This window comes from Garra rufa, chromosome 2 (genome assembly GCF_049309525.1).
Source record: "Garra rufa chromosome 2, GarRuf1.0, whole genome shotgun sequence".
In the NCBI taxonomy this organism is placed as follows: Eukaryota; Metazoa; Chordata; class Actinopteri; order Cypriniformes; family Cyprinidae; genus Garra; species Garra rufa.
In genome coordinates, this window is record NC_133362.1 from 58,352,051 (window position 1) to 58,413,258 (window position 61,208).

Genomic DNA, 61,208 nt, shown 5'->3' on the forward strand with positions numbered 1-61,208 from the left:
ATTGCTTAGTGGAGGAGTTCATGGTTGTGCCCTCCACAGATGAATGGAGGTCCATTGCAGAGGGTTTCAAGGAGAGGTGGAACTACCCGCTCTGCTGTGGAGCACGGAATGGCAAGCACGTCCTGATAAAGGCACCCCCCAACACAGTTCTCAGTTCCACAACTACAAGGGAACATTTTCCTTGGTTCTCCTTGCTGTTGTGGATGCAAGGTATTGCTTAAGGATGATTGATGTTGGGGGATATGGACGGACGAGCAATGGTGGGACTCTGGCCAACTCAGCCTTTGGCCAGGGACTCTCCATCTGTCACCTGACTGTCTTCTCCCAGGAGCTGACCACAGAGGACCCCGCCCTATGTCTTTGTGGCAGATGAGGCCTTTCCCTTCTGGAAAAACCTCATGAGGCAATTCTCTGGACACACCCTTTAATTACCATCTTGTTGTGGAGAATGCCTTCAGGATCCTGTCCTCACAGAGGAGGATGTATCGCCGCCTTGTAGCAGTTCACCCTGATGTTGTGGAGAGGTGTGTGAAGGTGACATGTGTCCTCCATAACTTTATGAGGAGATCTGCAGAGGCACCTGCTGTGAGGGGGGCAGTGCAAGGTGCAGAGGACTCACTGCAGAGTTTCGGTCGGGTTACAGCCAATTATTCTGCCAGAGAGGCCATCCGTGTCAGGGACAGCTTCATGGCTCACTTTTCAGCCAAGGGAGCAGTCCCAGGCAACCGACTGAATAGTTTTTATTATATCATGTCATTTATGTTTAGCTCTTGTAAATATTCCCATCCTTTTGTCTTTTCATTCTTTTCTTTTATTTATATATTGTAAATAATCACATCTTTTCAACCTCTCTTGTAAATATTGATCTTTTTTCATCCTTAACTCTTGTAAATATTTCAGCATTTTTCAATCATTTTTTGTTCAAGATTGTTGGTGTTCTTGTTTTCAAATGATAAATGGAGCCAGCCTCCAAAAGGAATCCCTGTCTCATTGCTGTATTCTCATTACACTACCACAACACTGGTCCAATCACAAATAACTACTTTTTACTTTACTATTTTGAGTGTATTTGCAATAGGATATAATCAGAATGAATGTACAAATGTTTGACATAAGTATTTTAGTCTTTAAATAGAAATAATATTTTGTAACAAATATAAATTATGATTTACTATGTTGTGCACAAAGTGACATACCAAAACTTTGGTCATTGTATAGAACATTTATACAAAATAAATCAAATAAAAAAAATATACACAAACTATATACAAAGAACATATACAACTATTTACATGCATGAAATAAAAAAGGATCTTGCTAGGAAGAGGAAAGTGAGGGCCAAAGTGAAAGAAAGCAAAAAGAAGAGAAAGTGTGGCTCATTCCCTGCAGAGATTGCTGCCTCTTTTTTTAAACAACTCAATAGGCTCCAATTGTTCCAAATTAAGCACAACTGTGCTGCTTTTATAAATTAATTTGTGTATTTGAAATCTGACAAATTCTTTCATCTGAGGCTGCAATCTCTGCAGGGAAGCTGCTGGAGCTACAGGACAGGTCCGGAGTGCTTCCAGGAGCTGCCGCTCCACTTTTCGATGGCTGCTCGCTAGGCCTTCTCTGAGCTCTTCTGCTTGGTGGCGCTGTATCAAATGATAACACATTTTGTACAATGAGAAGGTGAAATAAATTTGCGCGAATCGCTCCACAGGGAGGTCTATCACGTCTTTGCATCAACTTAACATGTAAATCACTCACTCTTAACTCTTCATTCACATCTGGTGTGAACACACCAGTTTGCTTTAGTGAGGTGTATTCCAACGGGACATCAAACTGGAGAACCTGCTGGTGAACCAGAACACCCTAGAGGTCAAACTGATTGGGTGCGGGGAGTTATTTATGTCTTTAGTGTTATGAGCTGCTTTATTACTTATCTCAGGCACTCCTATTATATATATTTCCTGTATATAATCGAAATGTGAATGTATTAAATGTTAGTCATCTTCACTTGCAGGCACAAGAGTGTACTGACCAGAAGTCAAAGTCAATGGCAGGTACTGGTTTAAGTTGGTTTTGGCTGGTTTGATCAGAAGTCATTTAACAGTAGAACCGCCACGTGGTAAAATCTGCCCTTGGCTGTTTTCCAAATGTACATTATAGATTTTCAATAAAATGTCTTAAGTCTCTCAGTCATTGACTTCTTACTAAAGTTGTGTTATGCACAATCCTCTGTTGTTAAAAAAGTACTTAGATAAAACAAAACAAAAAATAAATAATAAAATGGTTAAACCGTGAAATATTATCAACGAGTCCTAAGTGGTCCAGATCTGACTGAGCAGACGAGGACACCACTGAGAAATCCGCTTAACAGCTGATCACACACCCAGTACAACAGATGAGGCTGATTTGAAATGAAATAAGCTTGCTGGGATTTGTGTATTGGTTGGTTTGGAGGATTTTGAGCAGTATATCCATTTAACAATGCAAATGATAAACACTATGAAAAATCCAATATGAAGGTGTTTTTCTAGTACAATAAGTCAATTTAAGAGCAGCAAGCAAAACAGAGATTGAATATACAAATATATAACAATAAAACACTGCATACCTGCAAAGTATGTAATATTATATATTCTTATTAAAGCTACTAAAGCTATTCAGTCAAGAGCAAGATATTGACACACATTTGATTCTTTGCCAACAGTTTACGTTCGCTTAAAGTGCCCCTATTATGCCATGTTAATATATATATCATTGCCTTTTGAAGTTTAATCCAGCCCTATCACGATTCTTGTCTTTTTGTCCCCAACTGTAAAAGACCTTATAAAATTATAAGACTTTTCTTATACTGTTTAACGTATTAAAAACTTTGTACAGGCTTAAATGTGAACTGAATTGAGGAGTTTTTAAGGACCTGCAGGAGCCCTCTTCTTTAAAATAGCCCGTTGAGTGCAGGCTGGTGAAACATTTTGGCAGCCCGACTGGAAAACACAATAGCCCCGGGACACTGCAATAATATGTTGCCATGCCTGAAAATATATCAAAATTTAAAGTGCCCCTATTATGCCATTTTAAAGATAGCTAATATTGTTGTAATAGTCTCTTAAAACAGGTTTACATGTATGCAAGTTCAAAAAACACTTTAGTTTTCTCCAAAATTAGATTTAATTTTACCCCGTTTCTAAATGATTCGTAAACGACTCGTGTGAAGCAGTTCGAAGAATCAGTCTCTCTAAACCCCTCCTTTCAGTGAGCCCTCACCGCTGTGATTGGTCAGATGGTGCAGTCCTTTTGGATTGGTCTACCGCTTCAGCGCAAAACGAAACGCCCATTGGCATAACTGAATGACAGCTGCGGAGACCTGTTAATGCATAGAAAAGATAGCCTCGATTTTACCCTATCAATTCGAGCCGGAGTCTGACGATGAAACGGTTGAAGTGGCACATCGACAAGAAACTGTTTTGCAAGCACGACTGGAGCAGGACGTTTCTCAGTGGGTGTCATATGTTACCTGTTAAAAGTGCTTGCAATTTGCTTTTGTAAGCGAACTGGGCACACCTCTACATTGTGAACTTCAACATTGTATAATGCATAACACTGCGTTAAGCCATCGTTTATCATTATCATTACTTAAACTAATAAGGCAGACAGACAATCAAGCTGCATCAATCACAATTTTTAGACTACATTGCACTCACAGCTGAACAACAGAACTACAGAAACGCAAGTTAGCCGGTTACCAAGACATGTGCGGGGTTGTTACACACCATAACGTACACAAAGACGTATTTTGAACGATCGCTAGAAAATACAATCATCAATTATTAGTCATACTTACAGGTAGAAGTTCAGAGGAGCAAGCCGGTCCAAATAAACTGGGCACTGATCCATTTTTTAAAACCAAGCGTTTGGTGAATCTCGCGTTGTAACGTTACTCCCCAATATTGGAAAAGCAGTCATCAGTAAAATGACGCGAACACAACACAAGATTGGAATTGGACAGCTGAGGTGTTGAAAAAATTAATGTTAACCACTCATTCTTGGTAGTTTCATCTTTCGGAAGGGCATATAAAACAAATTCACTCCCACAGCGCAGGGCGTCTTCTTGACATGATGTAACCTTAATCCACGTGAAAATGGTAGGCCTACTGTTTGTGGGCGGGCAAGTCGTTTGCGAAATTGAACGTGGGCGGACATTACGCAAATGTGTAGCTCGTGACGTGTGGCCGTTACAGAAAAAAGATTCGAATTGCTGACGACTCGTTTAGGCGAATATGAGCCGACTCTTTTTTTTGTTAGACAAAAACTTCATTTATAGTGCACTGTCGGTGTCACAACTTTGCAGATAGTTTATGTTCACATACAGCTACATGACACACTACATGAAATATCATATTTGAAAAGGCATAATAGGGGCACTTTAAGACAAAACCAACTGTTTTTTGTGAATATACTGTCCAGTACAGACAAGGTTGTTCTTTTTCCCAGTATATTGCACTTAATGACACTTTTAAATCTGCTTGCACTCTCTGTTTTCTGATTCATGGATGTTTCTTTTTTGCCTTTCCTTTTTGTGACAATTTACCGCAAAAAAAAAACACAATTTACACAATACAGTAATATGTCACTCATATTAAATATAGAAGGATAAAGTTTTATTATTTTATTTTTTTAATTTATAAATTTTACAATTATTGACAGTTTGTTGTCTGAGACAGTAACTACTTATGAAGGTGTTAAAGTGAATTATTTTGTGGGATAAAGTATCAGAATGATAGTGACTATTAGCGAGTGACAGTATTGTCATAGAATAAATCTGTTTATGAACAAATAAAGCAACTGATATGGAGTGAGTACATGAACCTGTGTACTACTCAAACACACCACCATCACGGTGGAAATAGCTTGATGAGAGTTGGAAAATACAACCTGGTTCAGGCTGAGGACGGATACCAGATCGTGGTGGGATCATTTCAGAGACTTCGATTTAATTTGAACCACGATTGTTTATATTTTAATAAGCCACATTCATAGGCATAAAAAAATCATCCACAATAATGATAATAAGACTACAAATGAGTTTTCAGTTGGTAAACTGTTTGATTTGTGGAGTCAAGAATTGGGAAACCACCTTCTCCTAAGCATCATACGTCCTTTCTATTAACCAGGTCATCCCAAAAGTCTCCCTATGGAGATTGGCCTGACATTTGTAACTATATTTAAGTCATGCCCACTGCTGAGGAACAGCTCGAGCAGAACATCCTGGATGAGGGTAGGAATAATAAATCTATGAGAAATGTAGTTATAAACTATATTTTAATAAATTTTTTATTATTTTGTTTATCCTTTAATAAACCAATTTCATGATATAAAATCATCCACAAACTGGGTTAAGGAGGATTTGGCTTTGTGTATGAAGGGAAAAACTACACAGGGACAATGATGGACTTCACTCTATAATGTGCACATGATAATCGTTAAGGTTATGAAGGTGGCTGTGAAATTTTCAATGAAGACACCAAAAAAATGTATATATTATATATATTTATATACGGGAGGATGAAACAGACCACTGCATCATGGTCATGGAGTGGCACATGCCTTGCATGGACTTGAAATTAATTTCATGAAGCTCCACAAAGCATTTGCAGCCAGTGAGGTGTATTCCAACGGGACATCAAACTGGAGAACCTGCTGTTGAACCAGAACACCCTAGAGGTCAAACTCATTGACTCAGTGCGGTGAGTTATTTAAGTCTTTAGTCTTTATTAACTATCTCAGGCACTCATCCTGTATATAATCGAAATGTGAATGTATTAAATGTTAGTCATCTTCACTGAAGGCACAAAAGTGTACTGTCCGCCAGAAGTTAAAGTAAACGGCAGGAGCCGCACAAAGCTACGGACAGTGTGGTCACAAGGGATGCTCCTGTTTGTAATGATGTGTGGATATTATTCCATAGACAACAGCCTGCACATAATCAATGAGAGTAACCTGCATCAGACACAAGATGAGATCTTCATCAAGAAACAAAAATTTTAATTCTGCATACCAAAGAAAAGCCCTATAGCATCAAAGAGAGCAGGTGTGAAGTATAAGAAAATAATCAAATGTCTCTCTTCATGTTTTGCACAGAATGCTGTCATATCCCAGGTAAAAAAATGCACTAAAATACACTTTATTTACACTTTATTTAAGTATACTTAGTACACTTCAGTACTGTATTAAAAGTGCTATATTTTCCCAAACTAATTTTGTACTTAATGTACTAAAAATTAGTATTAAGTACATTTTAAGATAAACTTAATACCATCTAAGTGTACTCAACTATGCTATTTTGAGACACCATGAAATTGAACTAAAATTTGCTTTTAACATACTATATCTGTATTTAAAAAACTATATATAGTTAGAAATACACTTGAACCCTACGTTTAAACATTTATAAGTATATTTGAGAAATTTAAAGTATTTACTAATACTTAAAATTAGTCATAAATATACTTATAAATGTTTAAAAGTAGGGCTGGAGTATAATAAAATATAATTAATATAATAAAATATAATAAAATACTGGCACCGGACACCGCATGTGTCACGCTTCACACTAAACACACGAACAACGACGGAGTAAAAGTGAAGGTATTTAATAATCCAATGGAGGCAGGCAGAAACAGGAACACAACGTGGTAACATATAACGATCGACAAACATCAGTGGAAGCACACACATTAAATAGACAAGTTGATTACAAACACAGGTGATGGTAATGATGGGAACAAACCAAGTAACAGAAAACAGCGGGGGGAAATGGATGGGAGAAACCAACTCAAAGTCCAGGGGTGTGACATTACACCCCCCTCCCGGAAACGGCGCGTCCACGCGCCGACCGAACAACAAAGTCTTTAGGAGGGGGTTTGGGTGGAGGACGTTCTTCCGGAAGGGGGGCCAGGAATGAAGTCCAGGGTGGTGACTGAATAATCCATGGTGGTGATGACGGAGGGAGGAGCCAAGGAGGAGACGGGAGGGATCCGGAGCAGGAGGAGCCAGGTGATACCCAGACCACAGCCAAGATGGAACCCCACGGTGGAGCCGATGGAGGGAGGAGCCATGGTGGAGAGTGGGCTGACGACTCCCGGGGGCCGACCGACGGAGGCGGAGCAGGTGGTGGTAGAGCCCGAGGCGGAGACGGAGAGCCGATGATCCCGGGCGACACCGAGGATCCGGAGGGCCAAGGTGGAACCCAAGGCTCTGGCGACCAAGGCGGAGGCGGAGATCCGGAGGTCCGCGGCGGAACCGGAGCGACAGAGGACTGAGGCTGTGCCAGAGGGATGGAGGAGTTCCACGGAGCCGGTGGGATGGAGCGACGAGGCGTAGCCGGAGGAGTGGAATCCTTAGGCGAAGGTGGGATGACGACAGACCGAGGCGGAGCCGGAAGGACGATGGAGCGCGGTGAAGCTGGTGGACCGACGGGCGACGGTGGAGACGAGGGAGCTGAGAGACGGGGTGGAGCCGCAGGTTCGGAGGGCCGAGGCGGAGTCCGGGACTCTGAGGCTGGAGGCGGAGATGAGGAATCCTCCAGCCATGACGCCGATGGTGACTGGCAGACCTGCGGCGAACCCACTGCACAGATGTTAAGCTGAGGGTGAGCAGAAGGACTGACAGGTGGCATTGGTGGCATGGCTGACACATTATCGTTAATAAACTGAGGGAGGGTGGGTGGGAAATTATGATGGGTAGTAAGTTCAGAGATATTAGAAAGTTCAGTCCAAACATCCTCAGAATAGTCCATATTAATCACAGAAATGTCCATAGCATTGTCCATAGAAAAAGTTCCCGGAATCTCATTAAGCTCACCCTCAGTGGTGGTGCAGTGGGTAATGATGTCCTTAGCATTCTCATCCTCCACTGACTTCTCCACCGTCGCGGTTACTGAAGCCGGCTCACACACCTGGTCTGACGCCTCGTGCCACTCTGGCTCCGTGACGATCAGCTGCTCTGTCGCTCCTCCTCGCGATGGCACGCTGGTCGCGGCGGGCGGTGGCTCCCCGTCAGCGGTGGGCTCAGGCTGATATTCCGCGGGTCGGGGTGGTACTTGGCTGGGTTCCGGGTCGCGCTGCGAGACGTCTGCGTGGTGTGACTGGACGGCGTTGTAATCCTTCTCCGCTTCGTCAAGGCAGAGCTCTGAACCCCAAGCACTCAACAAGATGTTAATATAATGAGTTAGGGTCCAGTCTGGTTCACCTTCAGGCATGACGAAGCGGAGATCCTCATCCAGTCCACACCAAAATCCCTCCATAAGGCAGACGTCATCGCAGCTAGCAAGATGGCAAATGCTAATAAACTCCTCCACGTAGTCCTCTAGATCCCTGCCATCCTGGAAGATAAAGGCGGTATAGCCTTCCAGGATGGCGTTTCCCCTCCTTGGGCGGACGTTGATTGAAGCGAGTTTCATGGTGAATTCTGGTGATGAACACGACGGAAACAAAAGACTGAAAAAAGACGCAAAACAAAACGGGGGAATTCACAAAAAATAAACTGTACGGTCGATCGTTCTGTCACGCTTCACACTAAACACACGAACAACGACGGAGTAAAAGTGAAGGTATTTAATAATCCAATGGAGGCAGGCAGAAACAGGAACACAACGTGGTAACATATAACGATCGACAAACATCAGTGGAAGCACACACATTAAATAGACAAGTTGATTACAAACACAGGTGATGGTAATGATGGGAACAAACCAAGTAACAGAAAACAGCGGGGGGAAATGGATGGGAGAAACCAACTCAAAGTCCAGGGGTGTGACAGCATGCTCCCCATGATTAGCAAGGCTAAAAGCATAGTGCTGCACATCAACTTTACCGCTCTCATCAACTTTACATCGGTTAGACACTAATTTAACTGTATTTCCTTCAATACGATCACATTCTGACTGGTATTTTCAGATAATACTGTATTAACAAATTAGATATACAGTAGTCAACATTTGAAGTGGATCACCTATTATCAAAGTTATCCTAAAAATAAAAGAATACTCTTGTTTTTGGCTAACTTTTTTGATCCACATCAAATGTTGACTACTGTATACATGCAGAATTGACTCGCCAGAATGCCTTGGAAAACAAAGAACCACACAAAAGAATGAGTAAGTATTTGCTTCGACTTTAGCAACTCTCGCTTGGATACTGCGGTGCATAGTCTCTCATCACAGGTAGTACCCCAGAGTGCAGTCTGGACGATGGGGCGGGTTGACACTTTTGGGCGGAGCTACACGTGTCGCCCCGCCCACCTTAACGTTTATTGGTTTATAATAAAGATGATCTTATTGGTGCATAGAAGTGTGACGCTATTACAGATTATTGGTGCATAGAAGTGTGACGCTTTGGGCAGGCTGGGAATGCGGAAGAACACAACAGACGTATAAACTTGTTTATAAATTTTGCGTTCATTGTTGCGATTCCACAAATTTTGCGTTCATTGTTGCGATTCCACAATATTCCATTGAAGTAGAAATACGAAAAGAATAGAAAGAATGGTCTAATTCACAATCACTCCCTCAACAGCTGTAGTAGATGGTTCGTTACTCACTGTTTTTTTAAGGTAATGACACAGTAGTATAAGTATGGTACGCAATGTACCTTAAAAAGACAAAATATAGAAAAGATATAATCGTGGAGATTAAAGTTTAAATGTCACATACCACAAATTTCAATCCAAGAAATTTGCATTGAACAGGAAAAAACATCTTACTGTCTAGCCAGGCAAAGTGTACTGCTTTCTGAAAACTTTCATTTGTGACCACATCCCTAAACCAACTGCACACCAGTGAAAGGTTCAAATATGCAGCATCACCAGTTACTAAAACAACTTCCTTCAGGATCTCGGAAATTATTTCATGGGGAAGCTGTTGAAACAAAAAAACTGTTTTATTTATTCTTTGGATATAAATGTTGTTGACAAAAAATATAAACCCTGGTTCAGACAAACCTGATAAATTGTTGTCATAACTGCATGCTCTGAATAAAATAAGAAATAAATAGATTAATATTCTCTTATAACGATAATATTAAAATAAATATCCATTTAAAGCTCCAACACACATTAGCCGAAACTAGAAACTAGCAAGATACCAAAACAAACATGCGGCCAATTTTTGTATTTTTTTTTTTAAACCAAGCATTGATGTTTTACAATAAGTGATACATTGATCCTAATTATTTTGTGTCAGGATTGCATTAGTGACATTCAGTAACATCTGTATATTTTTAGTCAACGAATGTAAATGTCTGCACTTGTTTTGTTATTTTACCTTTCTTTTTTTGGAGGTTATCCTGGGTGGAGATTAATTCTCTGTAGGGGGTACGCTTCCGGACCTTCAGTTTGACTGATTGTCGCGGAGCTCAGCGTTTAATGCCGCCCCGAGCCCGGTACATCTCTGAAGACCAGGTAGGATTTAGTTAGTGTTTTCTGAGTTAGGAGCTGGAGTTTTCTCATAGTAAACGGTAAATCCATTCAACAAAAATAAGTAAAGGTAAATCATTGCGTTCGTGTGTATAGTGCGGTTTATTCTCGCGCTTACACTGTGTTTTGACTTGTGGGAAGTCTTCGGAAGTTTTTGTGAATGAGCTAGGTTGCGTAATACAGTGACGTAGTTCCTTTTTGAAGCAGTGGCTTATGGGAGTTGTATTTTGTGTAAACAGCGTCTCACGTGTGTTAGCTAAATTAGTAGTTTCGCTTGTGTTATTGTGCGTATATATACGAACAAAATGTCTTCGGTGCTCGAAGATTTCTTTGCGTGTCCATCAGAAGCTTTGCTTGAGAGTTGTACAAAAGAGCAGTTGGTGCAAATTGCCGAACGCTTTAGTGTCGATCTTACTTCTCAGGAAAAGAGGCTGAAGGAAACTATCGTGACTACTTTGAAGCGATCACTTGTTGATAGAGGAGTTATAGAGGTAAGCGCTGAGTTAATTACTCCTAGTGAATCTTTTGTGTCTACTCCTACTGAGGTTTATAGTGGAAGTGTGACAAAATTTCCAGAATTGTCTTTGCAAGAGAAGCAATTGTGTTTAGATGCCGCGAAAATTCGTGCTGAAGGTGACGATCGCGCTATGAAAGAGCGAGCGGTAGAAAGAGAATTTGAAGGGAGAAAATTAGATCATCAGTTAGCTATGCGAAAACTGGAGCTTGAGTTAGAGCGGGAACGTGACGAAAGAGCGTTTCAGAAGGAACGAGAGGAGAGAGCGTTTCAGATAAAGAGGTTGGAGTTAGAATTAGCAGCAAAGACAGCTGAGGTTTCACAAGCGAATGTGCCTCTGGTGTCACAACCGCATGCGAATGCAGGTGAACCGGTGTTTGACGTTTACAGAAATATGAGATTAGTGCCGCCATTTTCTGAAAAAGAAGTGGATAAATATTTGTATCACTTTGAACGAGTTGCTTTATCCATGAAATGGCCGAAAAGCTTTTGGACTTTGTTGTTACAGTGTGTGTTCACAGGTAAAGCTCAGGAAGTTTATTCTGCACTCTCACTGGAACAGAGTGGTGAGTGTGATGTTGTGAAATCTGCTGTGTTACATGCATATGAACTCGTGCCTGAGGCATATCGTCAAAAATTTAGGAGTTTGAGTAAAGCTGATGAGTGTACTCATGTTGAATTTGCAAGAGAAAAAGAGAACTTATTTGATCGTTGGTGCACTTCAATGAAAGTTACAACTAAAGAGCAGTTAAGAGAATTAGTGCTCTTAGAGGAGTTTAAACATTGTGTTCCTCGTGCTGTAGCTACGCATCTCACTGAACACAAGGTTAATACACTTTCTGAAGCTGCTATAATGGCTGATGAATTTGTGGGTCATTCAGTTCAGTCAGAGTAAGTCTAAGTTTTGCTTGCAACCTAAGACAAAGTCTCCTGTCATGAGTAGGAATATTAAGGCGACAGTTGCTGAACATGTTAGTAAACCTGTACTCTCACGAGACATGGTTTGCTTTTATTGTAAAAAGCCTGGTCATAAAATATCTGACTGTCTTATTCTCAAGAAGAAGGAGAGATTGTCGAAACCTGTTGCCTTGGTTTCTACCTCACCATGCACTATTGACACTCGTGATGAGAGAGCTCATTTATCTAGTTCTGGTGATAAACTTATTGATCAGTGTATAACTTCCTCCGTTGATTATACACCTTTTATCACTGAGGGAAATGTGTCATTGCCTGGTTCAAACGAAACGGTGCCAGTGCGTCTTCTTCGAGGTACGGGAGCCGCGCAGTCGTTTCTTTTAGAAGGAATTTTGCCTTTAACTTCTAAAACTGCTCGAACTCATGTATTAGTGTGAGGTTTTGAAATGGGGTTTGTTGAAGTGCCTTTGCATCGAGTTCATCTTTCATCTGCCATTGTATCTGGTGATGTAGTAGTTGGAGTTCGTTCTGCACTTCCAGTCCCTGGGATTACATTTATTCTGCAAAATGATTTAGCTGGTGGGAATGTTTGGGGACGGAGTGGTGTGGCAGCTCCGCCTATAATAGCATCTATCCCTAGGAAATCTGATGTTGACAATTGTAAAGAATTTACTGATCTGTTTCCAGCTTGTGCAGTTACTCGATCAATGGCTAAACCCCTGTCTGAAAACCCAGTTGAGGTGTCACTACATGACACCTACTTTTATACTGTTAATACAGGTAAGCCAGAGTCTAATGTATCTAAATGCCTGAAGTCCTGCTCTTCGTTGTCTTCTGACCAGAAAGATTCAACAGTTCTGCAAAGTGAATCCGCTGATGCATCTGAGGTTCTGTCCACTCCTGAGAAAACCAATGTTGATCTCTCTGATGTTGATGACTGTTCTCTGCCTTCTTTGTTGCAGATCTCTCGAGAGGATTTAATTAGAGCTCAACAGAGCGATGACGCTCTTAGACCTTTATTTTCTGCAGTAGGGTCTAAGAAATGTTCTGATCCTCTGTCCTCTTCGTATTTTCTTGTCGATGGTCTGCTTTGTCGAACAGTGGTCTTGCATAAAGATGTTTCTCTGGAACCTAAAACTCAGATTGTGCTTCCTTTTACAGTGAGAGACTCCGTGTTGCATTTGGCTCATCAAGAACTTGCTGGTCATACCGGAGTTCGTAAAACATACGATCGGGTTTTGCGACAGTTCTATTGGCCTAAGGTAAAACGAAATGTAGCAAAACATATTCGATCTTGTCATACATGCCAGATCACCGGTAAGCCAAATCAAAAAGTGCCTGTTGCTCCGTTGCAGCCTATTTCCGTCGTTTCCACTCCTTTCGAGTATTTGATAGTTGACTGTGTTGGTCCTTTGCCCCGGTCTAAGACTGGTCACCAATACCTTTTAACCGTCATGTGCCAGATTACTCGTTATCCTGCTGCTTATCCGTTAAGGTCCATTACTACAAAATCTGTCTTGAAGGCCCTCACTAATTTTATCTCGACCTTCGGAATTCCCAAAGTTATTCAGTCCGATCAGGGTTCGAACTTTATGTCAAAACAGTTCTCCAAAAGCCCTGCGTCAACTTCGAGTAAACCACAATAGTTCTAGTGCCTTTCATCCGCAGAGTCAAGGAGTTCTTGAGAGGTTTCATCAAACCCTGAAGTCCCTTTTGAGGTCATATTGTGTGGAACTTGATGCGGATTGGGAAGAAGGTCTGCCGTGGATGTTATTAGCGATACGTGAGGTAATCCAAGAAAGCCTTGGGTTTAGCCCAAATGAATTAGTGTTCGGACATGTAGTGCGAGGACCTACGGCTGTGTTAGCTGAGGAGTGGCGAACGTCTAAGCCTCCTGAAAACATTTCAGATTATGTGAGTGGATTCCGGCGTAGACTGTTAGAGGCACAAGCTCTCGCTAAAAAGAAGTTGAGTAAATCTCAAATAAAAATGCAACAACATTTTGATAGAAAAGCTAAGTTGAGAGAATTTCAAGTGGGTGATCAAGTACTTGCTTTGCTGCCTCTACCTGCCAACCCATTTCAGGCTAAATTTACAGGCCCCTACAGTGTAGCTAAACGTCTTTCCGATAATAATTTTCTGTTGAATACTCCGGACCGGAGAAAAAAAGTACAAGTATATCACAGCAACCTGTTGAAATTGTATATACCTCTTGTTCGTTCTGTTACTGTTAATGTGGTAAACTCTTGTGACTCTTTTCCAGAATCGTCTCCTCTCTTTTGCAGCACGAGTGGGGAATCTTTAGAGGATGTTGATGAAGATGAGAGTTTTCTTTCTCGAGAGAATGTTGATGGGCGACTTAAAAACTCTGAGATTCTTCTTAACCTGTCCTCTCATCTTTCTTATCTGACAGAGAAGGAGAGGAGTGATGTCACTGAGTTAGTGATGTCATTTCCCTCTCTTTTCCTTGACGTTCCCGGTCGCACTTCTGTCATCGAACATGATATCGACGTAGGAACCTCGACTCCAGTTAAACAGAACGTCTATCGAGTCAATCCTTTTAAAAGAGATTTGCTGAAACAAGAGGTGAACTATTTGCTTGCTCATAATCTGGCTGAATCTAGTTTCAGTTCATGGAGTTCTCCTTGTGTTTTAGTAAATAAACCTGATGGCTCATATCGATTCTGCACAGATTATCGAAAACTTAACTCTGTGACAAAGCCGGACTGTTTTCTTTTACCTCGAGTTGATGACTGCGTCGATCATGTTGGCTCTGCCCGTTACGTCAGTAAATTTTACCTCTTAAAGGGGTATTGGCAGGTGCCTTTGACTAGTCGTGCGAAGGAATTATCTGCCTTCGTTACGCCTGATGCTTTCCTGCAGTATACGGTGATGCCTTTCGGAGTTCGAAATGCACCCGCGACTCGTAAACCGTATACTGTATGGAATGTCAGGATGTGAGGCATATAGTTCCACCTGGTCTGAGCATCTTAATCAGGTTAAAGAACTTTTTTCTTGTTTAGCGAAGGCTAATTTCACAGTTAATCTCGTTAAGTCTGAATTCGCGAAAGCAACCGTTACCTACTTGGGTAAGGTAGTGGGGAATGGTTGTGTAAAGCCCATTGAGACTAAGGTAGAGGCCATTTGTAATTTTCCAGCTCCCACCACTCGTCGTGAATTGCGACGATTTCTCGGCATAGTGGGATATTATCGGAGTTTTTGTGAGAATTTCGCTATTGTAGTTTCACCTCTCACCGATTTATTGAGTCCGAAAATGCCTTTTTGGTGGTCTGAGACCTGTCAGCAGGCTTTTGAAAACTGTAAAGCTTTGCTGGCATGTGCCCCTGTTTTGACAGCTCCGAATTTTGAAAAGTCTTTTATGGTGCATTCACACCGCACACTTTGTCTGCGTCAGGAAACGCTCCCAACGCATCTAGTTTGACGGATGTACGTTGAAGCTCGCAACGCTTGCTTTTTGGTGCGTTCACACCGCACACGTCAGGCAACGCATCTAGTTTGCACACTTCCCCTGAATAAACAATGGCAAACTAGTAGGGAGTGGACATTTTGAAATCTTCTCATGACCACGTTTCGCTAGCTAACAAAATGGGAAATAATTACGTTGAGAAAAAATTTGATAACTTAGCTGACATCCCGATCTCTTCAGCGATCTTCATCCAAGCAAGTTCCTTTACATTCCTGTCTTTATACAACAACAAGGACGGATCATACAATTCTTTGTGATTGCAGACGGCTACAATGAGCAATATATATATGTAATATAATTAAATTGAAAATAAGTTTTTCTCTGCTCCCGCTTCATTCAAGATAAGTGTGGTGACGTCGCTACAGTGAGACGCTCTGATTGGTTGACGCACTGCGTCAAGTGCGTTAGGTCCGTCAAAAGTTCAACTAGTTGAACTTCTGCGTTGCTTGCGTTGGCTGCGTTGACGCTTGAAACGCAGGTAACGCTTGAAAAGTTGACGGATCCAACGGACACAACGCAACGCAGAGCCTCTGACGGACCTCTGACAGACTCAACCATTGACTTTACATGTAATCTTGCCGCAACTGACGCATGACGGTTGGGGCGGTGTGTAAGCAGAGACTTTGCTTGGGCAAAAAATCCTAAAAAATGACCCTCAATTAATAAGAATAACATTCTGAAGTGTTGTGAAATACATAAAGACTGTTTTTTAATAGGCTTCATAGACAGATGAGTTGAGAGTGGCTCTTGAAGGACCAGCACCACATCCTCTTGTAGCAAAGTCTCTGAGAACCTGACACATTGCACTTCTGGAGACTCCAGGTAGGTTGCAGTTCTGGAAAACGGTGGTGCTGGAGACTAAATGGTTTCTGATGGTTTCATATCTAATTCTTAACATTAATTCTTACTTTTTTTGCAATTAACATGCATCTTTTCTCCTCCATCTGTTTTTTCTGACAATGCAGACGCAACGAGCGTTTTTCTGTCCAGTGGTCATGCCTTAACTTTGCAAATTCCAGTATTGCATTAGTATTGCATCCTTCTCATGGGCATTTAATAGTTTTTGACTTTTCAGTCTCTTTTTTGGCTAATTTTATCTGTAAAAGAAAATGTGCCTAATAATTGTGCACACCTGAATATAAGGAGTTTTTCACTTCCAGCCTTCATGGACAATTATATATGACTTATAAATAATTAAATACAAAATGAAAAGTAGTTAAGATTAATGTGGTTTGGAATTGGTCAAATGTGCTTGGAAAAAAAATATGACCACAATATCAACGTGCCTAATAATTATGCACACAGTGTAATGTTACTAATGTTTTAAGATCACTGTGCATACTAACTTTTATACAGTATATTATATTAGGGTTGCAGCAGTATGACAGTTTCATGGTTAAAAGAGAGTTATATCTCACACATTTGCTTAAAGTACTGTAATGTACTATTGCTCTATATCAAATCTTAAATACAGAGATCAAGGTTTTAGCCCATGCTATTTTCAGTAGATGCCCAACTTAACGCTATTTACTGAATCCCTTCCATCCGTAAACTGTGATGAACTTTGTTTCTAGTCAAAAATATAGCAAAAAGAGGTGGGCAGAATATCCAAAAGCTGTATGCAAGTAAAAGTACTTATAGAAATAATTACTTAAGTATATGTAATAATATTTATTGTTATTGGAGTAGGAGTAAAAAAATGATCCAATGACAAATGATTTTTAACAATATTAGATATTTAAAAATGACTCTCACATTTTACTGAGCAGGACCAGATACCATTAAACCACGATAATTTCTGAAACTGTTTTTATACTGTGAAAATATCATACCAGTGCAACCCTGAGTAGTACAAGTTTACAAGTCGGTTACCTGTAGAACACTGAAGTTCAGATTCAGGTGTAACTGCTGGCTTGCTCCTATTAACCATTAGGTTTTTGGTCTTCATGTTTGGAAGAGATTCTTATAAAGCAATAGAGATATTGCCAGATACAACAGATCACTCAACATGGAGAGGATTATGCCAAATAAATATGTGACATTTTGTTTTTGTCAAGAAGTCTGACCTTTGTTTGAAGAAGCGGAAGTTGTCGATGTGGGATCTTGTCTTTTTGTTGTGTCGCCCAAAAGTGTCGCCCCGCCCCATCGTCCAGAGTGCACTCTGGGGTTATTCCCCCACTTTGAGAACCACTGCTGTAACTCAAGTATAAACCACGATAAACAGCCCAAAAAAAATAAATAAGTAAATAAAAATAAACAAATTACACATTACACATCCTCAAAATCCACATCTTCAAAAATATCTTGTACTTCCACAATACCCTCATGTTCAACACTGGATTGACTTGGATCAATACTGCTACTCTTACTACTTACACCAACACACATATCAGATCCAGCTGCTGGTGCACTGCAAGATTGACTGCTAGAAAGCACTGTGGTACCAGTTGTTCTGCTGGTACACATTGTGCTACCAACTATCAAAGTGACAGCTGTTGGCATAACACATTGCTGAAATGGTAAACTTGCAAGTTGCCATGCTTCACTGCTGGGAAACAGATATTTCCTCCTCATATCCCACAAATGCTGCACTAAGAATGAATCCTTCATAGATTTCAACACTTAGCTTTTCCTGAGTCAAAATTTTGGATGCCAATTGATCACTGTCATATTTTAACTGTTTGCAAGCCAAGCAGCTGGCAAAACACATCATTTTCTAGAACTATTTTTTTTTATTTTCCTCACCAACATCAATTGTGATGTGTCCTCTTACTGTTGACACGATTTTAGATGTTTTGCAGTAAGCTGCACACTGCAAACATCTTGACATCTGTGTCTCATGATTCACAGAGTGTTAAGTGTGAAACTGAGGACACATATATTCCACTTTCACCTCGGTATCTATAATTTCGCACACTACAGTTTCTCTTTGATCTGTCCTCACTTCTGCACAATTGCCAAGATCATCAGTAAGGGAAACTGTGGTCTGCACAGTTGTGCTAAGATAAGACTTCTCAACAAACAATCTGACAGACACATTTTCAAAATCATACCACTTCGCAATCTCTATTTGGGTTTCGCCCCAAACAGACAAATGCATAGTTTTCGTCACATCAGCAACTATGTACGTTGTTTGTTTTAGCCTTCGTCTGCTTCTGGTCACTGTGTTCTTCTGTCTAATGAGATCCAAAATCTTCAACTTCACAGGAACCTCAAAAAATGAAAACACAAACACAAGCAATAAAGGTATAACAATAAAAATACCATATATCTATAAATTGCTAAAATTCATATTTATGTTCATATTAAAAAGGCTATGCACAACATATCAACTTTGCATGGAGAGGCTACAGTTGTGACCTCACATTGACAAAAAAATCTAAATAGCAACTTTACTTTTAACAAGTAATTAACAACAGAACAAAAAATACACCTAAAAAAACTTTGCAATTCACTGTACAAATAGATTTTGCACACACACAAAAAAAAATCTGATGTTGAATTTTTCATACTGCCAAAAGTTACAGAACTAAAAAGAAATTGCTGCAGTTCAAAGATAGAAATGAACTCCACACGTGCATTTTCAATTATCATGTCATGTCAATATGTTTAACTTTGTGGTAAAACCATAGCCTTTATATTGCATTATATATTTTATTGACAATACATTCATAAAAATAATACAATTTATATATATTTTAATGTCAAACGCTCATCTTGTCTCACTTTGCCTGAAACGTTTTTGTTTGTTTTGTTTTTTTGTTCATGACAGTTAGGGTATGTCAAAAAATCTCATGTCCTCCTTCAACTTCAAAATCATCCTATATCACTGTTTTATCATTTTTCTTAAAGCTGTTTGCAAAGACTGGCTCAGTACTTCTACACCAATGTAGGATTATTTTGAAATTATTTTTAAAGTTGACAGAGAAAATACAATTAGACAGTTCAATCAGAGAAAGACAAAACAAGCATTTAAAAAGATTAAGAGATTAAAAAGTATTTAAATGTTTTTTGTTTGTTTTTTTAAATAAAAATCACAAATCGTTTCGCTAGATAAAACCCTTCTTCCTCAGCTGCCATCATTTACAACCACATTTGGGATCATTTGAACCCACATTCAAACTGCATTTTGGAAGTTCAAAATCGGGGCAGCACATCAGTCCATAATATGGAGAAAAATGCTAAAATGTTTTCCTCAAAAAACGTAATTTATTTACAGCTGAAGAAAGAAATATATGAACATCTTGGATAACAAGTGGATCAGTACATAGACTTCTCCTATAAGCCCATTCACACACCAAACACTTTTGCCACTCATTCCACCTGAGTGGACATATTTTGGCACAAAAGTGACATCAATGTATACCCTCTATGAACACAAATTTAGTCTATAAATATATATATATATATTATATCTCTTTAATAAATGTATAAAACAAACAAACAGTGGGAAAAAAACAGTAAAATAGAGAACAATAATCACAGAATTTGATTTACAATTCATCCCATAAACAAATAAATTATGTGTTATTTTTTATGTGACTTACCTAGACTACACATCTATATGAAGGTATTATTATTGAAATATTATTAACTAAAATTTTAATAATAAAGATAACACAGTAATGATTAACTCGCATATTGTCAATATACAAACAAACAAACAAACAAAACAAAAAACAACAACAAAAAGGCAAAAAACTACTCTTGGCACAAAAAAATTAATAAATACTAACCCATGACTTAAACTCTACTTACTACTGTATATTTTGAAATAATACATATTTTGATTCAGTTCTTGTTAAATGTTATTAATGGGCAACTTATTGGAAACAAGTACTGTACTAAATTCCTTATTAGTTGTAAGGGTAGTTTGTCAATGTGTGCGTGACTCAGTTGAGCATGTACGGAGCGCTGACAGCACTTCCACCTTATGGTTGCGGTTTACTTTCAGTTTCATTTTCTGGCGCTATCTTTGATGGATGGGGAATGTGTGTAATTATCAAGTGCTCCTTCAGATCCTAATTTAGATGATTCAGGTGTCTTTGATCAGGGTTGGACCTGAACTGTGCAGAAAGGTAGACGTCCAGGAACAGGGTTGAGCACCCAGCACAACTGCTGTATTTGAAAATTATATATACAATCTCTGTTATTCGCTAACGCACTTACTTTTCCTTCTCCGCACAAGAAAACTCATGCCGTTGTACATCAAAAACGACACTCGACTATTCCATGTAGCCTCCTGCACCACTGCAGTGAAATATTTGGAATTACTGCCACCGGCTTTAATAAGTGGTGACACCATGTGCAGGAAGCCCTACACTTCTGAACAAGGTGCTTTCCTGGGTGTAGCCATTGTCCCACCTACAAACATGTATAAAACAAATACAATATTTAAAACAGTTTAAAATAGCACAAATAGATACACATACCTATACAAACTGCATTAATTATTCAAAATAACACTTTCATACACCTGAATTCATAAATAACATTCTTTAAAATCAAATTACAAATTTCTAATATAACAACAAAAATTCACAGTAGTATTAAAGGTCCCATATTGTCAAAATCGAAATTTCCTGGCTTTTTTCATGATAACTGAGTTCTAGGGGCTATGTAACTACCATATGAGTTTCAAAACAGTCAATCCACAGTAAACTGCACACAGCCTGCTTAAAGTAGCTGTTCATTTTCAGGAGCCGCTGTGACTTCCGTAACGATCTGACGTCCGATCTACTCATTCACCGCCTTCAGTCACAACCCCGAGCACCAATCACGTCCCACCCTCCTTTTGTCAAACCCAGACAACATCGTGTCCATACCATTGCTAAGCAACAACAACACGGAAACTAATCTAGAAAACCCTGTTCAGTCGATAGATGTCAGGAAACTACATCATTGCACAGGCTTCAGAACAACGTGAATATAAGAGACCAGAGGCACGTCAACTTCAGCCTCTTTCACTCAGCGATTCCGGTAAATACACGGATAATGTGTCCCATGATTTGTTCCGGAGTTGTTTAATTTGGTTAATTCACAGTTGTTTTCTGGAATCTGTGCATGCTTTACACACAACCCATAAAGACATGTGACGTTTGGATGTGAGATGTAATGCGACGCGTACGATTCACTAAACTGAAACTAACCTGAACAAACTGTGCTTCAGCGCTGATAGTGAGGAGCCTGCTCTGCCCGATTGCCGCTTCATTCCACTTTTCACATATTTTTTCGTCGTGAAGAGTTGCATGATAACGTTCATCATCACTACAACACTGCCTTTATGGTTCTGGCTTTTGTTCACACAGCGCTCGTTCCCGTAATTTTCCGGAATCAGCGTGCATTGTGAAAGGGGCTTTACTGAAGGAACAGTTATGTAGCTTACTGCATTCGGTGTTTGAAAAAAAAAAAAACATTAATGATCATTCTGAAATATCCTGTTGAGTATAAGCAGGCTAGGCTCTCTCTATTGCTCTGGGCTCGGCTAAAGCATACATGACCTTATTTACCTGTGATTGGCCTGGCTGTGCGTCACTCAGAAAACAACAGGCCAATCAGAAGAGAGGCTCGTGAATATTAATTAGATGGGCAAAAATCGACCTGTTTTTGACAGAGCTCCTAAAAAAGGAGCTGTAAAAGTATATTGAGATGGATTTTGGCACTTATACCGCAAATATATATTCTTAAGGACTTCAACAACTAAAATAAACCTCCAGAAATGTGTACATTATAGGACCTTGCCTGTGCAAACAAATCAGCATTTCCGAAGCATTTACTTCGTCGCTCACCACAGAGATATTCGGTTTTGTGAATATGTCTGACAATAAGCAAATGGCCCTGGCGCTGTCAGCTCTTGGTTTAGCATTTATTTACATAATAAAAAAAGACTTAAAAGTACACAGATATTTTCAGCATTAGCCCAGCATGAACACTGAATTTCGATTACACTGTATATCAACGGTTGGTCTAGGACTGGGTGGGAGTCATGGAATTTACCTGGAACCTCACAGTTTCTCACAAACGTCATGTCGCCCGCCCTCCAGAGGAGCTGTGGCCTTTTGACTCAGGAGAAAAGGGACAAGCAGGCGGAAGGGATCCTTCAGATGATGAGACTGACACGCTGCCCAACTGCGCCAGTGAGGCCGGTGGGTTGACTGGTCTGAACAGCAAAGGACTAGCTTCTCTGTCCTTGCCTGTAGGTGTAGCCACAACGGGTCAGCTCCCACCACGCAAGCGTGTCAGAATGGCCGAGCGGTCTAAGGCGCTGCGTTCAGGTCGCAGTCTCCCCTGGAGGGAGTTTGAATCCCACTCCTGACAGACTTAAATTTCGGCTACGGACAACAGCTACGGTCTTCATCCGCAAGGCTGTAACTTTGCCTTGTGTCACGTCAAGAAAAGCGTGTCCCTGACGCATTGATCGCAACAGCTTTCTCTGAAGTCTTGACTTGGCAGAATATGTGAAGCTGTATTAGAATCAAGTCAACACATCATAACTATAAATACAGCATTAGTTTAAGGTTCACAAAAGCTTTCCTTCCCAGTGACAGGGAATTTCAGTTTGAATGGTCCAGCAGGGCATTAAAGTTTTGGGAAATGGTAGATAAGAATGCACTGACAACCTAGTGATTTTTTTTGTTTTTTTTTCTCAGATTTTCTTATGCTACTGTAACTTACTTATTTAATGCATATTTTTTATGGGGCATTCACCAAAAAAATTAAGCTGGATACTGAAACTGAAAGTGCTATTTAATAATGATTTATTTTATTAAATTACGTAAAATAATTTGTAAGATGTTTTCATTTAGCTCAATAACTTTAATGTTACTAAACTTAATAAATACAAGCCAATAAAATAACCTCACTTTTGTTGAAAGAAATACAATGACATTACACAAAAAATGTTAATATTATTAAATATTTTACTTGTACGCAACAATCGGATTAATATGACTTTTGTGTAATTATCCAAAGAATGTATAGTCCTACAAAACAGTTTGGTAATACTTTCTATGAAGCCTGTATTTATAATACATTTTAAGGATATACTTAAGGCAATATAATGAATGCATAATGCATTTGTCATGTATCTGGTCTATCCTGTCTTCATGTACTCTTGCACCACACTTCATGGACTTCATTCCCCACAAGCCACTGCTCTAATCACTGCATTCACCTGCTCTCACTTTACTGATTACTGCTCACAGCTGCACCTCATCACACTGTCTGCATTTAAGCCACTCACACACACAGCCAACTTGCGAAGTCTTATTGTTCCTTCTGGTCTTTATTTCCGAGCGTTTATTCCCGTGTTTGATTTCCTGTGTTTGATTCCTGGACTACTCCCCGTGTTTTGATTCTAGCCGCCAGCCCCGACCTTCTGCCTGTGTTTGACCACGATTTCTGCCTGCCCCTTTGTGTTTGTTTGATTGTTTGAATAAATGCTGCGAATGGATCCGAACGTCTCTGACCCTCCTTGTGACAGAAGACTTCGCCACACCCGGATCCAGCGGCTTTGTTCCACCACCAGCACCAACATGGACCCAGTCGACCAGCTTCTGCTCCTCCGACAAGGAAATCTCCCCATTAAGGAATATGTCCACAGATTCTGTGAGTTGTCACTTAAATTACCATTTTGTGATGAAGTTTACCTTAAGGACTTATTCCGCCGGGGACTTAATGAGCCAACTAAGTCAATGTTGCCAGGAGGAGAATTTAAATGTTCAGTGGAGGACTATATGCAGTATGCGTTGCTGCTATGTGGCTCTATGTTAACTGTGGATGTTTTAAAAGAGCCACAGCACAAGATGTCTGCTAGCCCTGAGCCTCAGCACGAGATGTCTGCCAGCCTAAGGCCACAGCACAAGATGTCTGCTTGCTCAGAGCCACAGCGTAAGATGTCTACCAGCCTTCCAGAGTCTCCACTGGTCCTGCCCGGCCTTCCAGAGTCTCCGCTGGTCCCGCCCAGCCTTCCAGAGTCTCCGCTGGTTCCGCCCGGCCTTCCAGAGTCTCCGCTGGTCCTGCCCGGCCTTCCAGAGTCTCCACTGGTCCTGCCCGGCCTTCCAGAGTCTCCACTGGTCCCGCCCAGCCTTCCAGAGTCTCCGCTGGTTCTGCCCGGCCTTCCAGAGTCTCCGCTGGTCCTGTCCGGCCTTCCAGAGTCTCCGCTGGTTCCGCCCAACCTTCCAGAGTCTCCAATGGTCCTGCCCGGCCTTCCAGAGTCTCCGCTGGTTCCGCCCGGCCTTCCAGAGTCTCCGCTGGTCCCGACCGGCCTTCCAGAGTCTCCGCTGGTTTCGCCCAGCCTTCCAGAGCCTCCGCTGGTTCCATCCAGTCGTCCTGAGATTCCTGTCTGCCCGGTTCTGGTCACGGAGGCCATGCATGGACTGTGTGGATTCCCACCCACCCTCCCTGCTGCTCCAGTCCCGTCACCTCTGTCTCCTGACAGTCCCTCTGCTCACCCACATCCCACCTTCGGTGCAGAGGACTTGCCGTGGGACTGCCAGTCGCCATCGGTGTCCAGACTGAAGGATCCCTCACCATCACCTCCAGTCTCAGAGTCCTGGACTCCACCTCGGCCCTCCGACCCTGCAGCTCCACCCCGGCTCTGTGCTCCCTCGTCTCCGTTGTCAGCCGTCGGCCCACCAGCTCCTCCGGGCTCCATCGTCTCTCCGGCTCCGCCCCGGTCAGTCGTCGCCCCACCTTCGCCTCTGGACTCTACTCCTCCGGCTGCGCCTCGTCACTCCGTCCTACCAGCTCTGTGGACCTCCTCCCTCCCGTGGGCACAGCCTCGATCCTCTGTCACTCCGGCTCCGCTGCGTACCTCCGGACCTCCATCTCCGCCGGGGTCGCCAGAGCCTTGGGTTCCGCCTTGGTCCTCCGGATCCTCTGTGTCGCCCAGGACCATCGACTCTCCAGTTTCGCCTCGGGCTCCACCGGCTTCACCTCCGTCGGTCGGCCCCAGGCAGGAGCCAACCCTTCCTCCACCATGGCTTCTCCCTCCGTCGGCTCCGCCTCATTTCGTGGTTCCAGTACCCCTACATGGACCTGGCCCTCCATCCCTCCCCCTGTTCCGCCTCTGCTCCACCACCCTCCAGGTTGTATTATGTGGTTAGAGCGTCTGGAAGCCGCTCCTTGGGGAGGGGCTCTGTCATGTATCTGGTCTATCCTGTCTTCATGTACTCTTGCACCACACTTCATGGACTTCATTCCCCACAAGCCACTGCTCTAATCACTGCATTCACCTGCTCTCACTTTACTGATTACTGCTCACAGCTGCACCTCATCACACTGTCTGCATTTAAGCCACTCACACACACAGCCACCTTGCGAAGTCTTATTGTTCCTTCTGGTCTTTATTTCCGAGCGTTTATTCCCGTGTTTGATTTCCTGTGTTTGATTCCTGGACTACTCCCCGTGTTTTGATTCTAGCCGCCAGCCCCGACCTTCTGCCTGTGTTTGACCACGATTTCTGCCTGCCCCTTTGTGTTTGTTTGATTGTTTGAATAAATGCTGCGAATGGATCCGAACGTCTCTGACCCTCCTTGTGACAGCATTATAAAAAGCCTTGTAATATGTTTATAGCTTTTAAGAGTATAATAGTTTATAACACAATGAACAAGATTCATCCACTGAAGTTACAATTAAATTTCTCATAGTTATAAAGCATTTTAAGTCTTATATTTTACCATTTTACTATTGTTACTTAAAGCAGACAAATACCACTTACAAGTAATTATAACAATACAATTTTGTTCTCAGTCGTAAGATCAGATATCAGATCAGATGATTGTGAAATATCAAACATTTGCTTTGAATTTTTTTTTAACAATATCAGTTTGATTATCTTGGCGATACTCTTTAGACAGCTGTTGATAAGTAACTGTGTAACCACATGTCAGCTAGCCTTCATTAGAGTATTAGTAGTGTTTCTGCTAAATATATTCCAACACTTTATTTTGATGCTTCCTTAACAGACAAGATAAGGAGTATAAGGATACTTTACAAGTACCTACCCTACCGAAGTCTACTAATACTAGGTTTATATAATTTACATAGCATTTTTTTTCAGTAGAAAGTATTAGCTAGCTCTCATTAGCCTCAATATTAGCCTCACAGAAAACACTGAAATAACACTCAGCACCTAAGAACTCACTCGATTGTAAGGTACTGTTCAGATCTTAAATAAACAATGTCTAGATATGAAATAGTCTATTATAGATTAAGTAGATTCAATACAGTCTTCATTGTGTGCTATAAATAATCATACTCTTAAAAGTCATGATCATAAATATTATAATGTTTTATTATTTTATGCGTATTCATGAGATGTTATAACACATTATAAGATTTTTATAATGCATTATGCATTCATTATAATGCCTTAAGATTACTCTTATAATGATTTATTAATACAGGCTTCATAGAAAGTGTTACCAACTGTTATTTTCACAGCATGTGAGCATTGCATAAAGTCATGAGAGGGAAGTGTTATTTTACCAGCGTTCCCCAGTACAGCTGTACTTCACCACATTGCAGCACAGTTGCCTAGTACTATATGCTGAAATCTTTCTGTGCGTTATTTGAGTCGATTTAGCTCTTTACTTGAGCATGAGCAGTACACGAGTGGAGTGTTACACAAGTGTACAATTTTGGTGCATGCCTATTGATTATGGGTCATGCTCCTGTGAATGCAGTAGCATTCTCTACAGATCTGGCCATTAAAAATGCGTCTATTTTCACGCGGCAGCCTGCAATTCAGAACACGTGGCCACGCGGCGGCCTGCAGGGGCTTTTTCAGGGTTTTTTAAAACGTTGTTGCGCTTCATATAATATCCACCAGGTGGCGCAAGGAACAACATTCTGTGGCCAAACCCTGCACAAAGAGGGCTATTTGGTCCTCGTCAAAGAGGTGTCTACAGATCATAGCGTGCCGGAGCCAGAAGATTTGTTGTTTTGTCAATATGCTCTCAAGACTTCGCTGCAGTTATCATTAAAGTACAGCACAATTACAGCTCACCGCTACCCATCGTAAACAGGTTGGGCCTGTCTGTTCCGGTGGGCTCTCAGTGGTGCTAAATCATCAAATGAAGAGGATGGGATTCAAACCCACACAAACCAAGGTGTGCCCAGCACAACGGATTAGCCTTGCATCGCCTTAACCACTCAACCACCTCGTCACTTTCCGTGGTCCTTTTATTTAACACTCCCGATTCAGACCATCAGCTCATTAGTAGAGCACTCAGTGAACTGAACTGAGTGTGTCAGATAAGGAGGACACTCAAAAAGTGCAGAGTGGGGTCCCCAGGACTACTGCTAAAGGAGCCGAACGACGAGGATGGGATTCGAACCCACGCGTGCAGAGCACAATGGATTAGCAGTCCATCGCCTTAACCACTCGGCCACCTCGTCATTTTACGTGGCATTTTTTATTTAGCACTCCTGATTCAGATCATCAGTTCATTAGTAGAGAACTCTAAGAACTGAACTGAGTGTGTTAGATAAGGAGGACACACAAAAAGTTTAGCATGGGGTCCCCAGGACCTGGATTAAGGTCCAGTGCTGAAGGAACCGAAGGACAAGAATGGGATTCCAACCATTGCACAGAGCACAATGGATTAGCAGTCCATCGCTTTAACCACTCGGCCACCCCGTCCCCTTGCTGACCGAGACAGGCCATGCTGCGGACCTTTTCAGCTGCTGCTGCCGTGCTTTCAGCAGGCTGTTTTGAGCACAGAGGGAATAGTGAATGAGCCGTCTTTTACACACCTCTAATCTGTTCCGTGGAAACACGGTGCAGCAACCCGTGCCAGGAGACTGTTTGTGCGTCATGTTTAAAGCTTGCTGCCACCTTGTCGGTTCACATCCACGTAGGTGCACGAAAAGGTCACGACCGTCGCTGGCATTCTTTCGCAGAGGCAATATTGTAGCCTATGAGGTTTATCCGAGGCGCGATCATTGCTGGTTGAAAACTTTACCCAATACCCCGCCAGGATGACTTGAAATACAGTTAGCTTTGGCAATTTTTGCTAGCCTCTCTGGAGGCTTAGAGTTTTGTTGAGAAATATAGCCTTGTTTCGTTTAGGGTTTTTTTTCCTCGCCAAAAAGCTGTCTACTGATGATAGAGCGCCAGAGCCAGAAGGCTTGTTGTTTTGTCAATATGTTCTCAAGACAGGTATCGTTAAACTGCAGCGCAATTACAGATCACCGTTACCCATCGTAAACAGGTTGGTCCTGTCTGGTCCGGTGGGCTCTCAGTGGCGCTAAAGCTTCCAATGCGTGTCGAGCACAATGTATTAGCCTTCCACCGCCTTAACCACTGGACCACCTCGTCATCTTGCGGGGTTTCTTTATTTAACACTCCTGATTCATGTGCATGTGGATGCATTCTTCGTCTTTTCTTTCAGCCGCCGAGGGCCTGTTTTCCACTGAGGCCCTGCGCCAAACTCCCTCTGAGACACAATCGAACGTTAGTAGTAACCTCCGATTACGGCCGAATGTGGATTCTGCTTGGACGACGGGGCACCGGTACATCCTTTGTAGCTTTAGCTTATTAGCCAAACGCTACACCAGTTTGCCATTTCCCTTGAAATCATCCTTGATTTCCATAAGAAAGGTGCCCCAAATTGGTGGAAAATCACAACTCAACCATACGCTGTCCAAAGCATTGAACCGCCTTCACGCGGCAAAACAGAACATGTTGTTGGCCCGCACTGCTGGGTCAAACTGCGCTTCCCAAAAACAGATTGGGTCAAAACTGACAGAAGAAATCTCTAAGCCTGCTTTAAGCCCTACCCACGGGACGGGTTGACAGTCTCGCACAACGCGAGAACCTCAGTTTCGCCTGTGTAATTTGGGGGCCGATGAAAACTGCATCCGACTAAAATTACAAAAAATTTTTAGGACTCTAATGATGTTTCAGATGTAACTTTTCTCATCTCTGTTGTTAGGTTGTCACCATCTCTGAGACTCAAAGTGTCAGAAGTCGCCTAAGCTGGTTTTGCAAAATGGAGGTCAAGATTATACTTTCAGGGATCATTTCTATAGTTTTTAACTAGGAAATGTGTTTCAAAAGTGTAGTGTCTCCCAAACTACGATGATGAGCTTTGATACTCTTCACTGAGCGTGAATCGGGTGTGGAGTAGTTGTTTATTTCATATGTTCCACACCATTGATGAACGTTCTGTGTGGCGTTTATGCAGCATAGAAGAAGAGAGTATGATCAGAGTGGTCTTTGAAAATTGTAAATATCAGATTAAAAATCTTGTGAGTAGTTGCGATCGATTGAACATCGGATATGATTCTGTTTGTAATTAATTGTTTAGCTCATAATTGGTGTATATCTGATGAAACTACTTTTTTTTTTTTTTTTTTTTACATTTTTGGTGGTGGGTGTCACCATCCTTGAGATTCAGAATGTCAGGATAAGATGTCAGCTGGTTCTATCAACTTAAAGTTGCCATAAAATGCATTGAGAGAATATTTTAATTTGTTCTTTGATATCTACATAGAAGGTATATGGCATAGGAAAGGGCAAACAATCTCCAGAAACGGTTTTACAGGACCATTTACAACCCTAGGATTTGTCCCTAGAATGAAATGCTCTGTTATTGCCTTTTTTGGAAGCTTCATGAATATTAATGAGCTCTGCTCCAATTGGCTGTTTCACAGAGCTGCTCATCTCTATAGCTGGCACATTGATAAAAAATATATATTTAATTAGGAGCTCTAGCCGCTTTTAATATGATTTGAATTATAATTATAATTATAATTTGAATCGCAGACATTTTAGTCTCATTACTGTGATCCATGTGCTCTGTGTAAAGTTATAATGCAGAGGGAGCTCTTCTTACCACACAAGTTCAGCTGCTTCTCGGTGATACTCTGGATCTGTAAATCATTCGCCATCATCAGCGCAGTTATTTCTCCATCATTCACCATCATCAGCACAGTCATCTCTCTGTTTATGTGGTAAGTGATATCTTTTGTACTGCAATGTAACAGGCTAGTGCTAGCATTAAGCTAACCGTGTCCCTTCAGTGGCTTGCCTTGTTTTACTGATGTACTGACGTTACCGATGATTGGGCGATGCAAATGTTGGAGGCGTAACTATTAACGATCCCGGGACTGTTGCGTAACAGTCGGTGTTATGTTGGAACTGACATATAAATCTAGTGTTCTCAAAAGACCACCGAAAAATAGAAGATTTATCCTTATCCTTATATAGATTTATCCTTGATTTCCATAAGAAAGGTGCCCCAAATTGGTGGAAAATCACATCTCAACCATACGCTGTCCAAAGCATTGAACCGCCTTCACGCGGCAAGACAGAACATGCTGTTGGCCTGCACTGCTGGGTCAAACTGCGCTTCCCAAAAACACATTGGGTCAAAACTGACAGAAGAAAACTCTAAGCCTGCTCTAAGCCCTACCCACGGGACGGCTCGACAGTCTCGCACAACGCGAGAGCCTCCGTTTCGCCTGTGTCATTTGGGAGCAGATGAAAACTGCCTCCGACCTGGTGAATGAAGCCACAACCAGCCCGGCTAGCTCAGTCGGTAGAGCATGAGACTCTTAATCTCAGGGTCGTGGGTTCGAGCCCCACGTTGGGCGCCTCTGTTGGCTCTCTTTCTTCCCAACAGGGTGGCGGGCTCCAGCGTGCCCATTCGCCGCACAGGCTAAGTGGATTTTGCGAGCTCCGGAAACATCTTTCAAAACAGCCTGTTAGTACGTGCGATTCTAATCCCTAACCCTAACCCTTGCTTTTACAACCGTGATCCGGCGGCAGCAGACACACAACAGCTGTCTCTGTGGCGCTACCTGGAGCAGGATCGTCTGTTTCCGTGGCCATCTCCTCGTCCAATTGCGATCTCGCCGTCCATTGTGAGAATGGACGAGAGCCAATCGCGTCGCTCGTCGTCCATTGTGAGAATGGATGAGAGCCAATCGCCGAGCTCGCCGTCCATTGTGAGAATGGATGAGAGCCAATCGCCGAGCTCGCCATCCATTGTGAGAATGGACAAGGCGCCAATCGCATCACTCGAGCTCCATTGTTGAGAGCCACTCACTGCGCTTAGTTTCATTCTAAGTCAGGTTCAAAAACCAGAGGAACGAAATATATGATAACTTTTCAAAGTAATACATGTTTTCTACTTTCTTCCTCTCTGTTTACAATGTTCTCAATTGGTAACTCGTTACGTTTTCGTCCGTCTTTCATCCGTGTTTGGCGTTCACAAACTTTTGACTCGCGAATTGCCCATAATGAAACACCGTTTAAATGTAATCTTACTCATTAAACTCTATTTACACGTTCTGAAGTTTGATTTAAATCAGAAGAAAACGTGTTTCAGCTGTAAGCGCAGTCATTCCTTATGACAATTTACCGTGTTTTTACTATAGTGAAAGCGTAGTAACCATTTTGTGTTTTTTGGCTGATCGATTACAACTGTATGAACACAGTCTAACTATAAATGAAAATCTGAATGAACAGCAACAACAAAAAACGTTGTGCTTGTGTTTATCGTCATTTACCATGGTTTTACTATAGGTCTTCCCTTCCGCAAGGCCAGCAGCCATTAGGTCCACCACCGCCTCAGGGATGGTCTTCCCTTCCGCCAGGCCAACAGTCATCGGCTCCACCACCGCAATCTCAGGATTGGTCTTCCCTTCCGCAAGGCCAGCAGCCATCAGCTGCACCACCTCCTCAGAACCGACAGCGTGCTTGGAGACTGCACAAGGCAGCTCTTGAAGATCAAGAGCGTGTGGCAAGAGGGGAGCCACCAAAGAAGCGTCACACAAAAGAACATTACCATTACCAATGTAAAACATGTGGCCACTCAAAAAGCAAATTTACTGGTCATTCCCAGGTTAAAGGAAAGTGGTACTGTCCAGCATCTGGTCAGACCATTACAGAGTGGAAAGACTCTCTTTAGGTTTTATTTTGTCTTTAGTTTCATGCATAATACAGTCAGCATAACTTTTAACTTAGTGCATTTTAACTAGTACTCTAAGTAAACCAAGAAAATTAAGAGCTTTCCTTTACATTCTAAAGTTATTTAAAATAAAAACATGTATTTGTGGTAATTAAATGATAATTTTATTTTATAAAGATAAGATTTGAAAGTTGATTTTGATGATGCATTATTATTATTATTATTATTATTATTATAGTTCTTAATTTTTATTTGTCTTATAAAAATTATAAGTTTATATTTATTATCATCATTATTATTTTTTTATTATTATTAATAGGATTATACTTCTTTTAAATTAGTATTTATATCTTATAACGATTATAAAAGTTTATATTATTATTATTATTATTATTAGTAGTAGTAGTATAGTTCTTTACATTTGTATTGATGTCTTATAAAAATGATAAAGGTTATATAATTATAAAATTGTTTATATGTCTTTATAAAAGGTATATTATTATTCAGAGTATTATCATTGTTTACATTTTTTACATATAACTTTTCCATTGTATAAAGGTCAGATTTAAAGAGTGTTTTTTATTATGCAAGTTGTATTGTTACAGTTCTTTACATTTGTATTCATGTCTTATAAAAAATAATAGATTTTAGCTTTTGGAATAAACTATTTTTATTTAGTTTTTTTATTTTATTTATAATTTTCATTTGTATATATTTTGTTCTTAATATTAAACTCTTTGTGGTAGTAAGATGATTATAAATGACGATTTCAGTTTGTTTATATATTCTTTTTTAATATTATATTTCTCCAATTCTGGGTATAAGATTTTTGAAAAGGAGCATATAATGCATATATAGAGTATAATTTGTCATATGTCAATATTTGAGCTTTTGAAATAAACCATATTTTTTTGGAAATATGTTTTTAATGTTTTATTATTTCAATTTTACAAAATTGAATAGTTGTTTTGTAATTAGGTAAAATATGTAGAAATATGGACTTTTCTGTAATTTGTTAAAGTAAGTTAAAGGGTAAAAAAGTGGGTAATTCCAATAAATTTTCCCTTTTTTTTCACTTCCCCTTTTTTTTTTGTTCCTTTTCCCCCTGTTTTTTTTTCTCATTTTTTCTTTTCCCCCACCCATAGCAGTCCCTTTTGCCCTGTTTTAGGCCGGAGCGGTTAAGGCGATGGACTAGAAATCCATTGGGGTCTCCCCGCGCAGGTTCGAATCCTGCCGACTACGCTCTTCACCGGTGCTGAGGAGAAGAGGCCGGGCCCTTTTCTTCCGTGTCCCTAGCACGGATTTGTGTGCCCTCTCTCCACAGTAATAAAAAGCGATGCTAGCCCTTTTTTTTCAATTCAGACGGCCGGCACCACTAGATGTAAGCCACCTCCATTTTTCGTACGGGTGCAGTGCCAGTTAAACTATACCAACAATGCAGGCAGCAGAGGCTGGCTTTCGGGGTCAACAAAGAAGGCTCGAAGCGCACGAGTCACTGATAGGGCCAAAAGAGCTAAAAGCCATCTTTGTTTGAGCCCGTCCAGAGTTTTTCTCGCGTCATGGATGAGAGAGCGCTGTCTTTCCATGCTGGCTAAAGAAATTTGAAGCTGCGAAGCTGGAAGCGCAAAGGCTGCAAACACAGACCATGACGAGGCGCGCTTCGTTCCACTGCACGCTGGCGGGTGGCCAGATTGACTCTGCTCTTGACACTCTAGTGTAGCTCTGCTGTGAGCAGAGCCCCCAAAAATACAGGTCACTCTCAAAGGTTCCCCTCCACGGAAATCTTTAGTAAAAGGCGAAAGATTTATGCGCTGATGACGAGAAACTCGAGATGTGTCTCTATGCCCTTGGACCTGTGCGCTCACTGTGGTAAACCACTACGCTCACCAAGGGTAATCTAGGGTGCCGACACCTGACAACATGATTTTCGTCACCCCCCTCACTCCAAATGGGAGAAGTAAAAGTTATGAAAGTCCCTTCCCTCACCCAGTATTCACAAACCCGATCAAGGTAATGTCATCTCTTTTTTCATGCCCCCGTATTAGAGGCCAAAAAAAATATTAAATGAAATAAAGCGGTCCAAATAATGACCCACTGTAATGTGTAGCATTCAATATATTGAGAGACTTTAGCTCGTGGCGGGTCAATCTGGTATTTCATGGAGTAGGGGCTCGTTTTGGCAAGTTGGGTGCAGTCGCGTGTGCTGGGAGCGAAGAACAGCAAGCGCAACTCTTCGTTAGTATGGTGGACAGTATCTCCCCCTGTCACGTGGAAGACCGGGGTTAGATTCCCCAACGAGGAGACCTAGTTCTTTGCTGCTGTTGAACGACTCATCCAAAAGCTTTTGGTGCAGACAGAGGTCAAAGAAGGAGTTCTGCTTCGAGGTCAACCGCAGCCAAAAACTGTGCGTAGGCCGGGAATCGAACCCGGGTCAACTTCTTGGAAGGCAGCTATGCTCACCACAATACCACCAATGCAGGCGCTCGGTGCCAGATTTAAGCGGTCAGATAAGAATGCTCAAATCCGGGTCATGGCAGCCCTTTGTCGTTGAGCGACGGGGACGTCCAGCTTCTTTTTGCCAACTCACCCTTCAGTTGGATTTTGCGCCTGAAGCTCGGCGGCATCCTGTGCTGCCCGCCTCGAGACGAGAGCAGGCGGTCCACATGCAGGCGTAGTCGTGGCCGAGAGGTTAAGGCGATGGACTTGAAATCCATTGGGGTCTCCCCGCGCAGGTTCGAACCCTGCCGACTACGGTCGGGCATTCCCCCTTTTGCCTTTAGCTTTTTGCAACGGTGGTTTGGCCTTCGCTCTCTCTGACGTAATTGCGTGCGGCCTTTGTCCCGTAGCTCCTGTGGCAAGTGAGCTTCTGCTGGGCGGCTTGTGGAGAAAGTGTTCTTATATAAAAAGTAAGAGGCGCACAAAACACAAGAGCCTGGATAGCTCAGTCGGTAGAGCATCAGACTTTTAATCTGAGGGTCCAGGGTTCAAGTCCCTGTTCAGGTGAAGGCCATCTTCTTGTTGTCGCCCTCAGCTTGCAGTCGTGCCGGTCCAGCTCTGCCGTGTGGCGGCGTACGCTTAAAGATGTGATAGAGTTCACATAGAGTGTTTGCTATGCTGCCCCTTCATGAATGTTTCGTTGCTTGTGGTGGGCTGTTTTCCCCTTTAGGAGTTTTATGCTAGGCGATTTCAGTAAAGCGGTAGCCAGTTCATTGTTTTTTTCAGCCAACTTTGAGGTTGACAACGGGACAGAGGACATCTGGGCTGCCGTAGTCGTGGTCGAGTGGTTAAGGCGATGGACTAGAAATCCATTGGGGTCTCCCTGCGCAGGTTCGTATCCTGCCGACTACGCTCTTCGCCGGTGCTGAGGAGAAGTGGCCGGGCCCTTTTCTTCCGTGTCCCTAGCACGGATTTGTGTGCCCTCTCTCCACAGTAATAAAAAGCGCCGCTAGTCCTTTTTTTTTCAATTCGGACGGCTGGCACCACCAGATGTGAGCCAGTGGGGCGCCGTGATCGTATAGTGGAGAGTACTCTGCGTTGTGGCCGCAGCAACCCCGGTTCGAATCCGGGTCACGGCAGACTTTTTGTTCACTGAGCTCCTTTCTGCCACCTCCATTTTTCGTACAGGTGCGGTGCCAGTTAAACTATACCAACAACGCAGGCAGCAGAGGCTGGCTTTCGGGGTCAACAAAGAAGGCTCGAAGCGCACGAGTCACTGATAGGGCCAAAAGAGCTAAAAGCCATCTTTGTTTGAGCCCGTCCAGAGTTTTTCTCGCGTCATGTACAAGAGAGCGTTGTCTTTCCATGCTGGCTAAAGAAATTTGAAGCTGCGAAGCTGGAAGCGCAAAGGCTGCAAACACAGACCATGACGAGGCGCGCTTCGTTCCACTGCACGCTGGCGGGTGGCCAGATTGACTCTGCTCTTGACACTCTAGTGTAGCTCTGCTGTGAGCAGAGCCCCCAAAAATACAGGTCACTCGCAAAGGTTCCCCTCCACGGAAATCTTTAGTAAAAGGCGAAAGATTTATGCGCTGATGACGAGAAACTCGAGATGTGTCTCTATGCCCTTGGACCTGTGCGCTCACTGTGGTAAACCACTACGCTCACCAAGGGTAATCTAGGGTGCCGACACCTGACAACATGATTTTCGTCACCCCCCTCACTCCAAATGGGAGAAGTAAAAGTTATGAAAGTCCCTTCCCTCACCCAGTATTCACAAACCCGATCAAGGTAATGTCATCTCTTTTTTCATGCCCCCGTATTAGAGGCCAAAAAAAATATTAAATGAAATAAAGCGGTCCAAATAATGACCCACTGTAATGTGTAGCATTCAAGATATTGAGAGACTTTAGCTCGTGGCGGGTCAATCTGGTATTTCATGGAGTAGGGGCTCGTTTTGGCAAGTTGGGTGCAGTCGCGTGTGCTGGGAGCGAAGAACAGCAAGCGCAACTCTTCGTTAGTATGGTGGACAGTATCTCCCCCTGTCACGTGGAAGACCGGGGTTAGATTCCCCAACGAGGAGACCTAGTTCTTTGCTGCTGTTGAACGACTCATCCAAAAGCTTTTGGTGCAGACAGAGGTCACAGAAGGAGTTCTGCTTTGAGGTCAACCGCAGCCAAAAACTGTGCGTTGGCCGGGAATCGAACCCGGGACAACTTCTTGGAAGGCAGCTATGCTCACCACAATACCACCAACGCAGGCGCTTGGTGCCAGATTTAAGCGGTCAGATAAGAATGCTCGAATCCGGGTCATGGCAGCCCTTTGTCGTTGAGTGACGGGGACGTCCAGCTTCTTTTTGCCAACTCACCCTTCAGTTGGATTTTGCGCCTGAAGCTCGGCGGCATCCTGTGCTGCCCGCCTCGAGACGAGAGCAGGCGGTCCACATGCAGGCGTGGTCGTGGCCGAGAGGTTAAGGCGATGGACTTGAAATCCATTGGGGTCTCCCCGCGCAGGTTCGAACCCTGCCGACTACGGTCGGGCATTCCCCCTTTTGCCTTTAGCTTTTTGCGACGGTGGTTTGGCCTTCGCTCTCTCTGACGTAATTGCGTGCGGCCTTTGTCCCGTAGCTCCTGTGGCAAGTGAGCTTCTGCTGGGCGGCTTGTGGAGAAAGTGTTCTTATATAAAAAAGTAAGAGGCGCACAAAACACAAGAGCCTGGATAGCTCAGTCGGTAGAGCATCAGACTTTTAATCTGAGGGTCCAGGGTTCAAGTCCCTGTTCGGGCGAAGGGCCATCTTCTTGTTGTCGCCCTCAGCTTGCAGTCGTGCCGGTCCAGCTCTGCCGTGTGGCGGCGTACGCTTAAAGATGTGATAGAGTTCACATAGAGTGTTTGCTATGCTGCCCCTTCATGAATGTTTCGTTGCTTGTGGTGGGCTGTTTTCCCCTTTAGGAGTTTTATGCTAGGCGATTTCAGTAAAGCGGTAGCCAGTTCATTGTTTTTTCAGCCAACTTTGAGGTTGACGACTTCCGGTTATGGCGTGCAGCTGATAAGTCGTGTGAATCGGGCTCGCTACTAAATGTTCGTTTAAATTCTCAAAAAGGCTAGAACTGATATAATAAGCGTTTGGAAAACCACTTTAAAGTTCGTCGGGACAAAATGCCACCCAAAACCATCAAACCTGCCCAACATTCGAAGCCATCTGGACAGATGGAAGAGGAAGGCAAGGTGTTAGCTAGCAAGAAGCTAGCCGAGCTGCAAAGTGAAGATAAAGCGGCCACAAACGACGATATCCTACGTGCGGTTCAGTCCTTGAGAGACGATTGCTCAAAACAATTCACTGACACGATGGACGCCATAAACGGCATAAAATCGGACTTACTGTCACAAGCGCAACGAATTGGAGCGGCTGAGGAGAGGATCTCGCAAGCTGAAGAGGACGTAACAGACCTTCAACACAAAGTTAATAAACTCGAAGAAACAACTGAATTTCTACGAAACAAGGTGCAGGATTTGGAGGACAGAGGAAGGCGTTCTAATCTGAGACTAATTGGCCTGCCAGAAAAAACAGAAGGATCCAATATGTGCGCCTTCATTGAGAATTTTTTTCCTAAGATTCTGAGGGATGAGTTCGGATCGCCACCTGTCATTGAACGAGCGCACCGCGTAGGACAAGTTAACCCGAACCGCCCGTCAGCTCCAAGAGCGATCGTGATGAAGTTCCTGAATTACCAGGACAAGGAGAAGGCTTTGAGAGCGGCTAGGAAAATGAAGGAGTTAAGATACGAAGGGCAACGGATCAGCTTGTTTCCAGATTTATCAGCTGAGACCCGTCAGCGGCAGCGTCAGTTCGACGGAGTAAAGTCACAACTTCGAGGCATGGAAATTCGTTATGGGATGCTTTACCCTGCGCATCTGATAGTCACGCACGCCGGCCAGCGTCATGTCTTTAAAACTGTTGCGGAGGCAGAGGATTTTGTTCGGTCAGTACGTACCAATAGTTAAACGTTGCAACACAAGTGTTGACTCATCAGGACTTGAACTCTGTGTCTAGTTATTAAGGATACACTCTTATTTCATTTTCTTTCAAGTGGTTAAGATGTTTACATTTACGTGGAATTGAAAGTGATTATATTCCAGCAGAACTAATATAACTCGGCAAAGTACATTTCCAGCTTAAATTAATTTTTTCTTTCTCTACTATGTTCATCAGTATGAGTAAACAAGTTCATGTATAGAGGTATACGAGTCAGTCTAAACTGGCCCGATGTTCTATAGGGTGGGACTTATATAATTCAGAGCCCAGCTATGTTCTTCTTTAGCGAGCCCAGGGCTGATAGTAATGAGAGTAGGCTTGCCAAATGTTGCTCCATATTATATGGATCTAACATGTTTCATAACCAAGGTTCATTGTAAGGGGTATTGTTATGCTTTCCAGTTGGGGGATTGCAGGTGGGGTGGGATGGCAGGGGTTGTTTATGTAAGCGTTTGTGTTATTTTGTTTATTTTTTATCGTTCTCACTCTTTTGGTTTCACTTTCTATATGGACGCCCATGCACAGTTGTATTTACATGGTTATATAAGTAGGTAAGTGATTAATAATTCGGAGATAAACATTTGTAGCTGGAATGTAAGAGGACTAAATAATTTGGTAAAACTTAAACAAGTACTAGGTCGATTAAAACAAATGAAAGCAAGCATAATCTTTTTACAAGAAACTCATTTAATAAAAGATGATGTTAGTAGAGTCACTAAGAGATGGCCAGGGCAAGTTTTCAATGCATCTTTCACCTCTCGAGCCAGAGGAGTCATGATTCTTATACATAAGTCCATACCATTTCAGTTAAAACAGCAATATATAGATCCGTTAGGGAGATACATAATTCTTAATGGTACAATTTTGACATCACATATTAATTTAATAAGCATATACGCTCCTAATGTAGATGACCCTTCCTTTTTTCAGAATTTCTTTTTCACAATCTCAGCCTATGCCGGAAATTATGTAATTGGAGGAGATTTTAATTGTGTACTAAACCCCGAGAATGATCGCTCTTCAGGAGTAGATACCCATCAACAGTCTAAGAAAATGATCTTGAAGTATATGACTGACTTAAATTTAGTTGAGATTTGGAGGTATCTCAATCCAAGCAAGAAAGAATATTCATGCTTTTCGAATACATATAAAACATTTTCAAGAATAGATTATTTTTTAATTTCCAATGGTTTAGTTGCGAAGGTTGGTAAAACTTGGTATGATAGTATCTTACTGTCCGACCATGCCCCTGTTTTGTTTACAATCCAATTAGACAATCTTGTTCTCCCACCTCCCAGATTTCGATTTCAAGCAAGTTGGCTTCTTGATCATGATTTTGTGAAATTCTTAGATAATAAAATTGATATATATTTTGTAGTTAATACAAATCAGACAAGCGCCTCAGTTAAATGGGAGGCATTCAAGGCATATATTAGAGGGGAGATATTAAGTTATACAAGATACAGATCCAAAATTTATCAGGCAGAATTAGAAGACCTGGGAAAAGAAATTAAACTACTAGAACAGCATCTCTTTAGTAATAATGACCCTTCAAAGCAGAAAGAACTTCTTGTACTGAAAGCCAAATATAATGAAATAACTAGTAGTAAAATATCTAAGAACTTAATGTGGCTAAAGCAGTCTTATTATGATCAGGGGGAAAAATCAGGAAAACTTCTAGCATGGAGAATCAAGAAAATACAAACAGATAGAGCCATCAATTCAGTTTTTTTAGAGAATGGGGAAAAGACGGTAGACCCATTGGAAATAAATAATATTTTTAAACTGTACTATGAAAATTTGTATAACTCGGAAATTGCCAGTAATTCAGAGGGGCAAAATAATTTTCTTGATAAAATTAAATTTCCAAAATTATCAGAAGAGACAAGAAGTAATTTAGAAAAGAATCTAAGTATAGAAGAGCTCTCAGAGGCTCTACAGGACATGAGTAACGGCAAGGCTCCTGGACCGGATGGCCTCCCTATGGAAATTTACAAAACATTTGCAGGGAAAATTTTTACCACACTTACTTGAAATGTTTAATGAATCTTTAGGAAAAGGAATATTACCCCCCTCTCTGAGATCAGCTCTAATTACTCTTATATTAAAACCAGGTAAACCTCCCAATGAAAAATCATCCTATAGGCCCATATCGTTAATGTCCTGTGATACTAAGATTCTCTGTAAGGCCCTATCTAAAAGAATTGAAACGTTCATACCGAACCTTATCATGAACGATCAAAATGGGTTTGTGCTTGGAAGGCAAGCCTTTCATAACATACGAAGGGTCTTAAATATAGTATATAAAAAACAAAAGGCCAAGGACCATGCAATTCTGTCGTTGGACGCGGAAAAAGCCTTCGACAGGATTGAATGGAGGTATCTTTTTGAGGTGCTTGAGAGATTTGGGTTGGGTGATGGGTATATTAGATGGATCAAATTACTTTACAATGGTCCTCGAGCAGAAATAATAACAAATAACCAAATATCAAAGCCCTTTAATTTAAGTAGAGGAACCCGTCAAGGGTGCCCACTGTCCCCTTTGTTGTTTTTATTTGCAGTAGAACCCCTTGCAATAGCAATTCGGAGTAGTCCTGAAATTAAAGGCATAATAATAGGTGAGAGAGAACACCGTTTATCTCTGTTTGCAGATGATATTGTTGTTTTTCTTAGTAATCTAGAACTTTCAATTCAAGCTCTTAACACTTTATTAAAAGTATTCGGAGAGTTTTCAGGGTATAAAGTTAACAATAATAAAAGTGCCTTGCTATTATTAAACAAGGATGAAAGGAGAAACTATACAAACAATAGGCAATTTTTCAGTGTACAAGAAGAGTTTACATACTTAGGAATTAAGATAGTCACAAATATAAAAGAGATTATTTCAATTAATTATGACCCATTGTTAAAAAAAGTCATGGACTCGCTCGAGAGATGGAATGCAATGCCAATCTCAATGATTGGACGTATAAATATTATAAAGATGTCAATTCTACCTAAGTTCTTGTATCTCTTTCAGTCAATTCCTCTTCCACTTCCAGCTACATTCTTTGTAACACTCAAGAAAATGTTCACAAGGTTTATATGGAATAACAAGCGTCCACGGTTACGTCTGTCCCTACTCTATTTACCGTATGAGCGGGGAGGGCTTAAACTACCAAATATAAAACTCTATTATTGGGCAGCTCAATTATGTTCCACTATGTATTATTTCATAGAAACAGACCCTCCTGCATGGATAGATATAGAAAAAAATGGAATAACAACTCCATTACAGATGTATCTTTATTCTTCCCCAGTTAAAGTACTAAAAAAATCTACAAATAATCCTTTCCTTAGAAACTCTATTTGTGTATGGTATGAAGCTCATGACTTTTTAGGTGAAACAATTAAACTTTCAAGACTGACGCCAATTTGGGGTAATACAATGTTTGTGCCAGGGAGAAATGATGGGGGATTTAAAAATTGGACGTACAAGGGTGCAAAACAAGTAAAAGATTTATATAAGGATGGTATAATGATGTCGTTCCAACAATTGATGAAAAAATACGATATTCATCAGAAGCACTTCTTCAAATATCTACAGATAAGAAGTTTTATACACTCTGAAATTAAAACCTATTTAGAGCCTTCTTTGTCAACTATAGAAGAACATACTTTAAAACATTTAAGGGATAAAGGCAATCTGTCTTTTTTTTATAATACACTTTTAGAGGGTTCAAAAGAAAGTTCAATGTCCTGTTTAACTGCATGGAAAAATGACCTTCAGGAAGATATTTCTAAAGATGAATGGATGGACTCTTGTTTGTTTGCGCAAACATATAGTGTAAATACTAGATGCAGATTGCTGCAATATAAATGGCTCATGCGCACATATATTACCCCGGTTAAACTACATAAGTTTAACCCAAATATTCCTGACAGCTGTTTAAAATGTAAACAAGATATTGGAACCCTTTACCATTGTATGTGGGAGTGTATTGAGATTCAAACATTTTGGAAGAGTATTCTGGTTATGATTGGTAAACTGACTGAAGAAAATGTTCCTTGCGATCCCAAACTCTGTTTATTTCATATATATCCAGTAAATTTTGTGGTGAACACCAATAAACGCAAGCTAATTGACTTTAGCTTGCTTCAGGCCAAACGGGCTATTGCTTTAAAATGGAAGGAGTTACAAGGTCCTTCCTCTATCCTTTGGATTAAAGAAATGACTAACAACCTCGCCATGGAAAAACTGACTTATGCAGTTAAAGGGAAGCTTAAAGACTTTTACAATATTTGGACTCCATTTTTATGCTATTGTAACCAAGAGGACTTGACAGCGGTGGACGACTAATATTCAACATTCATCTCTTTGTATTGGCTATCTCCATTACATAATGTGATCTCTCCTAAGAAATAACTAAATACTCAGAAAAGGTAAAGTTAAACTGTAAAATGGATGGCTGTGAATGCTGGTGTATGGAAACTAGTGAGAATTGTTTGTTTATTTGTTGAATAATTTATTTTATTTATTTATTATTGTTTATTTATTTTACTTTCTCTCTTGGGGTGGGTGGTTTTTGAAGCTCTGTAAGGTTCTCCTTCTTTTGTATGTGTTTTTTTTTTCTTTTATTTAAATGTATTATATGTTTAAAACAAATGCAAATAAATATATTTTGAAAAAAAAAAAAAAAAAACTTTGAGGTTGACAACGGGACAGAGGACGTCGGGGCCGCCGTAGTCGTGGCCGAGTGGTTAAGGCGATGGACTAGAAATCCATTGGGGTCTCCCCGCGCAGGTTCGAATCCTGCCGACTACGCTCTTCGCCGGTGCTGAGGAGAAGTGGCCGGGCCCTTTTCTTCCGTGTCCCTAGCACGGATTTGTGTGCCCTCTCTCCACAGTAATAAAAAGCGCCGCTAGTCCTTTTTTTTTCAATTCGGACGGCCGGCACCACCAGATGTGAGCCAGTGGGGCGCCGTGATCGTATAGTGGAGAGTACTCTGCGTTGTGGCCGCAGCAACCACGGTTCGAATCCGGGTCACGGCAGGCTTTTTGTTCACTGAGCTCCTTTCTGCCACCTCCATTTTTCGTACGGGTGCGGTGCCAGTTAAACTATACCAACAACGCAGGCAGCAGAGGCTGGCTTTCGGGGTCAACAAAGAAGGCTCGAAGCGCATGAGTCACTGATAGGGCCAAAAGAGCTAAAAGCCATCTTTGTTTGAGCCCGTCCAGAGTTTTTCTCGAGTCATGGACGAGAGAGCGTTGTCTTTCCATGCTGGCTAAAGAAATTTGAAGCTGCGAAGCTGGAAGCGCAAAGGCTGCAAACACAGACCATGACGAGGCGCGCTTCGTTCCACTGCACGCTGGCGGGTGGCCAGATTGACTCTGCTCTTGACACTCTAGTGTAGCTCTGCTGTGAGCAGAGCCCCCAAAAATACAGGTCACTCGCAAAGGTTCCCCTCCACGGAAATCTTTAGTAAAAGGCGAAAGATTTATGCGCTGATGACGAGAAACTCGAGATGTGTCTCTATGCCCTTGGACCTGTGCGCTCACTGTGGTAAACCACTACGCTCACCAAGGGTAATCTAGGGTGCCGACACCTGACAACATGATTTTCGTCACCCCCCTCACTCCAAATGGGAGAAGTAAAAGTTATGAAAGTCCCTTCCCTCACCCAGTATTCACAAACCCGATCAAGGTAATGTCATCTCTTTTTTCATGCCCCCGTATTAGAGGCCAAAAAAAATATTAAATGAAATAAAGCGGTCCAAATAATGACCCACTGTAATGTGTAGCATTCAAGATATTGAGAGACTTTAGCTCGTGGCGGGTCAATCTGGTATTTCATGGAGTAGGGGCTCGTTTTGGCAAGTTGGGTGCAGTCGCGTGTGCTGGGAGCGAAGAACAGCAAGCGCAGCTCTTCGTTAGTATGGTGGACAGTATCTCCCCCTGTCACGTGGAAGACCGGGGTTAGATTCCCCAACGAGGAGACCTAGTTCTTTGCTGCTGTTGAACGACTCATCTAAAAGCTTTTGGTGCAGACAGAGGTCACAGAAGGAGTTCTGCTTTGAGGTCAACCGCAGCCAAAAACTGTGCGTTGGCCGGGAATCGAACCCGGGACAACTTCTTGGAAGGCAGCTATGCTCACCACAATACCACCAACGCAGGCGCTTGGTGCCAGATTTAAGCGGTCAGATAAGAATGCTCGAATCCGGGTCATGGCAGCCCTTTGTCGTTGAGTGACGGGGACGTCCAGCTTCTTTTTGCCAACTCACCCTTCAGTTGGATTTTGCGCCTGAAGCTCGGCGGCATCCTGTGCTGCCCGCCTCGAGACGAGAGCAGGCGGTCCACATGCAGGCGTAGTCGTGGCCGAGAGGTTAAGGCGACGGACTTGAAATCCATTGGGGTCTCCCCGCGCAGGTTCGAACCCTGCCGACTACGGTCGGGCATTCCCCCTTTTGCCTTTAGCTTTTTGCGACGGTGGTTTGGCCTTCGCTCTCTCTGGCGTAATTGCGTGCGGCCTTTGTCCCGTAGCTCCTGTGGCAAGTGAGCTTCTGCTGGGCGGCTTGTGGAGAAAGTGTTCTTATATAAAAAGTAAGAGGCGCACAAAACACAAGAGCCTGGATAGCTCAGTCGTTAGAGCATCAGACTTTTAATCTGAGGGTCCAGGGTTCAAGTCCCTGCTCGGGCGAAGGGCCATCTTCTTGTTGTCGCCCTCAGCTTGCAGTCGTGCCGGTCCAGCTCTGCCGTGTGGCGGCGTACGCTTAAAGATGTGATAGAGTTCACATAGAGTATTTGCTATGCTGCCCCTTCATGAATGTTTCGTTGCTTGTGGTGGGCTGTTTTCCCCTTTAGGAGTTTTATGCTAGGCGATTTCAGTAAAGCGGTAGCCAGTTCATTGTTTTTTCAGCCAACTTTGAGGTTGACAACGGGACAGAGGACGTTGGGGCCGCCGTAGTCGTGGCCGAGTGGTTAAGGCGATGAACTAGAAATCCATTGGGGTCTCCCCGCGCAGGTTCGAATCCTGCAGACTATGCTCTTCGCCGGTGCTGAGGAGAAGTGGCCGGGCCCTTTTCTTCCGTGTCCCTAGCACGGATTTGTGTGCCCTCTCTCCACAGTACTAAAAAGCGCCGCTAGTCCTTTTTTTTTTCAATTCGGACGGCCGGCACCCCCAGATGTGAGCCAGTGGGGCGCCGTGATCGTATAGTGGAGAGTACTCTGCGTTGTGGCTGCAGCAACCCCGGTTCGAATCCGGGTCACGGCAGGCTTTTTGTTCACTGAGCTCCTTTCTGCCACCTCCATTTTTCGTACGGGTGCGGTGCCAGTTAAACTATACCAACAACGCAGGCAGCAGAGGCTGGCTTTCGGGGTCGACAAAGAAGGCTCGAAGCGCACGAGTCACTGATAGGGCCAAAAGAGCTAAAGGCCATCTTTGTTTGAGCCCGTCCAGAGTTTTTCTCGCGTCATGGATGAGAGAGCGCTGTCTTTCCATGCTGTCTAAAGAAATTTGAAGCTGCGAAGCTGGAAGCGCAAAGGCTGCAAACACAGACCACGACGAGGCGCGCTTCGTTCCACTGCACGCTGGCGGGTGGCCAGATTGACTCTGCTCTTGACACTCTAGTGTAGCTCTGCTGTGAGCAGAGCCCCCAAAAATACAGGTCACTCGCAAATGTTCCCCTCCACGGAAATCTTTGGTAAAAGGCGAAAGATTTATGCGCTGATGACGAGAAACTCGAGATGTGTCTCTATGCCCTTGGACCTGTGCGCTCACTGTGGTAAACCACTACGCTCACCAAGGGTAATCTAGGGTGCCGACACCTGCCAACATGATTTTCGTCACCCCCCTCACTCCAAATGGGAGAAGTAAAAGTTACGAAAGTCCCTTCCCTCACCCAGTATTCACAAACCCGATCAAGGTAATGTCATCTCTTTTTTCATGCCCCCGTATTAGAGGCCAAAAAAAAATATTAAATGAAATAAAGCGGTCCAAATAATGACCCACTGTAATGTGTAGCATTCAAGATATTGAGAGACTTTAGCTCGTGGCGGGTCAATCTGGTATTTCATGGAGTAGGGGCTCGTTTTGGCAAGTTGGGTGCAGTCGCGTGTGCTGGGAGCGAAGAACAGCAAGCGCAACTCTTTGTTAGTATGGTGGACAGTATCTCCCCCTGTCACGTGGAAGACCCGGGTTAGATTCCCCAACGAGGAGACCTAGTTCTTTGCTGCTGTTGAACGACTCATCCAAAAGCTTTTGGTGCAGACAGAGGTCACAGAAGGAGTTCTGCTTCGAGGTCAACCGCAGCCGAAAACTGTGCGTTGGCCGGCAATCGAACCCGGGTCAACTTCTTGGAAGGCAGCTATGCTCACCACAATACCACCAACGCAGGCGCTCGGTGCCTGATTTAAGCGGTCAGAAAAGAATGCTCGAATCCGGGTCATGGCAGCCCTTTGTCGTTGAGCGACGGGGACGTCCAGCTTCTTTTTGCCAACTCACCCTTCAGTTGGATTTTGCGCCTGAAGCTCGGCGGCATCCTGTGCTGCCCGCCTCGAGACAAGAGAGCAGGCGGTCCACATGCAGGCGTAGTCGTGGCCGAGAGGTTAAGGCGATGGACTTGAAATCCATTGGTGTCTCCCCGCGCAGGTTCGAACCCTGCCGACTACGGTCGGGCATTCCCCCTTTTGCCTTTAGCTTTTAGTGACGGTGGTTTGGCCTTCGCTCTCTCTGACGTAATTGCGTGCGGCCTTTGTCCCGTAGCTCCTGTGGCAAGTGAGCTTCTGCTGGGCGGCTTGTGGAGAAAGTGTTCTTATATAAAAAGTAAGGGGCGCACAATACACAAGAGCCTGGATAGCTCAGTCCGTAGAGCATCAGACTTTTAATCTGAGGGTCCAAGGTTCAAGTCCCTGTCCCTGTTCAGGCGAAGGGCCATCTTCTTGTTGTCGCCCTCAGCTTGCAGTCGTGCCGGTCCAGCTCTGCCGTGTGGCGGCGTACGCTTAAAGATGTGATAGAGTTCACATAGAGTGTTTGCTATGCTGCCCCTTCATGAATGTTTCTTTGCTTGTGGTGGGCTGTTTACCCCTTTAGGAGTTTTATGCTAGGCGATTTCAGTAAAGCGGTAGCCAGTTCATTGTTTTTTCAGCCAACTTTGAGGTTGACAACGGGACAGAGGACGTCGGGGCCGCCGTAGTCGTGGCCGAGTGGTTAAGGTGATGGACTAGAAATCCATTGGGGTCTCCCCGCGCAGGTTCGAATCCTGCCGACTACGCTCTTCGCCGGTGCTGAGGAGAAGTGGCCGGGCCCTTTTCTTCCGTGTCCCTAGCACGGATTTGTGTGCCCTCTCTCCACAGTAATAAAAAGCGCCGCTAGTCCTTTTTTTTTCAATTCGGACGGCCGGCACCCCCAGATGTGAGCCAGTGGGGCGCCGTGATCGTATACTGGAGAGTACTCTGCGTTGTGGCTGCAGCAACCCCGGTTCGAATCCGGGTCACGGCAGGCTTTTTGTTCACTGAGCTCCTTTCTGCCACCTCCATTTTTCGTACGGGTGCGGTGCCAGTTAAACTATACCAACAACGCAGGCAGCAGAGGCTGGCTTTCGGGGTCGACAAAGAAGGCTCGAAGCGCACGAGTCACTGATAGGGCCAAAAGAGCTAAAGGCCATCTTTGTTTGAGCCCGTCCAGAGTTTTTCTCGCGTCATGGATGAGAGAGCGCTGTCTTTCCATGCTGTCTAAAGAAATTTGAAGCTGCGAAGCTGGAAGCGCAAAGGCTGCAAACACAGACCACGACGAGGCGCGCTTCGTTCCACTGCACGCTGGCGGGTGGCCAGATTGACTCTGCTCTTGACACTCTAGTGTAGCTCTGCTGTGAGCAGAGCCCCCAAAAATACAGGTCACTCGCAAATGTTCCCCTCCACGGAAATCTTTGGTAAAAGGCGAAAGATTTATGCGCTGATGACGAGAAACTCGAGATGTGTCTCTATGCCCTTGGACCTGTGCGCTCACTGTGGTAAACCACTACGCTCACCAAGGGTAATCTAGGGTGCCGACACCTGCCAACATGATTTTCGTCACCCCCCTCACTCCAAATGGGAGAAGTAAAAGTTACGAAAGTCCCTTCCCTCACCCAGTATTCACAAACCCGATCAATGTAATGTCATCTCTTTTTTCATGCCCCCGTATTAGAGGCCAAAAAAAATATTAAATGAAATAAAGCGGTCCAAATAATGACCCACTGTAATGTGTAGCATTCAAGATATTGAGAGACTTTAGCTCGTGGCGGGACAATCTGGTATTTCATGGAGTAGGGGCTCGTTTTGGCAAGTTGGGTGCAGTCGCGTGTGCTGGGAGCGAAGAACAGCAAGCGCAACTCTTTGTTAGTATGGTGGACAGTATCTCCCCCTGTCACGTGGAAGACCCGGGTTAGATTCCCCAACGAGGAGACCTAGTTCTTTGCTGCTGTTGAACGACTCATCCAAAAGCTTTTGGTGCAGACAGAGGTCACAGAAGGAGTTCTGCTTCGAGGTCAACCGCAGCCGAAAACTGTGCGTTGGCCGGCAATCAAACCCGGGTCAACTTCTTGGAAGGCAGCTATGCTCACCACAATACCACCAACGCAGGCGCTCGGTGCCTGATTTAAGCGGTCAGAAAAGAATGCTCGAATCCGGGTCATGGCAGCCCTTTGTCGTTGAGCGACGGGGACGTCCAGCTTCTTTTTGCCAACTCACCCTTCAGTTGGATTTTGCGCCTGAAGCTCGGCGGCATCCTGTGCTGCCCGCCTCGAGACAAGAGAGCAGGCGGTCCACATGCAGGCGTAGTCGTGGCCGAGAGGTTAAGGCGATGGACTTGAAATCCATTGGGGTCTCCCCGCGCAGGTTCGAACCCTGCCGACTACGGTCGGGCATTCCCCCTTTTGCCTTTAGCTTTTAGTGACGGTGGTTTGGCCTTCGCTCTCTCTGACGTAATTGCGTGCGGCCTTTGTCCCGTAGCTCCTGTGGCAAGTGAGCTTCTGCTGGGCGGCTTGTGGAGAAAGTGTTCTTATATAAAAAGTAAGGGGCGCACAATACACAAGAGCCTGGATAGCTCAGTCCGTAGAGCATCAGACTTTTAATCTGAGGGTCCAGGGTTCAAGTCCCTGTCCCTGTTCGGGCGAAGGGGTATCTTCTTGTTGTCGCCCTCAGCTTGCAGTCGTGCCGGTCCAGCTCTGCCGTGTGGCGGCGTACGCTTAAAGATGTGATAGAGTTCACATAGAGTGTTTGCTATGCTGCCCCTTCATGAATGTTTCGTTGCTTGTGGTGGGCTGTTTTCCCCTTTAGGAGTTTTATGCTAGGCGATTTCAGTAAAGCGGTAGCCAGTTCATTGTTTTTTCAGCCAACTTTGAGGTTGACAACGGGACAGAGGACGTCGTGGCCGAGTGGTTAAGGCGATGGACTAGAAATCCATTGGGGTCTCCCCGCGCAGGTTCGAATCCTGCCGACTACACTCTTCGCCGGTGCTGAGGAGAAGTGGCCGGGCCCTTTTCTTCCGTGTCCCTAGCACGGATTTGTGTGCCCTCTCTCCACAGTAATAAAAAGCGCCGCTAGTCCTTTTTTTTTCAATTCGGACGGCCGGCACCACCAGATGTGAGCCAGTGGGGCGCCGTGATCGTATAGTGGAGAGTACTCTGCGTTGTGGCCGCAGCAACCACGGTTCGAATCCGGGTCACGGCAGGCTTTTTGTTCACTGAGCTCCTTTCTGCCACCTCCATTTTTCGTACGGGTGCGGTGCCAGTTAAACTATACCAACAACGCAGGCAGCAGAGGCTGGCTTTCGGGGTCAACAAAGAAGGCTCGAAGCGCATGAGTCATTGATAGGGCCAAAAGAGCTAAAAGCCATCTTTGTTTGAGCCCGTCCAGAGTTTTTCTCGAGTCATGGACGAGAGAGCGTTGTCTTTCCATGCTGGCTAAAGAAATTTGAAGCTGCGAAGTTGGAAGCGCAAAGGCTGCAAACACAGACCATGACGAGGCGCGCTTCGTTCCACTGCACGCTGGCGGGTGGCCAGATTGACTCTGCTCTTGACACTCTAGTGTAGCTCTGCTGTGAGCAGAGCCCCCAAAAATACAGGTCACTCGCAAAGGTTCCCCTCCACGGAAATCTTTAGTAAAAGGCGAAAGATTTATGCGCTGATGACGAGAAACTCGAGATGTGTCTCTATGCCCTTGGACCTGTGCGCTCACTGTGGTAAACCACTACGCTCACCAAGGGTAATCTAGGGTGCCGACACCTGCCAACATGATTTTCGTCACCACCCTCACTCCAAATGGGAGAAGTAAAAGTTACGAAAGTCCCTTCCCTCACCCAGTATTCACAAACCCGATCAAGGTAATGTCATCTCTTTTTTCATGCCCCCGTATTAGAGGCCAAAAAAAAAATTAAATGAAATAAAGCGGTCCAAATAATGACCCACTGTAATGTGTAGCATTCAAGATATTGAGAGACTTTAGCTCGTGGCGGGTCAATCTGGTATTTCATGGAGTAGGGGCTCGTTTTGGCAAGTTGGGTGCAGTCGCGTGTGCTGGGAGCGAAGAACAGCAAGCGCAACTCTTCGTTAGTATGGTGGACAGTATCTCCCCCTGTCACGTGGAAGACCGGGGTTAGATTCCCCAACGAGGAGACTTAGTTCTTTGCTGCTGTTGAACGACTCATCCAAAAGCTTTTGGTGCAGACAGAGGTCACAGAAGGAGTTCTGCTTCGAGGCCAACCGCAGCCGAAAACTGTGCGTTGGCCGGGAATCGAACCCGGGTCAACTTCTTGGAAGGCAGCTAGGCTCACCACAATACCACCAACGCAGGCGCTCGGTGCCAGATTTAAGCGGTCAGAAAAGAATGCTCGAATCCGGGTCATGGCAGCCCTTTGTCGTTGAGCGACGGGGACGTCCAGCTTCTTTTTGCCAACTCACCCTTCAGTTGGATTTTGTGCCTGAAGCTCGGCGGCATCCTTTGCTGCCCGCCTCGAGACAAGAGAGCAGGCGATCCACATGCAGGCGTAGTCGTGGCCGAGAGGTTAAGGCGATGGACTTGAAATCCATTGGGGTCTCCCCGCGCAGGCCTTCGCTCTCTCTGACGTAATTGCGTGCGGCCTTTGTCCCGTAGCTCCTTTGGCAAGTGAGCTTCTGCTGGGCGGCTTGTGGAGAAAGTGTTCTTATATAAAAAGTAAGGGGCGCACAATACACAAGAGCCTGGATAGCTCTACCTGGAGCAGGATCGTCTGTTTCCGCGGCCGTCTCCTCGTCCAATCGCCGATCTCGCCGTCCATTGTGAGAATGGATGAGAGCCAATCGCGTCGCTCGCCGTCCATTGTGAGAATGGATGAGAGCCAATCGCGTCGCTCGCCGTCCATTGTGAGAATATGGACGAGGCACCAATCGCATCACTCGAGCTCCATTGTTGAGAGCCACTCACCGCGCTTAGTTTCATTCTAAGTCAGGTTCAAAAATCAGACGAACGGAATATAGGATAACTTTTCAAAGTAATACATGTTTTCTACTTTCCTCCTCTCTGTTTACAATGTGCTCAATTGGTAACTCGTTAGGTTTTCGTCCGTTGTTCATCCGTGTTTGGCGTTCACAAACTTTTGACTCGCGAATTGCCCATAATGAAACAGTTTAAATGAAATCTAACTTTCTTAAGTCTATTTACACGTTCTTAAGTTCGATTTAAATGGGGGAAAAAACGCGTTTTAGCTGTAAGTGCAGTCATCCCTTATGACAATTTACTGTCATGATCGGGGCTGTGGATTTTCTTTCAGCCACCTGAGGTCGCTGTCCCACACTGCACTCCCTTGATTGTTCACGTGTCCTTGTCATCAGCACTTATCACCCACACCTGGTCACCATTAGGTATCTCCACTGCTCATTCTGATTCAGTTCTGCATTGTCTCCTGTCATGTTTGTTTTCTTGTTTCTGAGACTCCCTGATCTTTGATTATGTTCTGGATTTTGTTTATTTTGTGTTCGAGTTCTTAGTTTGTGCCGTGTTGGCCTTTTTGTTTGTTTATTTGTTGTTATATTCATTAAAAAACCTTTTACCTGCATTTTGGACCCAGACCTCTCCTTGAGAAACGTGACAGAATGCAGAACTCACTGATGGGTCCAGCGGGGAGGATTTTTTTTGAAGAGGCGTCGGACACACGTTTGGGGGCGGCAACCACCCACTCTGTTCCTGACACTGCCGGGATGTCATTCGAGGCGGCGTCGGCCAAGCGGTTTGAGTTTATTTATGCCTGCTTGGCGGCGTTGGACATCCGCAGTGGCGAGGCTGCACGGAAGGGTCCCTGCTTTGCGGCGGGGGTGGAGACGATCTTCCGCGGGGAGGCGGCAATGTCTGCTATCTCCGTGCCTGAGGCGATAACATCCGCTATCTCCGTGCCTGAGGCGGCAACATCCGCTATCTCCGTGCCTGAGGCGGCAACATCCGCTATCTCCGTGCCTGAGGCGGCAACATCCGCTATCTCCGTGCTTGAGGCGGCAACATCCGCTATCTCCGTGCCTGAGGCGGCAACATCCGCTATCTCCCTGCCTGAGGCGGCAACGTCCGCTATCTCCCTGCCTGAGGCGCCAACGTCCACTATCTCCGTGCCTGAGGCGGCAACGTCCGCTATCTCCGTGCCTGAGGTGGGAACCTCCGCTATCTCCCTGCCTGAGGCGCCAACGTCCGCTATCTCCGTGTCTGAGGCGGCAACGTCCACTATCTCCGTGCCTGAGGCGACGACGCCCGCTAACTCCGTGCCTGACGCGGCGACGTCCGCTATCTCCCTGCCTGAGGCGCCAACGTCCGCTATCTCCGTGCCTGAGGCGACGACGCCCGCTAACTCCGTGCCTGACGCGGCGACGTCCGCTATCTCCTTGCCTGAGGCGACGACGTCGGCTGAGGCTCCGCTGGCGGCAAGGCATGCTCGCGGGACCCCGCTACACGGGCCTGGCCCGCCATCCCTCCCCCTGATTCACCTTCCCCCGTTCCTCCTCCCTCCAGATTATTTTGTTTGGGAACGTCTGGAAGCCGTTCCCTTGAGGGGAGGTAATGTCATGATCGGGGCTGTGGATTTTCTTTCAGCCACCTGAGGTCGCTGTCCCACACTGCACTCCCTTGATTGTTCACGTGTCCTTGTCATCAGCACTTATCACCCACACCTGGTCACCATTAGGACTATAAGTATCTCCACTGCTCATTCTGATTCAGTTCTGCATTGTCTCCTGTCATGTTTGTTTTCTTGTTTCTGAGACTCCCTGATCTTTGATTATGTTCTGGATTTTGTTTATTTTGTGTTCGAGTTCTTAGTTTGTGCCGTGTTGGCCTTTTTGTTTGTTTATTTGTTGTTATATTCATTAAAAAACCTTTTACCTGCATTTTGGACCCAGACCTCTCCTTGAGAAACGTGACATTTACCTTGTTTTTACTATAGTGAAAGCGTAGTAAGTTAACCATGTTGTGTTTTTGGCTGATCGATTACAACTGTATGAACACAGTCTTACTATAAATGAAAATCTGAATGAACAGCAACAACAAAAAACGTTGTGCTTGTGTTTGTCGTCATTTACCATGGCTTTACTATAGTGAAAGTGTAGTAATCATGTTTTCTTTTCATGACTTGACTAAAATCTCACATATTAAACATAATTGTGCCTGTAATCGTACTTATTAAACTCAGTTTACTCGTTCTTTAAATGTAAACACAGTCTTACTATAAATAATCAAGTAATTTACCATGCTTTTACTATAGTGAAAGTGTAGTAATCATGTTTTGTTTCCATGATTAACCAACCTATAATCTCACATATAAAACACCATTTGCCTGTAGTTTTGCGTGTGAATGTAGTAATCAAGTTTTGTGTTTGCAGATGGATTACTATTTATATAAACTCAGATGCAAATACTAATTTAAACAACCTGATCTCACAGAATTCCGTGTAAAGACCACGGACCCTTAACTCCAAATCCGTGTTTGAGTCACGGAATCGTCGAAGATTCCGTGATGGGTTCACGGAAGAGATACTAATGTAAGTCAACGACAGGCATCAGCCGTGGTCCACGCACGGATAACCGGGTTCAAGTATAAATGCGTCTGACTCACTCTTTTTACGTGATCCACACACGGATCCACTGGTCCGGCACCGGCTCTGCCTCAAATGACGTCGTTTTTGGAAACGTATTTTGCCTTTTACTTTAAATATTCTGGCCTCTTTTAGACCTGCTTCAAATATACTTAAGGTGAAATATTTTTTTGGTTGAGCGCTAGCTTTCTCTTATCGGCTCAAGTTCCGTGATGATATCACGGAATCTTTTTCACCCTCACTGGACTTTATTTAGACCAAAGTAGTTCGTTTTGACTCTACAAGTCTTCAAGAAGTGTCTGCGATGGCAGTTAACATGTCAGACCCTCATCTACCCCTGTTTTTGTATAAATCAGTTCGTTTGTAGCCTTTGGCTTTTTGTGAATTTCCGTGGCGGCATCACGGAGTTTTCCGTAACAGACACACGGACAACCTCGGGTCTCACACAGTGGCTTGTGGTTAGTACCCTAATGTTGCTTCATTTAAAATAATATGACCTACTGTAGGCTACGCTTCATCTGTCATTCAGCAATTTAAACTGATGGGCCAACAAGACCGAAAATGTAGGCTGTAATGCAAATGTGAGTAGCCTAAAATTTTGAGTCTATAACTGAAATCCGTGATGGGACCACGGTGGCCAATCCGTGGGTGACGCACAGATTGTCCAACAGTTTCCTTTTCTTAACACATAACACGAGCTAAAGTGTGCTTGAGGATTTAACAATACGATATTTACTAAAAATAAAAATAAAATTACCATCCCTGCAATTATTTACTTTTTTTACTGTGAATTGGGCGTCTCTTCATTAACGCATATTCTGTAATTCTAATCGTAATTCTAATAAACAATATCACACTTATTTTTTATTGTGTTTTTTATTGATCTCGTTAGTGTCTGCTTTGCTCATTCCTTAATAAGACAGCTGTACTAATAAAATTAATATGATTTTGCTGCAAGGGTTATCTCCTGATTATTTTCTGAAGCTTACATTTTTTTATGTTTTTTATTTATTTGTTTAATTATTTATTGCTTTGTGTCAGTTCAAGCCATATATATGTGTTAAAGAAAAAATTGAATAAATGAAAAGAAAAAAGAAAATAAATATTTTTCGATAGTGGACGCCGGCAATACCCATGATCCTCAGCCTCCGTTGCTATGGAGACGGTGGCAGTCTGCTTTGTGATTGGGTGAATTCTCCTCATTGCGCTTAAACCACTGTCCAGGTAAGTTACTAGGCTAATAATTAATGATCACGTTTTGTTTAAACGTTATAATGGATCCTGTTATGTACCATTAGACTCGCGTGGTTTACATGTTAAGACAACAATTAAAGCCCGACCAATGGTTTCCTCGTTATCAGCGGAAGTTAGGCTTGCTAAACGGGTCTTGCTAACTTCAATATAAGCTAACTCTAGTTTAAGTTATGTCAGCTGAAGGGTAATTTGGGGTGGAGCATTAACCTTATGTTTTAATCGTATCCAAAATGAACAATCATCCAGCTGTAGCTATGCTGAATAAAAACAAACGTTGTGACTGATGAAAGGACAATGAAAGACAAATATATGACACACATGGTATGTGATCATCTCCAGGTAATCAATAAAGTATATAAATAATGCTGACATAGCATTTATTAAAGTATGGAAACTATAACATATATGTTCTGCCTTATCCTGTGATACAAATAAGAAAAATATAAGAAAAAATATATTATAGACTACAAATTATGGGTTATTGTCCAGCAATGTAGTCTATTTAGCCAATTAAAATTAAGATATATATATGTATATAAAAAAAACTCTCAGTGTAACCGGGGGAAAAAAAGTGTTATGGTATTATTATTACATTTGACATCTCTGATTTGACCTTCTGAAATGTTGGCTACACTCTGAATGTGTCAGTAATAACAATATAACTTGGCCTAACGACGTTACTACATATAACATTGCTTGCTTGTAATGTTAGTGCATTTTTTTTTATCCATTTATCTTAAGTATTTATTAGAATTTGGGAATCTCTCGCATTTTAAACCTTATTTTAATATAACTACTCTGCACTACATAATTAACATTTTCTGTTCTCCCTCCAGATCTTGTCAAAAGAGTCACCTCACGTGTCCAAATCTTGATAACCTGATTTAGTAAACCAAAAGGCACTTTTAAGAGCCAACCTATATCTCTTTTGTTATCTTTTTCTATCTCTATTTCTCACAACCTCTGTGTCCTTTTGTCTCACTATTTATATTTCTATCCATATTTTTAATCTATCTTTATCTATCTCTCAGGCTTTATTTCACAAAATTGCATCTCTGTCTATCTTTGTCTACTTGTCTGTCTTATCAATCTTTGTTAGTCTATCTGTCTTTAGTCTGTCTGTCTGTATCTGTTTGTGTTGCAATGGCGATCAAACATAAACTTGACTCACAGGATTCCCACTACCGAGATGGGAAACGCATGGCTCTTGAACTGAAACTAGACCATGTTCTATCTGAAGCCAGGGTAAGATTTTTTATATTCAATTATTTTATACTTGAACATGCAAATGGGGGAAAAGGACCTTCTAAGGCATGGCAAGCCGAGGGGGAGGCAAGAAGGGTGACGCCAAGCTTCAGCTCCAGGTTTTAAATGAATTATGTAAATGGTGGACCAAATCAAATTAGAACACTGTAATGAATTGTTTAGAGTTCAAAATATTCCAATATCTAAAAAGACATTAAAAAGTGCAAAAAAATCTTTCAGTGGCACTAAAGGGGTTATGCAAAACAGACTTCCCTATTCTGCTGAACATGCCTCGTTAGTTATGAAGGTGTTTTAATCAAGTTGCCTTCAAAGTGGACACTAAAAATGACCATAACCAATTTCCATCACATATGTGAATTGATAAACAAAAGTATTTTTATTTTTATTCTTTTCATAAACATTTATATATAAAAATCTAATAAATTGTCAACAATACTAATTGCTAGCTTGTTTAACTGATTACCTTAAAGTCCACCGATATCGCTATTATTTAATATGGCTATTAACACGTTCTCTGACAAGCGGAAAAGATGAGACCTGTTTTCTGGGTTTGGTCAGATGATGTTCGACATATACCCTGTTGTAGATAAGACATTAGCAAGTACTTAACAGAAATATGTCTTATTTCTCGATTGTTTAATTTTGGGTTGAAAAAAATCAAAACATGAATGCAGTGATAGTCTAACATGCTGTTGTTCTTCTGTTTTACAGTCACACACCCTCCTCTTGAGTGCTCCTGTCATCCAGTGAGGAGGTTCCACTTACTGTACCCTAAGCAAAATTAAATCTTCAAGAGAAATTTGCGAATCACAGTGATGAATCTAAAATCAGTGATGAATCTGAATGGATTTTAGATTCATCACCATGATTTACCAAATTTCTCTTGAAGATTTAGTTTTGCTTAGGGACACAAATCTGACAGTGCTATAAATGGATTAAGAACACAATTTAGTGAAGTTCACAACTGGTTTGATACTGAATCATGAAATGGTGTTTATTCTAAATATTGATCAGTGGGCTTTTATTCATATTTTCTGTACAGAAAAAAATATGGAAGGCTCTCTGATATTTTGGCGTATTATCCTTCTGCTGAAGCTCTGCATCATCATGGTCTTTTCGGCAACAGAATGCCTCAGATCGCTGGAAAGAAGCTAGACCACACAACCTCAAAAACGGCTTAATGCAAATAAGGCTGTTGGTCGCCCATTGTGTTGGCTTTGCCATGAGCCTGCTGTTATTAGGTTGGTTTTCATAATTATTGAACTTTAATTAGCCGTAACAAAGACAGACATCTTTTATTTTTGTCCTCAACAAACCAAAAAAGTTAGCTGTTACAAAGCTGTAACATCCTTTGCATCCTTCCAGCATGAAGTCCAGTCAACACAGCTGTTTGGAATTTTGTTAATTTGACAAATGTAAACAATGTGTGATACCAAAGCCACCGGAAGGCAATCCTGAAACCTTTAGCTTACCATTCACACTGTGCAGAATTACCTAACTTTTTATTTTTTAAATGTACTTTTTTTGTTCCAAGGGAGTTTTCAGCCACTATATTCCTTCCTTTCAGGAACGCAAGCCTTCGCAGAGCTGCTGGAGTATCACAATAAGACTGGAGGAAGAGTAAGTGTAATCGTTTTTTCATATTATAAAATTTCATTCCATAAGCAGACATTGTCACATATACTATTTTGTTCTATATATCTTCCAGACTGGACAAATCAACGGTGATGCACTACAGCACAGCTTCTTGGAGTTTTCATATGCTTCATTTGCGGAGGACCACCTCTACTGTGGTGCTCCTTTTACCTGCCCAGCCTGCACGCTGGAAATGTTGGCTGTTTTAGCAGATGGAAATAGAAATCTGTACTGCTTTCGGCGAGACACAAGGTCTTTGTTCCTGTCTTTTTATTGTTACTTTATATATTTAATGGATGGTTTTCACCTTTTTCTTTCTTCCTCAGCTGTGATGACCCTGGCTTTTTTGAAGGGCTCTTTGAGGCTGAAGACAGTGTGGTGTCTAGATTTGTTGACACCATTCAGAAAGCTGTGAGAAATTTAATTTTAAATAAAACTATATGAGTCCAACAATGATTTCCTTCAACTACTTCTGCCTACCAACTACTCCAAAATCGATAAATGCTATATATTGTATAGCACCATTGCTTTTATTTGATTGTTGTGTTTGTTATGTGTGTCCTAGACACAGGGAAAAGGCACATGTGGGGTCTCCCAGTGGACAGCAGCGAGGGACACGTCAAGGAGGGCTTCTAAATTGGATAAAGAGGGGATGGCGGTTGCTGTGTGTTGCCAAAGATTCCTTCTGAAAGCCCTCAATATGTATAGGGGGGAGATACTTGCCTACCCTCTGTAAGGTAAGTCCCCTATTAATTGTTTTGTGTATCCTTTTGTTGTGTGCACTTGGGCTGTTTTTGAACAAAGTCCTGATTTTTGTATGACACTGATTATCAGACTTGTCAGAGACTCCAGGATGAAACTGCAATGCCAGCTGAACTAAAAACAGAGTTACTTTGCACAGATGAAGTGGAGTCACAGTGGCTTTCTGATGTGAAGGAATGGGCAGCTGGCGGTAAGCATGACCAGATAAAAGAAACAGCAAATATCCTTTTCCAATGCTATCTGAAATTTTCAGTTTGATATTAAAGAGCAGCTAAATATAATAGGCTGATTATCTATGGATTACAGCAAACTACATCATATGTTCTGCCACATTTATGTTGAGTATTTCAGTTTCCCTGCAGGAAGTTCGATGAAGTTGGATATAAAGGAGTTTTAAATGTGAATACAAATTAAAACACTGAAATGGTAGTGTGTTGTTTTAACAGTGAATTTGCTGTCACTATTGCTTCTACAGAGACACCAGATACATCTCATGCTAGGATAGGCACCAAACACAGAGGACTTCAACAGTCAATTGAAGGGCTTTACCTTAGTGTGAGGCAGAGGAAGCAGACCCTTTACCGTCAGAGCGGTATAAATATTTAATATAATAGGTTGATATATTCAAGCATACTGTGTGCACCCTACTCCACCAAAAATAATATTAGTGATATTATTATTAGTGGTAACTAACGGTGAGGTTGTAGATTGCAACCAACTCCCCTCACCTCTTCCTTTCCAAACTGTACCAGAACTACTGTGGCAGACGAGAAAAAGTGAGAAGTCCTATCTAGAGCCAGTGTTAGTTTGTCTGTTGTGGGCTAATGTAGGAACATGGTGGCTTCTGTGGTAGGGGACCATATTTAGATAACTGCCCATTATTAAGTAATTAAAGTGCAGCAATTTTTTTTCTTTTTTTTTCAGGAATGTATCCCCTAAATGTTACACACTGGATCTTTGAGTTTTCTGTTTGTAAATCTAAATTGAAATTTTCACATACTTCAATTATCTTTTTTTTTTCATCATTGATCAAATAATTTTTTGGGTGCAGTATATTTTTATATATTTATTGAAATATTGAGTGCTGTCACAAACCTTTACCTCCTGTCTTTCTAGACAGCAGCAAGCTTCGCCACCACCTTTGAAGGAAACTGACAGAAGACAAACAGCTCTTTCTTCAGGAGATGGAGATATACATTAGTCTTGTACTACACTCTGCCACTAACGTTGATGTAGCTGTGGTGGAGCATTCCCTGACTGGAGAGAGCACTGTGTCTCAAATATGGCCGTGGGAGGTTCATGGCAGAGGTATGTCAGACATTAGATGCTTCATTTTTTTTTTTTTTTTTACAGTTCTGCTTTATATAGTACACTGAACTAAGACATGCATGTGACATATTGAGTGTTGTAATTTTAGTTCAGTGGCATATTTTCCATGTACTTTAAAAAAAAAACTGATACA

The 61,208-nt window shown here is 42.8% G+C and overlaps 1 long non-coding RNA gene and 19 other non-coding genes across 20 annotated transcripts; 13 read left to right on the plus strand and 7 right to left on the minus strand.

Moving 5' to 3' along the window:
- Positions 1 to 27,694: 27,694 nt before the first annotated feature.
- Positions 27,695 to 27,776, minus strand: trnas-gcu (transfer RNA serine (anticodon GCU)). The gene has a single exon. It is a non-coding gene; the product is annotated as a tRNA-Ser (tRNA).
- A 492-nt stretch (positions 27,777 to 28,268) lies between these two features.
- Positions 28,269 to 28,409, plus strand: LOC141326996 (U4 spliceosomal RNA). Its single transcript, XR_012354320.1, has one exon. It is a non-coding gene; the product is annotated as a U4 spliceosomal RNA (small nuclear RNA).
- A 971-nt stretch (positions 28,410 to 29,380) lies between these two features.
- Positions 29,381 to 29,596, plus strand: LOC141326976 (small nucleolar RNA U3). The gene has a single exon (XR_012354304.1). It is a non-coding gene; the product is annotated as a small nucleolar RNA U3 (small nucleolar RNA).
- A 1,308-nt stretch (positions 29,597 to 30,904) lies between these two features.
- trnak-cuu (transfer RNA lysine (anticodon CUU)) lies at positions 30,905 to 30,977 on the plus strand. Its single transcript has one exon. It is a non-coding gene; the product is annotated as a tRNA-Lys (tRNA).
- A 3,037-nt stretch (positions 30,978 to 34,014) lies between these two features.
- On the minus strand, positions 34,015 to 34,130 carry LOC141327243 (U5 spliceosomal RNA). The gene has a single exon (XR_012354549.1). It is a non-coding gene; the product is annotated as a U5 spliceosomal RNA (small nuclear RNA).
- Positions 34,131 to 34,967: 837 nt separating this feature from the next.
- Positions 34,968 to 35,049, plus strand: trnas-uga (transfer RNA serine (anticodon UGA)). Its single transcript has one exon. It is a non-coding gene; the product is annotated as a tRNA-Ser (tRNA).
- Positions 35,050 to 35,799: 750 nt separating this feature from the next.
- trnah-gug (transfer RNA histidin (anticodon GUG)) lies at positions 35,800 to 35,871 on the plus strand. Its single transcript has one exon. It is a non-coding gene; the product is annotated as a tRNA-His (tRNA).
- A 360-nt stretch (positions 35,872 to 36,231) lies between these two features.
- LOC141327295 (U5 spliceosomal RNA) lies at positions 36,232 to 36,346 on the minus strand. The gene has a single exon (XR_012354598.1). It is a non-coding gene; the product is annotated as a U5 spliceosomal RNA (small nuclear RNA).
- An 838-nt stretch (positions 36,347 to 37,184) lies between these two features.
- Positions 37,185 to 37,266, plus strand: trnas-uga (transfer RNA serine (anticodon UGA)). The gene has a single exon. It is a non-coding gene; the product is annotated as a tRNA-Ser (tRNA).
- Positions 37,267 to 37,444: 178 nt separating this feature from the next.
- On the plus strand, positions 37,445 to 37,517 carry trnak-uuu (transfer RNA lysine (anticodon UUU)). The gene has a single exon. It is a non-coding gene; the product is annotated as a tRNA-Lys (tRNA).
- Positions 37,518 to 43,487: 5,970 nt separating this feature from the next.
- On the plus strand, positions 43,488 to 43,569 carry trnas-aga (transfer RNA serine (anticodon AGA)). Its single transcript has one exon. It is a non-coding gene; the product is annotated as a tRNA-Ser (tRNA).
- Positions 43,570 to 44,156: 587 nt separating this feature from the next.
- LOC141327296 (U5 spliceosomal RNA) lies at positions 44,157 to 44,271 on the minus strand. Its single transcript, XR_012354599.1, has one exon. It is a non-coding gene; the product is annotated as a U5 spliceosomal RNA (small nuclear RNA).
- Positions 44,272 to 45,109: 838 nt separating this feature from the next.
- On the plus strand, positions 45,110 to 45,191 carry trnas-uga (transfer RNA serine (anticodon UGA)). Its single transcript has one exon. It is a non-coding gene; the product is annotated as a tRNA-Ser (tRNA).
- Positions 45,192 to 46,374: 1,183 nt separating this feature from the next.
- On the minus strand, positions 46,375 to 46,489 carry LOC141327245 (U5 spliceosomal RNA). Its single transcript, XR_012354551.1, has one exon. It is a non-coding gene; the product is annotated as a U5 spliceosomal RNA (small nuclear RNA).
- An 841-nt stretch (positions 46,490 to 47,330) lies between these two features.
- On the plus strand, positions 47,331 to 47,412 carry trnas-uga (transfer RNA serine (anticodon UGA)). The gene has a single exon. It is a non-coding gene; the product is annotated as a tRNA-Ser (tRNA).
- A 519-nt stretch (positions 47,413 to 47,931) lies between these two features.
- On the plus strand, positions 47,932 to 48,013 carry trnas-aga (transfer RNA serine (anticodon AGA)). Its single transcript has one exon. It is a non-coding gene; the product is annotated as a tRNA-Ser (tRNA).
- A 587-nt stretch (positions 48,014 to 48,600) lies between these two features.
- On the minus strand, positions 48,601 to 48,715 carry LOC141327246 (U5 spliceosomal RNA). The gene has a single exon (XR_012354552.1). It is a non-coding gene; the product is annotated as a U5 spliceosomal RNA (small nuclear RNA).
- Positions 48,716 to 49,555: 840 nt separating this feature from the next.
- Positions 49,556 to 49,637, plus strand: trnas-uga (transfer RNA serine (anticodon UGA)). The gene has a single exon. It is a non-coding gene; the product is annotated as a tRNA-Ser (tRNA).
- Positions 49,638 to 50,810: 1,173 nt separating this feature from the next.
- Positions 50,811 to 50,925, minus strand: LOC141327297 (U5 spliceosomal RNA). The gene has a single exon (XR_012354600.1). It is a non-coding gene; the product is annotated as a U5 spliceosomal RNA (small nuclear RNA).
- Positions 50,926 to 57,666: 6,741 nt separating this feature from the next.
- On the plus strand, positions 57,667 to 59,230 carry LOC141325084 (uncharacterized). The gene is made up of 3 exons (XR_012353721.1): positions 57,667 to 58,590; positions 58,917 to 58,969; positions 59,058 to 59,230. It is a non-coding gene; the product is annotated as an uncharacterized lncRNA (long non-coding RNA).
- The last annotated feature ends 1,978 nt before the right edge of the window (positions 59,231 to 61,208 follow it).